At 51.7% G+C, this 68,467-nt stretch overlaps 4 protein-coding genes across 5 annotated transcripts in view; 1 reads left to right on the forward strand and 3 right to left on the reverse strand.

The window, feature by feature from the left end:
• Window positions 1-863: 863 nt before the first annotated feature.
• Window positions 864-5,750, reverse strand: LOC127477588 (hydrocephalus-inducing protein homolog). The gene is made up of 7 exons (XM_051802094.1): window positions 5,504-5,750; window positions 5,047-5,192; window positions 4,484-4,705; window positions 3,170-3,330; window positions 2,874-2,986; window positions 1,972-2,287; window positions 864-1,152 (listed from the first exon to the last, which is right to left on the reverse strand). The coding sequence occupies exons 3-7, from the start codon at window positions 4,550-4,552 to the stop codon at window positions 990-992; spliced, it is 822 nt and encodes a 273-aa protein (XP_051658054.1). The 5' UTR covers window positions 4,553-4,705; window positions 5,047-5,192; window positions 5,504-5,750; the 3' UTR covers window positions 864-989.
• Window positions 5,751-6,302: 552 nt separating this feature from the next.
• On the reverse strand, window positions 6,303-28,238 carry LOC127477583 (hydrocephalus-inducing protein-like). Its single transcript, XM_051802085.1, has 31 exons — window positions 28,207-28,238; window positions 25,237-25,373; window positions 24,479-24,600; window positions 24,200-24,391; window positions 23,654-23,803; window positions 22,365-22,604; window positions 21,920-22,091; window positions 21,292-21,459; window positions 20,827-21,000; window positions 19,582-19,730; window positions 19,005-19,151; window positions 18,508-18,712; window positions 17,913-18,054; window positions 16,549-16,666; window positions 16,059-16,214; window positions 15,442-15,635; window positions 15,079-15,261; window positions 14,719-14,838; window positions 13,293-13,452; window positions 13,025-13,197; window positions 12,665-12,863; window positions 11,933-12,032; window positions 11,304-11,403; window positions 10,943-11,111; window positions 10,438-10,658; window positions 10,055-10,109; window positions 9,237-9,441; window positions 8,635-8,867; window positions 7,901-8,052; window positions 6,943-7,138; window positions 6,303-6,452 (listed from the first exon to the last, which is right to left on the reverse strand). The coding sequence occupies exons 1-31, from the start codon at window positions 28,221-28,223 to the stop codon at window positions 6,318-6,320; spliced, it is 4,884 nt and encodes a 1,627-aa protein (XP_051658045.1). The 5' UTR covers window positions 28,224-28,238; the 3' UTR covers window positions 6,303-6,317.
• Window positions 28,239-29,376: 1,138 nt separating this feature from the next.
• LOC127477590 (hydrocephalus-inducing protein homolog) lies at window positions 29,377-51,292 on the reverse strand. Of its 2 annotated transcripts, none has more exons than XM_051802097.1 (6): window positions 51,155-51,284; window positions 50,921-51,034; window positions 50,358-50,480; window positions 49,210-49,329; window positions 47,671-47,805; window positions 29,377-30,165 (listed from the first exon to the last, which is right to left on the reverse strand). In XM_051802097.1, exons 2-6 carry the CDS (start codon window positions 50,969-50,971, stop codon window positions 29,947-29,949), a joined length of 648 nt encoding a protein of 215 aa, XP_051658057.1. In that variant the 5' UTR covers window positions 50,972-51,034; window positions 51,155-51,284; the 3' UTR covers window positions 29,377-29,946. The 2 variants fall into 2 exon arrangements, with proteins under 2 accessions (XP_051658057.1, XP_051658058.1); XM_051802098.1 differs by lacking the exon at window positions 29,377-30,165 and adding an exon at window positions 46,939-47,146 and having other exon boundaries at window positions 51,155-51,292.
• A 14,437-nt stretch (window positions 51,293-65,729) lies between these two features.
• LOC127477609 (hydrocephalus-inducing protein-like) overlaps window positions 65,730-68,467 on the forward strand; it is a 22,375-nt gene continuing 19,637 nt past the window's right edge. Inside the window, exons 1-3 of the mRNA XM_051802116.1 lie at window positions 65,730-65,890; window positions 66,610-66,859; window positions 67,482-67,625. Of these exons, the coding sequence (XP_051658076.1) occupies window positions 65,730-65,890; window positions 66,610-66,859; window positions 67,482-67,625 (555 nt within the window). The remainder of the gene's footprint in view (window positions 65,891-66,609; window positions 66,860-67,481; window positions 67,626-68,467) is intronic.

Below are 68,467 nucleotides of genomic sequence, written 5' to 3' on the forward strand. Positions count from 1 at the left end.
ACCCCCAGCTCCCTCAGCCTCTCCTCACACCACTTGTGCTCCACTCCCTTCCCCAGCCTCGCTGCTCTTCTCTGCTCCTGCTCCAGCCCCTCCAGGGCCTTCCTCAACTCAGGGGCCCAGAGCTGGACACAGCACTCCAGGGGTGGCCTCACCAGCCCTCAGTCCAGCCCAACAATCCCTTCCCTGCTCCTGCTGCCACACTCTTCCTCAGCCAGGCCACCATCCATTGGCCCTCTTGGCCACCTGGCCACACTCTGCCTCCTCTTCAGCTTCCTGTCCATCCCCACTCCCAGCTCCCTTCCTGCCTGCCTGCTCTCCAGCCACTCTGGCCCCAGCCCGGGGGGCTGCCGGGGCTTCTTGTGGCCAAAGGGCAGGACCCGGCCCTTGGCCTGCTTGACCCTCATCCCCTTGCAATCAGCCCATGGATCCAGCTTGGTCAGGTCCCTCTGCAGAGCCCTCCTGCCTTCCAGCACATCAACACACCCCCAGCTTGGTGTCAGCTGCACATTTGCTGATGAAATGCCTGCTTCTGCAGCAGCTGCAGATGCTCACCCCAGCCTTTAGCCAAGCAACTGGAGTTCTTGGTACAGTCAGTGCTGCTCCCACATTAGTTGTGCAGAGTTCCTGGTGTGACCAAAGGGACACTTCACTACCCCACCCATGACACAAAGGTCGAGGAATGGGAATTCCTAAGAGAGCAGAGCAGCCTGCGGAGGAATGGGGGTGATGTCTGATCACAGCTGCTTTCCTGGAGATGGCTGAGCCCCAGCTCCCAACCAAGCACCACACAGACACCTGCTCACTCCCCTCCCAGGGAGGTGGGAGAGAACTGGAAGAGTAACAGTGAGAAAACTCGTGGGTTCAGACACAGTTTATTAGGTAGTACACAGATGAGGTAGAGATGGGTGTTGGGGCTTGAGGAGTAGATGGGGAGGTCTCTAATAAAGGCTGGGAAACCACGAGCAGGAGAAGCCATGACACAAATGGTGTCACTCTAGTTTTGCTGACCGCTGCACCTTCTTCTTGGGTTTGCTGCTCTGGGTTTCACCTTTTTGCAGTGATGTAGAGCATTTCAGATCAGCCTTTGGCAAACAGCCTTTCCCCATCACAAACACCCGTGGGCTCTCCTGAGATGGCTTCAGGTGAAGAAGTCTAGGAAGAAAGGGACTGGTATTAGCCAGATGAACATTTCCAGCCAGCCAGCCGCTTGCCTGTCTCCTCACAGAGCACACAGTGTCACATCCTCTCTCCAGGCAAGCAGCGAGCAGCAAATGAAACAGAACTGCACTGCCTGCCATGGAGGCAGCAGAGGTGGAAGGGCAGAATCACAACCAGTTATGGGCCTGGGGACCAACTGCAGCACACGGGGTTCCAGGTGGAGAAGGAGGCTGTGCTTGCCCCATAAGGAAGCATAGCTAGGGACTGGCTGGCCCCTTGACAGCCGTTCTGGATCTCCCATTCCAGATTTTGAAGCCCTGCAGGAGCTTAGTGTTTCATACAGTGTCTTTTCCCATTGTCTCCACACAGATCCATAAACATCTCCACAGACATCTGGCCTTGGCCAGATGATCATCTCTCTGTGCTCCTGTATGCTGTGTGTTCCTGCTGCCTCTCTGGGGCTGGCTGTCGCCAGGGCTGCACGCTCACCCACCCCACTCAGAGGGACTGAAGGGAGAGTGTCAGAGGCTCTGCTTGGTGCTGCCCATCAACAGGACAAGAGGCAATGGGCAGAACCTGATGCAAAACACCTTCCACCTGAACATGGGGAAGAACTTCTTCCCTGTGCAGGTGACAGGTTGTCCAGAGAGGGTGTGGAGTCTCCCTCACTGCAGGTATTCCAGAACCCTCTGGACACAATCCTGTGCCATGTGCTCTGGGATGACCCTGCTTGAGCAGGGAGGGTGCACCCAATGGCCCGTCCTGTGATACCCACCAGGAGCACGGACTGGAAAGCACATGGACATTTCCTACCTGCACAGCATTTCGGCCTTAAATTCCCCCACACGCGTCGGGAAGAATTTCACACAGAAAATCTGATTCTGGCCAGCAGGGATGGTACTGCAGTGGGGCTCGATGGAGAACAGTGGTGGGTCCTTGACAGGAATTGGAGAGAATTCCGGGGAGGAGCTAAGGCCCTTCGAAGAGCGGCGCAGCTGCTTTGAAAGGCGCAGACTTGGCTGGGGCTGAGTTGGCTGGGGCTGAGTTGGCTCGAGCGGCAATGCCTGCTGCACCAGCCTTGCACGATGCCTTTCCCAGAGATCCTCAGCAGGAGAGGACAAGAAATCACCTGCAGGAGGAAAGAAGACATCTTTCAAAGACAAAATCCTTTGTTCCCAACAACTCTGCCTCCTGCTGCAGGTGGATAGAAGAGAGCTGGGATGCACTTGGAGCACCTCTGGCCATGTACTTTCAGCAGGAGACAGAGCAGCTGGGAGCAGGGTCTCCGCCTGCAGCACACACTCCTGTGCCGGGGCAGGAGGCTTGGTTTTAGACAGTGACTTTGCATTTGCCCTGGAGTGGGGAACTGCATCCAGACAGCAGCTGCAGGGCAGCTCACTTGTTCCACCCTTGTTCTTCCCAGTCTCAGAGACTTCCCAAAGAGGTGCCCTGATGTCCCCCTTCCCAGTCCTGACCCAGCACATGGCTGTCCCTGGAGCCCAGGTCAGCTCCTGTGCAGAGCACAAGTGGCAGAGCAAGAACAGGGGGGCTAAAAGGCAGACAGGGGGGAAGGAGAAAACTCTCCAGCTGCAGCTGGGAAGTGGACAGGGATGAAAAAGCAATTAATGTTTTGGGGTGAAGTGGCAGGGTCTTCTCCCCAGGCCCTCAGCTACCAACTGAAATGGCCCAGGCACCACCCAGAGCCAAACACTTACATGTCTGAGTGGACGAGAACAGCCTCCCAGAACTCTTTGATGGTATTTCCTCCTCCAGATTCTCCTCCCAGCAGTATTTCAGGGCTACATTCCCTGTATTGGACATCTGGAAACTGAAAAACAAGGAGGAGGAATAAAAAGCAAGTGCTGAAGTAACACTGTCTGGTGGGCTCCTGGTACCACCTTCCCCAGGCAACTCTGCCACGTTCAGAATTGCTGCCCTGGGTGGCCCAAACAAAGTATTTCAAAGTCTGGAAGTTTAGGAGGAAAGGGCCAACACGGTGCCCAGCACTCACGTGCTTATCTCTGTCTGGAAGAGCTCAGTCTGCTTCAGCTGAACCTCGACCGTGTCATGTCTGAACTCGGCGTAGTCAACCTGAGCACTGAGGACAAGCTCGACCTCGTGGCTGCTCCTCTCCAGGACGATGTGAGGTGGTTCCGGGACTGCCTTGACCACCTGCAGGCAGAGGAGGGAAGAATCACTGAGCAGAGCCCAGAAAGCCAGGCTGAGCAGGGAAACCTTTTGGCCTCCAAACTTGGCTGCATAGAAAGGACATTCAGGTTTATTTGCCTGGAAAGATGACAAAATTGGACTGGTGTACTACAGCATTGGTTTCTACCCACTGATCAAAGCAGTCACCACCACGGCTATTAATACACCCCTGGGGACTATGGCCAGCTGTCAGTCCCCTGTGCTTCAACCCTGTAGAGCCTCTGACCTTTTCCCTGGTCCCCTATAAATCCAGCAGGTCTCGACATTAGGATTAAGTTCCCCTGCTGGAGCCCTGTGGATGGAGAAGCCCAAGACTGACTAGTCCTAGAGAGAACTTTTTCCTTCTTGTCTTAGGAGAAAGTGCTCTCCAGATGGCACCTGTGGGGTGGGAGCTGGCTGTGGGCATTTTGGGATGTGAATGATCTCACTGGGAAAGTCTCCAACTGCTGATGCCCTGCTGGGGAAGCTGGGTTTACAGGACTCACAATGATTCAGAAACTCAGAAAGAACCTTCACCAAGATAAGTGTGCTTGGCAATAATGATAGAAAAAGCAAGACTTTCTGGAGATGATGCTTCTCCAGACTCCTGCGTACTATCACACAGGGCCTGGGCTGCTCCATAATGAGATATCCCCCACAATACAGAGGTCACAACCAAAATCTCTGGTGTCGGTGTAGGCAGAGCTCGGAGCTCACCGGTGTACGCACAAGAGCACTTGTGCTGCTCTCCCCTTCAGAACAAGAGACAGAATGCAGTGGAATTAACTCCTTGTGGGTGACAAGGCACCAATTCAGATGAAGAGATTTTAACACTGTCAAATGGGATAAAATCAAACGTGACCTCCCACTCAACACGGGCTGCAACACTCGGCTCGTGGCACAGACCGGCAGTTTGCGTGTGGATAAAGGTCTCTTGCCCAAAGGCTTCCCCCTGTGGTGTGAGCCCACCCGCTCACTGCGCATCCGCCTCTCCCTAAAAGGCACTGCTGGTGAACCTCCCGGCTGAGCCAATGCCCAGGGGAGGCAGGAGCTGCTCTGCCAGCAGCACTGGTGCTCTGCTGCTGTCGGCAGGTCCTTTTGCAGCAGCTCGGTGAGCTTTTGCTGCTGTGCTTCTTACCTTCTGCTTCAAAGGCCAGCGGGCTCCCGGGAGTCTCTCGGTGGTATCCTCCCACTTCTCACTGCGCATTCTGTCGTCCCAGTCCTAAACCTCCTCTGGTGGCAGCTGGTATTTGATCTTGGCCACCTTACAGTTCACAGAGTGCCTTTTGATGGTGAGCGGGACCTTGGATTTCAAGGTCACTCTGATATTCTTGGCACGGCCAGGCTGGAGGTGTCCCACCTAGGGAGAACCAGAGAGTCAAGACCAAACTGGAATCACTGGCAAGGGCAGCACTGACAGCAAAAGGGACTGATATGGCGAGCAGCTGTGCTGGGAATCAGCACCTCAGTGAGGATTTATGTGAGATTTGACAGAGCAAAATATGAACAGAAGGTGCCACCTCCCAGAACGCGGAGCCTTTTCTGCTGGGCTGACAGCCCTGCCCCAGCAAAGACAGGGATTGCATCTCCTGCATGGCACTGGAACGGGCTCTCACTGGAATGTGGTGACTCCCTGCCAGCTCCCAGGAACACCAGGAAAGGGCCTGAGCAACTGAGAAAGGCAGGGCTGTCCCAGCTCACCTTGGGGGAGAACTGGAACGGGGCATCTGCCAGCAGCCACTCAAACCGCATCACCTCCTCCTTGCTGCGGTTGGTGACTGTGAAGGTCTTGTCGCAGAGCTCCCTGACTGCACACTCCCCAAACTTTATGTGATTCGCTCTGACAGCTGTGAAGGAGAGCAAGAGATCTCAGCATGCAGTGATGTCCATCCGCCCCCCTCACTTTAAGAGACACGTGCATGTTCAGCTCTTCCTTCCTCCAAGCCTCCCTCCCTCCCTCTGGGAGGTCCCCAAGCCCGTGGCTGTGCCTGTGCCCAGCGACAAGCAGCACAGCACACACTGCTCTGTGTGCATGGCTGGCAAGCTCACAGGCCCCCAAGTCCAGTGGGTGACAGCCCAGCCCTGGCTAGAGAGAGGATACGCATGATCAGACATTTTCCTCTTCCTCGCTCTACCTTGGCAGCCTCTCCTCTCTTACCCTCAATGATGTCGTCCTCCAGATTGCCCTCAGCATTGCTCTCCTGGCTGTCTTCTGCTAGTCCAGGGAGGTTATCAAGGGTGAAGTCATCATTGTGGCCTTCACCCACCAGCTCTATGTCGATCTCACTGTTGCCTGACACTGGCACACGGATCTTCCCTTCCAGACATTGGGCCAGGGTGGGTTTGAAAAACACGTCAAACTCTGCTGATTGCCCGTGTTCCAGGAGCAGGTAAGGCTTCTTGGCTGCACGGCAATGGGAATCAGAGTTAAGTGATAGAGCTGTACAGAGGAAATATTTCCCTGGGGTATACGAGGAATAAGAGGTTGGAATCAGTTGCTTCTAAGCACAGGTTCTCCCACCAGTGGTTCCAGACCCTCTTCCTGTGTTCACAAGACTATGCCACCATCACACATATCATCACTTAAGCGGCTTAACCTCAGGTTAACGCCCAGCCCTCATTCCATCTGCTTCCAGCCAGCTCCTGCCATACAGAAGGCTGAGCCAAGCAGTGGTTTTGGCTTCTGCTGGCTGGCTTGTGTGCTCAAGGGCTGCCTCCCTTCAGGCTGGTACCTTCCCACACGCAGCAAAGACCTCAGTCAGTCCACTGAGGTGGTGATAGTCCCCCACAGCTCAACCCACCGGGTCTCGAAGAACAGAAAAACTTCCTACAACTTGCTAGGAGGAAACCCTGCAAGGAGTCCACAAGAAAAGCTCGGGGGACAGAGAGACCAGGGAAAGAAACTATGTCCAACATGTGGCTGCTGCTTAGACAAGCCAAGAACGGGGCACACCTTTTCCCTCTGTGAATGATCACACTGCACAGTTAATGAATTTACCTTTTCCAGTGGAGTCCTGTTCCATTTCTGCAGTGTGGAAGGCACAGAGTGCGGACTGCGTGCTTTTCAGGAAGAGAACTCCCTGGTCATCCATGATATGAACTGTAAACTGAGAAAAGGGAACACGGAGCACAATGACATTGGTGTGAGGAGAGGCTGGCACGGGGGTTGAGCCCGTACGGCCGCTGGTCCAGCACGGGGAACCCAGACCAACTCCCCTCCTCAAACACAGCGCCCAGCACAAAGGTTACGTGAAGTCACACAGGGAAAAAAGAGTGTTCAGAAGCATATGGATAGAACTGACATAGAGCCAAACAGGACAGTCAGTCACGAGCAGAATGTAACAGAACCACAACGAAGTTTAATTAAAATGGAGTCAACCAGTATCAAATGCAATCTCATGGAACTGGGACGTCACACACACCCACATGAGAACAAAATGTGAGCTGGGAGACAGGAGAAAAACACCCCACCACCTTTCTTGTCTTGTGTTCAACTGACAAGGACAGACTGGACAGAAAATCACATTTTTGGGGACCTTTCCTCCACAGGACAAGCGCTTGTTCCCAGCCCAGAGCATTCCCTGAGCAGGTCCTTACCTTTGTGGGTACAATGCCATTGTTACGAAGGACCAGGGGCAGTGTCTGTGAATCCCCCAGCAGGAGCCTCCTGAAGCGCAGCACAGGGGTTCCTCTCTTACTCCCAAGGCCCGGGCACTCGACTGTCACCTGAGGCACGTGCCCCTCTCCACTGACAGTGAAGGTCAGCTGTTGGGGTTTCATCTTCACAGACCTGCTGGAGAGGCACAGAAACCATTTCAGCCAGAGCCTTCCAGAATAACAGTTCTAAATAATTTCCCTCATTTGAATCATGCCATACAGCAGATAAATAACGAGGCACCAGATGAGACGTGGCAAATCCTCTGGCTGCAGTGATAGGAGACATATGCAACAAGCAAAAGCACACCATGAGAACAGTATGAAAGAAGGGAAAACCAAACCAACAGCACCGTCAGTAAAGATTATTTCCAAGGATCCTAAAGAAGGAATTGCTTGTTAGGGCAGAAAGCTGACCTCCCTGTTCCAATTCAGCCACTAAAGGCTTGGGGAAGGGCAGGTCAGAGCCCCAGTACACAGGTGCCAGGGAGAGGAACTGGGCTTCTCTTTGGTAGGAGCTCCAGTCACTCCCCTGATATAAAAATAGCTTAATGTATGCCTGGAAACCACACAGGATCACTTCCTTTTACAGAAATAAGGAGGAAATCTTGACTTGCTGGCACAGAAACTGCTTCATCTGAGCCTTTGGCCTTGGAAAGCCCCAGCTCAGCTGTTGCACTTGTCAGTAACTTCCAGCTGGCTACCTGAGGCTCTCTCTTCAGAGTCCCTCACACAGCCTGAAGTATCCTCCTCATTTTCCTGCTCTGCTCTGCCTAATGCTTAATGCCCCCTACATCATCTCATGCCAGGTACTCTGCCTAAGGGTACTGAAAGCATTAGAGGCACCAAGAGGAGAGGCAGCTACCAGAACGGTCCCCCCAGTACTTCACGGGGTCACTACCTTTTTGGGCTAACAAGGGAAGCTGTGAAAGTGCACTGGTAGTCCTCCTTTTGTTCTGGAGTGAAGGTCACTGTAGCAAAGGCGTGGGATAAGCCAGGAATGCTCATCTCAACAGGATCCAACTTGAAGATGTTGCTGATGAGGCTGCGAGGCTTGGGGGGAACCCACAGTGCAGTGTTAGTGTCACATCTTTCAATGTGACCCAGTACATTCCTAGATGCATCCCTGGGAACAGCCCCAGACAGCCTGTCTTGCTTCATGCTTCCCTGGGCAGGCTCCCTCCATGCCAGGGGATGCTGACCTTGTGCCAATGCCCAGGCGAGCAAAAGCTTGCTTTGAGGGCTGGGCAGCCACCCCAGCACATGTGGGAGGTTGGGATGGCACAGAAACCCTTCAAATAACCCAGGACTGGCCTTTCAAGAGAAGGAAAAGCCAGGAAATGCTCTGCTTTGAGCTCTGCCCCATCGGTCTGTAACAGCCCCTCTCTGAGTGTGCTTTCGAGAGATGTTCAGAAGGATTCCCACCAAAGACCCAGAAGCGTGAGCCAAAATTTGCTTGAGAGATGTGGAATTCAATGCAAGTGCCCCCCTGGCATTGCTGCTCTGCCCTGCAGTTCGACCTGCCCTGAGCTGGGCTGGTCCAGCTGGGCCAGAGAACGCAATGACTCTGGAGAACAAGGCAGGCTCTCACATGGCCTTTAGAGAGCAGCGCTCACCTTGGCCTCTTGTTCTTACCTCTCCAGGCATGGCTTTGATGGAGAGGACCACGTCACATGGGACACTGCTGCCATTAGAGATCTTGAAGCGAGCTGTGGCCTGTTGCCCAACCTGAACTTTGGTGAAGATGAATTTGTTCTCATCTCTGATGAACACACCGTTGCCTTGCACCGACTGTAACGTCTGGCGGAGATTGACGTTGCTGTGGATCGGGTACTGCTCAAAGATGGACGTGACGTCTTCAACAAGCGCTGCAGACAGACCAGAGGAAGGGCTGAGGCTGGAGAGTCTCTTTGCTGAATTCACCTGGACCCAGTTGGCCTCTCAGAAGGCTTGATAAGCCCTTTCTGTCCAGGTGACTGCAAAACCCAGCCTTGGATGAGAGAGCTCAGTCAGTGAGGATGGAGCTCAGTCAACCTCAGTCTTAAAGGGCATTGCTTTCCTTTTATGCTTCCACACATCCCTCCCAGCCTCTCCCCACTGGTGGACTCAAAAAGGACTGCAGCCTCTGAGGATTTTAAGGTGGGACTTCAGGACTAGGGTGCCTCTCTATCCAAGTAGCAAGTTTAGGTGCTGATCAGCAGCAGGACTGCCCACGGCAACCTGTGGACAGCACGTACCTGGGAGGCAGGACTCTGCAGTCAGGGTAAAGGGAATGCCCAGGGGATTGTCCTTGGGGTCTCTGTTGCTGATGTCAATGTACAGCTGCTCCTCACATTTCCCCTCTGCTCCTGTGTTGCAATCCACTGTGATCTTCTGCTGGCCCCCAGGACCGACGGAGCCGGAGCAAGGGGACACCGTGAACACGCCTGCACTGAGCTGAGCCTGCAGAAAGAGCGCCAGGACAGGCTGATGCCCAACAGCCGTGCCCTGAACACCCCCAGCAAGGAGGATGCCACGCCTCGGCCTCCAGCTGGGCCCGAGCACCCAGTGGCAGGGCAGGGAAGGATGACTCCACGGCCCAAAGGCAGCCCCAGGATGAGATGAACAAGCCAGGAGGAGCTGCACGTCTCTCCCGAGTGGCAGAGAGAAAGGAGTTGGGGTGAAGAGAACGAAGGTGGTAGCTGGGATCCTTCAACCTCCAGAGGTACAGGAGAGCAGAAAGGACTGAGAGAAATGCCGGGAGAGAGGGAGGGGATTGGGAAGAAGAAAAAGCAGAGCTGTCAGTGCTCTATGGATTGGGAGTTCAGATGGGGACAGTTTGCTCCTGTGGTGTTCCCAGATCTGTGCTGGCTAGCAGCCACCAAACACAGGACCTGCTCCCCTCTCTTGACCCCACAACTGCAGGTCAGAGCCAGAGCATGGGACTGTCAGTGGAACTGAGCAGATAATGGACTCTCCATCCCACAGACCTTGTCCTACCCCCAGCCTGGGCACAGCTGCATCCTCCCCCATCCCCTGCAGCAGCACACGCTGGGCAGGAGCAGGAGCCACCCACCTGTGTGGAGCGTTTTCTTTTCCTGACCGAGGGGGCAGATTCCTCTTGCTGTGAACTGAGAGGAGAAAGCAGAGACATCTGTCATGCTGAGCTCCCCTGCCTTTGTCTGAGGCCAAAGCTGGCCTTCCTCCCCATGCAGGAAAGCCTTCCTGCTCCCGATGGCCCCCGGAGAGCTGCCTGCAGTACCCATTGCTGCAGCTCGTGGACAGAGCAGCTCTGTCACCAGCTTTGTCCCACACATGGGGATACTGAGGTGTTGTTTTCCTCCCTCTTCCCAAGCCAGCAATCCAAATGGACAATAACCCAGGTCTGGCTGCCTGTCACACACCAGCTGTGTGGTGGTGCCTCCTCAGATAGAAAGGCTGGGGCAGGTCTTCTCTTACCTTTGCAGTGGAGGTGCTTGGCGGGTGTAGAATTTGAAGTTAAGGGCACCTTTGTTCTCCACAATTAAGACCTGTCTCTTCTTGGTGCCCTTAGCCATGGCACCGAAGTCGATGGGCGAGGCAGGCTCGATGCTGTACTTGCTGTACACAGCTCTCGCCGACACCCTCACTGGGATGGTGGCAACGCTCTCGCCTCCTTGACCCGATTTGAGATCAATGACCTGCAACCAGAGGAGGGGCTGGTAAACACAGCAGAGAGGCCAGCCTCTACCCCTGTCCCCTGACCCCAGCCCAGGTCTCCAGCAGCTCACCCTCCCTTTTTAAAGGCCTCTTCCAGAGCCAGATTTCCAGCTCTCTTATGAAGCCTCCCAAATGGTTTTGGAAGTCTCTGTTTGTGTGTGTAGGAGAGAGGATGCCCCAGCTAAAGCCTCTTTGCACAAGACACCTCTCCTGCTTATGCTCCCAAGACACACTGTGCTAACAGAGCCGGGCCCAGGCAGCTCACCTGGCAGAGCAGGATGGGTTTGCTCTCGAGAAACACTTCAGTCGTGGGGTGGAAGAGGACCTCAACTTTCACAGGTGGCTGGGAGGCTTTCAGCACAGCCCTCTGCGGCCGGACAGTGAAGGGAGATTCCAAGTCACCCCTCTTGGCACTTCCAGTGGTCAGCTTGAAACTGTGGAGAAAGGGAAAGAATGAAGACCTCTGCAGTTGAAAGCACAGGTGCCACCAGCACAGCCAGCACTTTGCACAGGACCAGAAAAAAAAGAAAAGGGAGCAGCACGGGAACAGGTTCTAGCCATGGACAGGGGGAGAACGCAGGCCTGGGAGCCTGAGGAAAAGCTCAGCACCAGGCAGCTGGACTCACCTGTACTCAATGTCATATAAGCCTTTGTTCTGCAGACTCAGGACGTGCTTCTTATTATCCAGGACATTAATAGTTCCAAATTCCAAGCTGCCATCTGGACCTGCAGAAAACCCACAGAGCGAGGTAAGAAGTGGTGAATATTTGTGAGCTGCTGCAGAGCACACCAGCTCACAAGCTACACAGTTGGAGTTCTTGGATGGCACAAAACCCTCTTCAGCAAGTGTCCCTTCTCGGAAGTGTTCTCTAGCTACTTGGCTGCCCTTTCTCTTCTCACTCCAGTATCTGCAGGGTAGAAGCCAAGGAGCTTGGTTTCCATTTCCTTGCTTCCAAGCACAAATCCAGCTACTTTATGTGCTCTGCTGAGCCAACTGCCTGTTCAGATGACTGTTGTTTCAAAGCACCAAATGCAATCTGCACACGAAGCTGCACATTTCCAAGTTCAGACGGGAGAGACTCAAGGCTGTTGGTGCCCTGACAGTGCTTTACTTCACGCAGCTTGCAAGGTCTGTGCTTTATGGATCTGTGCCACCCTTGCCTGCTATGCCATCCCCTCCCAAGGGCTTTGGTTGCCCACCTGCCAAGGTAGTAAAATGCATCTGGACTGTGTTGTCTGGGAGGCATCCACTGACCTTCAGGCATGTTGATGCTCAGATTAACATCGTAGACCTCCACAGAGACTTTGATGGTTTCAGCTTGAACAATGCCCAGGATGTTTTCTGGATCTGAAACCTGAGGCAGCAAGAAACAAACACTGCTTAGACCATTCTTTTGGAAGACAGCCTCTAAGTCCTTGTCTCTGCCAGCTGCTTCCCCCATGGCCTCCCTGGCTTGACAAGTGTTTGTGGACTCCCAAGTTTTCTTAACCTGTTCATCTCACAGGCTGCCCCGGCGGGATTCCGCTGCATTAGGAAACCTTATCAGCCCAATTCTGCACTCCCACAGCAGGGAATGGTGCTGCTAAAGCACCCTTGAGAGGGCCAGGGCTGTAAACACAACCACAAGAAATGGGAGGTGTCCCAGAGCAGGTGGCACTGACAATTAGCGCCCTCCTCGTCAATCACCTCGCATGTTTGCTGAAATGCAGCCTCTAAACCACAGGGAACAAACTCCCAGAAAGGGTGCAGAGCGAATGCTGGTCTGTACAACCAAACAACAGCCTTCAAGGCTGCACAGCAGCAAGGTGGCTGTGCTACAGGCTCTGGATGCAGAGCCTGGGCACCCGGCCAACCCAGCACAGAGGCAGAAGTTGGGGCCACAGCACCCCCGTGTCTGTCAGGTGCAGCTCTCCCTGACTCTGTCCCTAAGAGCACACGGCTGCTTGCTCTGCCCTGCTCTGCCAGGCAGGCCCAAGTCCCTCTCACCTCTAGTTGGATCATCTTATTTGTGATGCCAATCTTCTCGGCCTTGAAATTCAGCTTCACCTCAAAGTCTGTGCGGGGCCCAACGATGCCCCTGCCTTGCGATGCAGAGAAGGCATCTCCAAGGTCATCCAGCCCACTGAGATGCCATGCCATGGGCAGTGGGCTGTTGTTTCTCAGGACCAGGGTCTGGGTGTCAGTCCTGCAGAGACAGGAAGACACTCAGTGTCAGTGCTCGGTGGTCACACCAGCCTGGCCACTGAATGCAGCTCGAAGCAGCTCCATCTGAGCCTCTGGAACCAGAGTCAAACCTCTTCTCTTTGTCACGAGCCTTGGAGTGCCCTCAGCCGTGGGATGACTGACCTGTGCAGAAGCAGCTTGTTGAAATGCAGCTCCTGGGGGCTGACCCTCAGCTTCATGTGCCCCCCTTTGCAGCACAGTTGGAAGACCACTGGCTCCGGGTTGTCCTTGATCCAGCAGACAAGATTGTCTTCCAGGAGGCCAGCAGAAGTCGGGTACGCCCAAATACTCAGCTTCTGAACCCGTCCCCACAAACAGACACACAAAGAGCCCTCTGTGAGCAGGAGGAACGGCACTTCTGCAGTGCCTGCCCTACCTGCTCACCTCCTACCTTCTTCTCTGTGGGCTGCAGCCTCATGCTGGGAGGGTCCAAAAGGAACGTCTCTCCTTTGCTGTCGTTCTCAAAGGAGAAATGCACCTCTGCCTCCATGGGGGAGTCGTTGAGGATGGTTAACTTTTCGCTGTTGCCGGGGCAGTTCTGTGCCTTGTACCTGTCCAGAGAAGGGGAAAAGGCTGCAGAGGAGACTGTTGCCCTCACCACACACCGAGGAAAGCACCGTGTGCTGGCAGCAGGAGGTGGCACTGGAAGACCATGGTCTAACAAGCAGGGGAAGAAAAAGGATCCCTGTCAGGGGCACGAGGCACAGTCTGTGTGCTCATCCTTGCCTGGCTTTGATGCCTGCCCTTATACCTGGTGCCTGCACCCCAGAAGCGTGACAATGCACAGGCCATTTCAAGAGTGTTTCACACCATATAAATTCAAAAGTGCCTGGAAAAACAACAATACACCAGGCACAAGGGTTCTTTCCCCTTCTTTCTTGGGGTGCCTTCCCTGCAGAGGATAGAGAAAGGCTTTGGAAAAGATGTTTGCAAAAGAGTTTTGCTTATCTCTTTTAGAAAAGTTGTCAGACTACCCTGGGTTAGCTCAAAAGTCTGAGGGAAAGAAATCAAAAGCATCAGTTCCCAAGGGGAATGTGAAAGATAACAAATGACCCTTCCCTGAGGTGTGCAACTGAATTTGGAATGAAAGGGCTAAAGAGGCAAACAGAAATCCCAGACCATCCATCAGCCTGGCCTTCCAGAGCTCCCATGGAGACAAGAACTTAACTTCAAATGTTATTAAAAAAATAAAAAGAAGAGTGACATTAAAAACAGAAATATGCCAACAGCTACAATGACAACACTTTTAGGCAGACTTTTTCCAGCACTGCAGATGCACTGGAATCTCAGGAAAATGTAATTCCTGCTGTAGGTTCCCCTCTGACTCACACATATTGGCAGGTCAAATCACAAAATCTCACTACTATTAAAGATTAAATGAAAGGTTTACAAAACCATCCAGAGAATACTTGCTTGTTTAGTCTACCTGTCGAGCTCAAAGCACTTGAAAAAGCACCATAAAGTTCATTTCCTAAGGGGTGGAGTTGAGATGTGGAGGGGACACAGGTTGCCCCAAGTCACCTTCGGGCTGGCAGCAGCAGCTCTGGTGGCTCTGAACACCAGGGCACCCACCAGGCTGGCAAAGCAGCTCCTCCAAGGCTCATTTGCCTGTTATCTGCTCACACTCACACATCTGTGCTCCCTCAAGCCCATGTGTCTGCCAGGTCTCAGCCTGGGACTGCCCTGCATTGTGCCACTGGGACAGTGTGTCTGCAAGTGTGTCCAGGAGAGCACAAGGCCCTGGAGATCCCCTCCCGACATCTCAGCCTGTACAGGCAGCACACAGGGATGCTCACTTGGGAGCAGGGAGCACATACCACTCTCCTGACTTGCCACAAAGCAGCGGTCCAAAGTGGAACTGCTTTGTGCTCATGACATATTCCTTGGAGATGATGTCCTCCTTCTCCTTGCTCTTCCTCCAGCGAGGAAACACCAGCCTGGGCAGAGAAAAAATGGGGAATGAGGAGCTCTGAGATGCTGCAAGTAGGAAATCTAGTCAGAAAGCCATCACCCTTCTCGGTGGCTGAGGTAGCAGTTCAGCCTCCCAGCTCCCAGCAGAGGAAGGGATGCTGGGTGACTCAGGCAGCACCATCTGCCCCAGCCAGAAGGTCACAAGGGGCAGCCCTGGCTCTGAGGTCGGGGGTGCAGTGTGGGATGCTCCCGTGGCCCAGCCTTACCGTGGGTTCTGGCTGATGCTGGGGTACAGGGCAGTGGCACTGCAGGGCAACTGGTACAGGCGCTTTGAGCCCAGGATCTCAAAGTTCATCAGCTGGTCAAACTGCCCTGGCACTGTGGGGCTGAAGCGGATCTTCGGTTCCACCTCAGCGTGGGCAGGAACGATCCACCGGAACCTTCTCAGCCTGGCAGTTAAAATGGAAGCTTCAGACATTGCTAAGGGGCAAACGAGACAAGGAGGAGGGCTGTGCACTCGCCATCCCATGGAGGCACTGGCAGAGGGTCGCTGCGGAGCTGAGGACGACGGACCTTGTTTGGCAAGATGAGCGTGAAGCACAGGGATCACCTCCTCCCCTGCAGCTCACCTGGCAGGTCTCTCGAGGGTTGAGTCACTCTGCAGTTGGCTTTTCATTGGCTCAGGTGAACTTCGGGGTGTTTCTGGGGAGTGATCCTGGAGACTTTTCGGGCTCTGGGGGGAGTTTGGCTTTTCCTTGCTAGACTTGTGTCTGCTCGTGGCTTTCCCCTCCTTCAAGTGGTCCTGTGCCTCTGCCTCTGGGGCCTTGGCATAAGGGGAGAGAGAAAAGGGAGAGAGAGGTGAGACCTCCCTGAAACACGCCCCTCCTGGAAAGCAGAATGGGGGATTTGTTAGCCAACAGGAGAGAGAATAAATAATCACCACTGCCCATGGACTTGGTCTTCCTTATTGGTCTTTGTCTTGCCTTGGACACCCCTCCTTACCCAGGACCCTCTCCCCACCAAGGACCCTTGGGTTGATGGGTTTAAGTGATTTTTTTCCTGTTGTCTTACAGAACTGCTCTGTGTCTCCAGCAGAGCTGTCTCTTTTCTCTCATCCCTGGTGGAAAGGATGCCTGCAGACATGGGGCCCCATCACGTCTTCACTGCCCCTCCATGGTGACCCTTTTCCATCCAACCTGTCCCCTGCCCTGGCACCCTCACTGAAGGCACAAAAAGGAGTACCCACCACATCATCTTCTGCAGCAGCACCCTCAGGTTCAACAAGGATGAAGTGTCTGAGGTCTTGTGATGCTGTGGGGACTCTGTCCTCCTCTGGGTAGGGGACCACGGAGAAAAGAGAGCCAGAGGGAATGGGAGGTCCCAGTCCCAGAGAGTGCAGGATCTAAAACCAAAGAGAAAAGCCTGTTTATACTCCTGTCACCTTCATCCTCACACTCCTTCCCTAAAGGCCCTGAGCTTTTGGCAGTGGAGTTTTTGATTTATACAGACTACAAGTGCTTTTTTATTCCCAGTGGGTCAGCAGGCTCCAGAGCAGAGGCAGGACCTACAGTGGGACCAAGAGAGAAACCTCTCCCAAGTGACTCAGCTGAAGAGAACAATGCCTGGGAGCTGCCCTGCCCTGGGACCATTTTTAATGATTTCCAGACTGAGAAACTCTCTGAACAGATGGGATGCTCTGGTTTTTTGGTTTCCTGCTGCTGCTCTTTTGCGGGTACCTTAAACTTCTCCGAGTGACCATTCTTGTTCTTCTGCAGCTTATCTTGCTTCTCTGAGGCTCGTGATGACGCCTTTTTGCTTTCCTTATGCTCTCGAGCCAGCCGCTCCAGCTCCCTTCTGCAAGCCAAAGAGAAAACACCCCTGAGAGTCTCCACCAGAAACCTGGGCTCGCTGTAATCCCAGCTGGCTTCGCCCTTCACTCCTTGACCCTGAGGCCAGGCAGAACTGTCAGACCATCTCCGTGGACCTTCCTCAACCCAGACAGCTTGGGAACATCCCAAGTGAGGAAGGCTGGGAGGCGACCTCCTGGGCCAGCCAAACCTAAGCCTTGCCATCAGAAGGTATCAACTGTGCAATTTCTCCCCTGAGACCCACCCGGACACCTCCAGCACGCTGCCAAAGGCTGATCCACCATCTCTCTGCAGGGATGACTGATGCTGCTCCTCTCTTGGTTTCCCAGTTTAGACCTGCCCATAAATTGCTAACACCTACTTATTCCTCCTCCTATGCTTACTTGGCTCCTTCAGCCCCCTTCTCCCTGGGCTGTGCCTGCTCATTAATGAGAATAATCATAGCAATCAGAAAGCAAAGGCTGCAGGAAGTCCCCTCCTGCAAATCAGGCTCTGATTCACCAGGTTTCCTGCTGGAACACAGCTGTGACCAGGGCACACTCGTGCTGTCTGTCCTGGGAACTGATTTGAAACAGCCCTGGCCATCTCCTCCCAGTACAACAAACATCAGCCTGGGCTGAGAGAAGTGCTGAAACACAGGCTCGCTTTAAGCAGCTTCCCCTCCCAGCTCCACACTCTTCCTGTGCATCCTCCTGAGCTGGGCTGCCCTGCTGGGCCAGAGCTTCTCCCAGATTCACCTGCTGCTGCAGCTGAAGGGCAGCCTAAGCTTTTATGGATGGTGCTCCACCCTAAGGAAAGCCCTGACACATCAGCACTGCAAGGACTTCATCTAGAGCAGGACTGGGGTCTAAAGCAAGCCAGCACAGCTGTGTCCCACACCAGCCCACACCACAATCCTGCGGGTTTGGTGAAGAAGGGGGACGATGAAGATGAGAACCAACATCACGCACTTCGAGACACTTCCGTGGGCAGTGGCAAGGCAAGCCCAGAGCCCAACTCCCCTCAGGCCATGTCTAAGCCAGAGGGCTCACGGCTAAAACGGAGAGATGATGTTCTCATCTCAACAGAGGAAAGTCCTTCCTCTCTTGGGAACCGGGGACCTGGACCTGGCCATCCTTGTGCTGCTTCTGGCCTTTGCTCTTGAACCCCTCTGAGCTCAACCAAGGTCCTTGGAGCAGAGAAACCCTCCAGGGACACTACCCTGAGGAGTAACCCAGAGGAGGTTTACTTACCTCTCCCTCCGCTCACGCTTGATTTGTTCTATTTTGTAATCAAGCAGAGCTGTCTGCTTCTCAGAGAGGGCTTCGTACTCGTCCACATCCACATCCCAGAGACGTTCTTCCTCTCTCCGGGCAGCTTCTTCCTTCTCCCGTGCTTCAGCACAGACCACAAGAGAAGCCATCAGTGACTGCGAGCAGAGCTTGGGGCTCTGGGTCAGCTGGGAGCATTCACAGCTCTTTCCTGACCCAGCCTCTCACCCTACCAGGAGACACTGCGGAGCTCACATCCCTGCTCCAGAATTCAGACAGCCCCCCAGACTGTGGCCTGGCTCAGGTGCACCACGGCTGTGGACAGCTGGCTGGGGGCTGCTCACTGAGCCACGCCAGCTTGCACTTGCACCCAAGCTTTAATGATGGAGATTAAGGTGAGTCCTACAGCCTCAGCTCTGCTGTATGTAAAGAAGCTGTGAGCTGAGTGCTGGCTACACTGAGGCAGAAGGTGGAAGGATCAATAAAAAGAATTCTTACAAGCTCTGCTGCAAATCCAGATACACACAGCTAAGGTTGAGGGCTTGAGAGAGATTTGAGAGGGGTGGAGATATCTCACCTTTCTGCTCTTTTTTAGCTGCCCTCTTCTCTCTTGCAGCTACCTGCCTGCCTTTCCAAAACTCAGAATCCTGGAAGATGTTCACAACGTGGATATGAGGGCGATTGCTGACAGCTTTGAGCACGCACAGGAGAGAAGATGCCAGGCTGCTCGCAAGGAGGGTCTCCAGGCCATCAAACACCACTCCCTTGTAGCAGTCACTCAGCTGCCAGGAGAGACAAACAGGAACAGCGAGTCAGCCATCGCACACGTTGGGCTCGCAGCGGGTCAGTAAATGCAGATGTCTCAGGACACCAGCCACTGTCATTCCAAGTGCATTAGCTACGACCAGCTTGGATCTGCCAACTTAGGGCATCTGCACCTTCCCCCAAGGATCCCTCATGCGGCACAGGATCCTCCAGCAGCAGGTACAGACCTCCTCCTCCTCCTCTCCGAGCTGTACCTCACTGCCTGTCTCTCTGGAGCACGAATGTCTCCCTTTCCCCCACGCCACGTACCTGCAGCTGTTCAGAGATGATTTCCACTAGCAATTCCTCAGGCAGCACACAGCTCCAACACTTCCTCTTTTCCTCCTTTCTCCCTGCCCTGGTGAGGATGGTCAGTCGCTGTGGCGCAGGAGCGGTGGCGCAGGAAACGGCTGCCATCTGCAATGTGGAGCATGGTAAGGAAAATAAACCCCTGCAGAAAGCCCTGGACAGTTCCCAGTGCTGGGCTCACATCTGGGCTTCCTCGCTGGCGGAGACAAGGGCAACCCTGCAGTGCAGGCCCTGGAGGGCCCGTCCCTTGGCCAGCAGAGACCCAAGCTTGCAAGCCCCCGGCACAGCCTCCCACAGCTTTGCTCGCCACCTGCAGCCAAGTCAGCCAGGAATGCACTTTGCCCACAAACCATTAAGAACCAATGGTGCTTTTCTGCCAGAGCACATTCCCACCCCAAGCCATGCCCAGCTGGCCCTTGGCACTATAGACCCTGCACCAGGCCCTTGGTGACAGGGAGCCTCCACTGTAAGCAGCCCCTTCCCATCTCAATGGCAACAGGAAGGTCCCAGGCATTAACCAGTGCAGATCATGTTTCACCTTGGAGGGCACTGAAAATCTTGCCTGGGGTTTGTCAGATGCCTTATCCTTGGTTGCTGAAGCGCTCTGGTGTCCAGCACTGAGGGTCTTCTGGCTGGCTTTGTCCCCAGGGCTGGGCTGGGTTTTCTTGGCCTCAGCACCCTTTTTACCTGCAGAGGGGACAGATGGCTCAGCAGGGCTGTGAGGAGCGAGCAGGCACCTTCCACCCCAATGGGCACAGCCTTGCCCCTGGAAGGGACATGGCACCTGTCCCCCAGCCTGCTGGGCACTGGCAGCACTGCTTCCCAGAAGCAGCTCCTTCCCTGCTTATCAGCAGGATACAGCACACCAGCCCAGACTGGATTTTAAAGCCAGCCCTAGGTCCCTCCTAACAAACGTGCACGCAGGTGACACTGCTAGCACAGTAGTTCCCCTACGGATCAAGCCAAAGATTTGCCCTCCAGGACCATTGTTTCCATACCTTGCACCCATCCTGCATTTTCACATGGAGACTGTAACATGCAGCCCTGCCCCAGCTGCATCACCCGCCTCTGCTGGAGCTAAATCCTCCGTGTGGGAAAACCCCAGCTGGGATCCACACCCTTCTTCCTTCCACCAGCTCTGAACCCAACCAGGTTCAAAGCAAAGCAATGCAAAACTTCTCCCCACACTAAGCAGGTCTGCCCTCACCCTGCAGAGCTCAGGGCACCAACTGCCAGCAAAGTTTCCTGAAAGTCTCCAGTCTGATCTGGAGAACAGCACAGCGTGCACAAGCTGCATGAGCCAACAGTGGGCATAGGAAAATCTCTGGAGAAAAGAGCTCATCTACAGCATGTTTCTCATTGGAAACTCCTCTAGGAGCTTATTCTTCCCTTCCTCTCACATTTGCAAAGCCACACTCATAGCTGTCTTGTGCTTAATGAGCCACTTCAGAGGGCTTTTTCCTTCTGAAGGTGGGCAATGGTTCTGCCTGCTGCCCATGAGCAGCAAGCTGGATTCAGCTTTGAGGAAATAGAAAAAATTCAGAGAAAGAGACAGGTGTGCTTCACCACCCCTAGAAAAAGGAATATGTGCCAAGAATGGCAGTAAAAGTGCCCCTGTGGGAGCCCTTCAAATCGAGCTTTCTGTTTTCAAACTAGCCAGAGATGCACAGCACCCATGCTCCCTAAGAGACCCGAGGGCTGCCAAACCATTTCTCTGAGCAAGCAGAAGTGGACGGTCGTGGTGGTTTCCTAAGCATGCTCTGGGTGCAGCGTTTCTCCTTACCCGGCATCTGTTCCCTCCTGGCTCTTTGCTGACGGGCAGCCTCGACGCACAGCTCCCGGGCACGGCGCCCCGCCGAGCTGCGCTCGTCCGACATGGCTTCTGTCACCACCTCGGCCAGGGACAAGCAGGCGGCACTGTAATACTTGGACAGGGCGGCCGCCGCCCTTGTCTTTCCTGAGAGAGAGAGGAAGACTGCTTGGTGACACCTGCACGGGAGGCATTTTCAGGGACAGCCTCTGGAAACTCACAAACGGCTTTCAAGGACGGTGGGAAAGCAAGTGCCCTTCTAGGGGAGACCACGAGGGAGGCAGCTTGAGCACGGTTACGAGCACTGAACTCCAGCCCCAGGTGGGTCATCTCCACCTCGTATGCAGCTGAGGACTTTGTCTCAGGCACCACGCTCCACCAGGATGCATTTCTCCTGCTTCCCCCTCTCCTTGCAGCCCAGGGCTGTGGCTCCCGTACCTGTCCGGGGGGTCCCATAGACGATGATGGCAATCCCTCTGGGCATTTGGGCTTTGAGCTCTTCTACAACGGGATTGGTGTCGAGGTAGCGCCTGACAGCCTGACGGATGGGCCTGTCACACTCGTCCACCATGTCCTTCAACAACCTGATGCTCTCTTGAAGTGCTGCTGTGCAGAACCAGCAGAAAAGTCAGCCTCCTGCCTACCTTGGATCCTGATCATCCTCCCTATCCCCTCCGATCCCAGGAAAGGAGACGGCCGAAAGCAACGGGAGCTTGTGCTTTTGTTGCTGGGAAGGAGCAAATAGAAAAGAGCCAGTGATATTAGACCTGGTTCTACTGGCTGAAGAGCTCATCTGATGCTACTCTTTGTGGCTAAGGGACGCAAGGGGATATCCTGACTACTTCCCCAGTCTGTGGCAGGCAGATAGGAGCTGGCTTTGGCTACACTCCAGGTTGGCAGAGGATGCCACAGCCCTTCACCCAGGAATTCCTCCACCAGGCAGGAGGTCAGATGGCTGCTAAAAGCATGGGCTTTGCATGGAGAACAAAGTGACAGAGAGCTCGGGGTGTGTGGGCTGGGCTCCCTGCTATGTCCCCAGTCAGAACAGCCAATGCCAAAGCCTTACCATTGTCCTCGCCTGATTCTTCCTTGCGCTTGGACATCTCTTGACCCAGAGCCTCCATCTTCTTCCATTTTTCATAATATTCCAGCACCTCTGGGGGCAGCTTCTCACCCACAGCGCGTGGAGGCATCACCACGGCCGTCCGGTCTCCAAACTCCTCCAGCGTCCGCAGGATCTGTGCGTGTGGGGAAGAGAAACCATCCACAAGATTCCTTTATCAACCTCCATCATACCAACAGACTCAGCCCATCTTCTCCCTCCTTCCTTCCTCCCAACAACACAGGCTATCCAAGCCCCTCCACAGACTGCCAGCAGGGATGGCTCACCTCAAAGTGCCACCAGGCTTTGCCCTGGAGATTGCCTCCATCTCCCTGGCACAAGCCTGGGAAGGCTGGAGTGCTGCACAGCTTGGGGAGCACACACATGGGGACCAGACCTTCCCTCTCACCTTCTCCTCCTCACGGTACTCCTCGTCAAACTCCAGGGAGTAAAATTCAGTGGGGAACTCGCAGGGGTTCTTCACCACCACTGTCCTCTCCAGCTCAGGGCCGCACGGAAGCACCGCTCCCAGCTTGATCTCCATGGGGCTGAACTCCAGCCGTGGCTCCAGACCCTGTCCTGAGATGTGCAGCACGAGGAGCTGGCTGTTCCCACGAACGCTGATCTTCAGCTCGGTTTTGTAGGACTTCTGAAAAGAGAAAAGTGCCAAGAACTTGTCCATGAAGTCCTAGGTGACAGGACCCCAAATACAAGCCTTGCTCAAAGGTCAGGGGTGTTATCAGTCCCTCCAGGGGGAACGGAAACCCAGATCTTTACTTATGGTAGGGCCTACAGCATCTGTGTCCTTGGCTCTGAGTAACTGGGACAAATCCTGGTGTGCAGTGTAACTGGGTATTTGGGTATGAAGTGGATGTAAAATGGATTATCAGATGTTCTCCCCTAGTCATGGAGGAGCAGATGAGAAGGGCCCTCAGTCCTGGTACTGCTGCATCAGGCAAACACCAGCTCCATGAGAGAGGCAGATGAGCTCTGGCTGGCTAGAAATAAAGGTCGTCTTCTCTGCTCAGTGTTTGGCTCTGGTCAAAGCCTGACACAAGATGGTTGGTTACATCCGTCGAGCAATGAAAAGATCCCTGGGACTGTTCTTGGGCACGGAAGCACTTGTGTCCCTCCTGTTACACCCTGTCGGTTTCCAAGTCCCAGTGGCCACATGCAAAGGGCTTTTGGGAATGCTCCATCCTTGAAGTCGACTCCCCAGCTGCACGGCAATGTGCAGGCAGGCTGGGCCAGAGCCCCAGGGACTGCTGGCAGCACACCACTACAGGTGACTGTCCTGCCGTGCCCAGGAAGGTGTCTGGTGGCTGTTTTGTCTGTTGGTGCCAGCAGCAGGATGAGCCAGCATTGGCCCTTCCAGGTTGATGCCCTGTGACTGTGCCAGCTGCTCTGCACCCAGCGTCGCAGGCTGCAAATACAACCAGGCAAGGGGGAGGACGAGGCAGTCAGGCAGATCTCCCCCATGGGCAGAGAGGCAGCCACAGCACAGTGCCCTGATGTTCCCTGGGAGGATTTCAAGGCGCCTCTCAGAAGGGTGTGCTGCAGGGGAAACTGAGGCCCAGTGAGTGCAGGGCTTCCAGAAAGCTGCTCGTGGAGGAAGAGCTCATCTGCCACTCCCTGTGTTGGGCTCTCCTTACCACCCTGCCCTGACAGAGCTCCTGGGGCGACAGCTGCCAATCTCACCTCTTCCAGGGGGGAAAACTGGATCTGCAGGTCACACCACTCTCTACCATAGAGGGTTCCCTCCCGGGCCTTCCACTGAAAGACACGGGAATCATCCTTCGCAGCCTGGAGCTCCTTCTGACGCACGGCCGGTGTCAAACGTTTGTCCACCTGAGCACAGAAACCAGTCGTGTGAGGTCTCCTCGGTCTGAGAGGACAGAGCCTCGGTTCCTGGAGTGCTCTGAGATCCTGTCCCGGTGCTGAGAGCACCCACAGCAAACCCGGCGTGGCCCCCACGGTCTAGAACTGGAGGGACAACCTGCAGGCAGGGCAAGCAGATGGGGAGCCACCGTCCTGTCCTCGGAGGAGGAGGAGGAATGGGTGAGGATGGCAGGGAAGCAAAGCATCAGCCAATGGAACAGGTCCAGGCAAAGCAGCCTTGATCTGGACCCTCAAAAGCTTCCTCAAACACACTGTAGCCCAAGTGCTCAGGCAGCCACAGGCATAGAAAAGGCAGGAGGTGCAAAGAAAATCCAACGTTCCGTGTTCCATTTCCCTGTGCTTTACCTTCTTGGCAGGTTTGTTGACAGTGAGGAACCATTCACAGGGCGCGCTGAACCAGTTGTAAAGCCGGACTGTTTCACACCAGCACTGCCCAACCTGGACATCGGGGAACTGGAGTCTGTTCCTGGAGAGGCTGAGCAGCAGCTGAATCACAGTGGCACGGAGGCAGATGTGCAGTGTGGGGCCTTTCTCTACCTGGAGAAAGACAGAGAGTTCAGCTGAGAGTCCAGGCGACACGTGCTGCTGTGCCCAGCCTGCTGCCTGCCCCAAAAGCTGCGGTACCTTGATGGGCAGGAGCACATCCACCTTTCCCATGGGCAGGTTGGCACTTGCAAAGTTCACTTGAAACCGTTTGCTGGTGCCGTAGATCAGGAACTCCACGGGCTCCAGGTATATGCTGAAACCTTGAACAGATGAAAACAAAGCAGCTGAGATACACAAGCAACACAAAATGTGTCATAAGCATGTTAAGGCCATACGAGAGCCCTGCTGGGAGCCCTGGGAAAAACCCCACGCTGTGCTGTTCCCGGGACAGAAACTTAGAGGAGACACCTGAGCAGCCCTCAGACACAGCGAGCCACTCTGTGATGGAAGTGCAGATTTGCCTCCAGGCCTCTTTTGGAAGCCTACTTTGATCCACCAGAGGATCAAACAGGCTGTTTCCTCAATAAAGGTCGAACACAAGAGCTGTGACAGCGTGAACTCCAGACAAAGCACTTTCCAACCACAACAGATCCCATCTGTCTGCAACACCCCCAGAGCGCCCAAAGAAACTTGATGCTGATGGGAACTGAAGGCAGAAGATGCTGGCAGGTGAGGAGGGTAATCAGCCCATCAGGCCCCTGCAGGGAAGCATCAGGGCAGCCCCAAGCAGGCCAGGTCCCTGGGCACGGCTGGCCAGGAGAATTCTGGCCCTGAAGCTCCCAGCAGGGGCACTGGGAGGAAGAAGCTCAAAAAACCTCCCCATGTGCAGTGGCTTAAGCCAATCTGTCTGAGACAGCTCCCTGCAGCCCACGGGAAGCCTCTCCAGCACTGGTTACCTGTGTCACGCAGGGCACGTTCATTGGCCTGGACGGCCACTGGGTACCTCCAGGTGTTGGTGATCTTCACAGTGCAGCTTTTACTGTAACCCTGAACAACAGTGCCCATGCCCAGGATGTACTCGGGCAGCTCAACTCTGGAAGGAGGAGTAAGGACAGTCCTTAAACAACAGCATGGCCACACCTTCAAGTAGATGGAAGATTCAAATAAAGTGGACATTTCTGTACTCACTGCTGTAAAAACTCAACTCAAGCCTACAAAACCCAAGGCCTGATATCAGATTCTCTCTTGGGATTAATTAGTATTTTGCCCAAGATGATTGTATCACCACACCAACGCTCTTCCATGTAAGATGTCAAAGCCACAAAAAGCAATTCTAGAAGAACACTTCACATGGCTTCATATCCCCAGAGGAACAGCTTCCTCTGCTGAAAAGGTTATTGGGACTCAACCACAGAGGTTCTCCTGACCCCCCCAACCCTCATGAGCAGTTGCAGGGCAGCCAGAAAGTTAAAACTTCCCTCAAGTCCCAGCAGTGTGCATCTAACCCACTGAGGTCCACCTAACAGAGAGATCAAGCTGCCATGTGCTAGATAAACAGATATTGCTCTTCCAAGAAAAGGCAGCTCCAAAGAGCTCAGAAAAGTAACAAGGGACAGGTAAAACTGCCTTTATTCTAATACCTACTCAGCACAAACAGCATCAGGGCAATCCAGGAAAGGCTGGAGTGCTCAATTTTGTATTTAGCATGGAACATGCAGGTCAGCCAAGATCTGCTCCTGACACTGCAGGGTTTAATTTTAATCTTTAATTTTGCTATTTTTTGGAGAGCAGGACAATTAAAAGTTGCAGCTTTAGACATTTCAGGATTTAACATTAGGAACACAAGTCCTGGGTCCAACAGCCTCAGTCCCCTCATTATCATCAGACTGGTCCTGCCTTCATTGTAACAGACTGTGCAATATCTGTGATTTTGACCCTCTAAACTGAAAATTCACATGAGATTTCAGATATGCTCCCTTGTTCTCAAGGTATGAGATCATTTCTAAACACAGACTCAGTTCTCACAGATCCCATCAGACAGTCACACAACCAAGTCCAGAACACACTGACACACACATTTGCACATCAGCCCTGTTTGCTGCAGGACATCCACGATCATGGACATGTCCATTCTCTGTAAATATTACCTGAATTCTGCCTTGCACATCAGCAGTGACTCACTGTAAGTAAAGGTTCAGTACAACCTGCAGAGACATTTTTAGAAAGCTTTGCCAAATTGGCCCACGATTTTTTACATGAACGGGCTGAAGGCTTCATCCAAGCCAAAGAAAACAGCTGCACTCGGGTGGGGGTTCACAACTGTATTCTTTAACTATCACCATCAATTCTGTAATTTTAAAAAGCAAATTATCCAGAGTGTTTTTGAGATTCCTGACACAGGTGTCTTCACGAAGACACCTTGTGCTTTGAGGCCCTGAGCACGCACTGAGGTACCTGAGCATGGGGAGCTGCGAAAAGGAACCAGTCCAGGGAGGCAAACGAGCTCTCCAACTCTGAATTACACAGTGGGGAAAGCCTGGCTCAAAGGAAACGTGTTCCTCTGGCTCTAAATGCAGAATCTTAGAGTGCAAAAACAAATTATAAGCATCAGAAAGCTGATTTGTTTGTCCTGCAAGGAGGAGAGCAAGATGCCTCGTAACGCTTTGGGCTTTAGAGTCAAATTTACACCAAAAAGAGAAGGTTTAAGTTTATTGTACAAACAACTGATTGGAAAGGAAAAGCTTATGAGTGTCCCTAGCTAAAGAATGAATACCTTGAACTAAGGAAAAGCACTTCTGAAGTGTGGTTAGACAATGTCCTCGGGAGATGGCAATTCTCAGAGCACAGCCTGGCTTTCCTACGTGTCACCACGGTCACTGCAGGTTGTTAAAGTTGTGTGTGAGTGACCACAGAAATCTTTGAAGGTGCAGGAGACACAAACATTGCTGCAGTCAGCACTTACTAACAGTTTTCAAATGCCCTAAGCTTGAAAGAAAATAAATTCAACAAGGAAAAACACTGCACCTTAAATGTTTAAGGTTTATTTTGAAAAAAATTATTTCCAGGGAAGTAAAAAAAAAGACAAACAAAAAGCCACAACACAGTATAACATACCTGGCACAAACAGTACACAATTCTGCTCAAGGACTTTTACCCAACCAGTCATCTGAATCTTTGGAAGAACAATATCCAGTGAGAGACTTTAAAGAAAAAAAAAAAAGAAAAAACAAACCAGGTTTGTCTGAAAACAAGGCACAGACAGATCTCACCTGCAGTCCTGATGTTCGTGACTGACAAACTTGCTGAAAACACAGAAGGTGTCTTTCAAGTCATAAAAATGTGACCTACACTACAATAACAATATTCTATCCTTGCCAAGCATCAGCCTTTGTGTTCCCAAAACCAAGAAACAGGCCCCAAAAATCTCCTCTACAAACACCTGAAGTCTCCTGTTACTGCTGTTCCTGTTGGCAAATGTGAGTTCTACAATATCCCCAACTGTTAATGCTACAAACTCAGTAAGTACAAAATACAGTCAAAGTTTAATGCAGGTTCTCCCTGGTGAAATGGGACATTGAATGAAATGGATTTCTATGAAAATACTGCCCTTTTCCACAAATACAAGGTACATGGATCTACATACACAGATGATAAAAATAACAAGCCCCTTAACAGATAGCCTGGGTAAACTCAAATTTAGACAGAAGTAGCACAGAAACATGACATTATTTGAAGACAGTCTACCTGCATCTGCAAAAAAAAAAAAAAGCTTTCTAAAAGTCCAGATACTTTACAAAATGTATCCCCTCCACATAAAAAATCAGATTGTTTTTCTTCCCAGTTGCACAGTAGCAAAAAGGCAAATTTCAAGATAAAAAAAATAACAAGGAAATGAACATACTACCACAAGTTATAGCCACTCCTACCTGAAAAAATAACTCATGATGATTCCTCTGAAGCCACTCAGACAATAAGGTATTGTTCAGGGCATTCTACCTGAAAAAAAAAAAAAGATGGAAATTTTCAGCATTTTGCTTTAGAAAAGCAGAACAAGTCACATGCCTGAAATGTATTGATCTTTAGGTAATTATTAAGTCAAGAAAACTTATGAGAGCAGTAACTGTATCTTTACAACTCAACTCTAAAAAGAAAAGGACATTCTTGGCTGAAATAAAACACACTGGAGATGACAGTGACTGACACACAACACACACGACCTGTGTTTCTCATGACTAACTGCAATCTGCTCTTCTGTCTTCCATTACTTTAATTTTGAAAGACTTAGAGATCAAATGCAAACTTAACCTTTTTTATTGAGTAACTTATCACCCAATACCCCTCACCCCTTGTGCTTTTTTTTCACATTAAAGTCTTTAGAACCAGGCTATGCAAAATTAAATCAAACCTTTAGGGACAGCAAAGTTTTTTCAAAATGGCTTCTGTCATCAGCTTCTCTGAATTGTAAGTCCTACCTTGCTTGATCTTCCCCAAAAATGCATCTTTTTGCCCTTTAGAAAACAGTTTTAAAGCTTTCAGCTTCTTTAATCTTTCGTCAGATCCCAAACCAAGGTCTTTAACAAAAGGAACACTATATTTGCACTACCTCTAGCCAACTTTTCCTGCCTTTTGTGAAGACAAAAATGTTATTTTATTTTACAGCAGTTATATTTATCAGCCCCACTACTTCATACTTAAGAAGAAGTCTGGAATCAGTGGGTAAAGACACAATTTTAAAAAACATTCATTGCTAAATTAAAAGGTATCCAAGTATAAATTCCAATTCCTACACCTTGAATATAAAAAAGCAGAACTGTTAAACAAAACACACTACGAATTAAGAGGAATTAATTTTTTGAGACAATTACTTGCTATTTTATTTTCAGTTGTTAAAAGAAACCACTCGAAGTTATCGAAAAAAAATCCCATAGCATCTTTAAGAAAAGAGAAATCCAGCAGACACCCACCTACAGCCAGAACTTTCTTTAGGGCACAGTGTGTATGCCAGAACCTGTTCTATACTGCAGAACTGTGGCTGGGTTAGAAAACCACCATAATCCAAATCTAAAATAAAGACACAGAGCATTGTGCATAAAGGTGGAGAAGTCCAGCAGTTGCTAAAACCTGTATTTCTATTTCCAAAAAAGGGCAAACTTTTATTGTTGTAATGACAGATTCACATTTGCAGAGGAAGTATTGAATAATCCAGATTTACCTCCAACTGCAATGTTTAAAACCTGCATGGAGTTTTATAACCTTGCTCAAGTGTACACCATAGAAATCCAACAAATATGGCTAAACACAACCTCCAACTAAAACTAAAGCTCTTAATATTTACCTCTTCCTCTACCACAGTGACTTTTTGTGATATATAAATAACCGTGATTCGTGAAACAAATGGGTGGTTACATCAAAATAAAACAAACAGATTGTAAAACTTAATTACACCCCCATAAAGAAATAAAACAGACCCTCACAAAGTCAAGAGGCCTAAAACCTCCTTACTATCCTAAGAATAAAATATAGTAGAACTTTAAATCCCCACACGTCCTGCCCCTTTCCAGCTGTGGCTGCAGTGCAGCAGCTCGGATGCTCTGGTTCCTTTGGGATACTCTTTCCCAACTCTGCCATCACCCAAAGGTGTTTTGCACTAAGACAGATGAGCTGTTTTACCTCTCAGTGCTGAGGCTGTAACAGGCTTCCAGGTTCCCGGTGTTGTGAACCAGCAGAGTCTTCTGGGTGCTGTGGTTGACTGGACACGGCGAGAAGTCCAGCTGGGCAGGGAAGTCCAAGACTGGGCGGGCACCAATGGCTCGGATTGGCACAGAGACCTTTTCCCTTTCACTGCTGCAGACAAGCTGGTGGAAATGATCCTGCAGGAAAAGAGACTGGCACAGCATTGAGGGCATTGAGTGCCATCCTCATGGCAGAAGAAAAAGGGCTGTTTTCTATGACCCTTTGTGGGCATGAATTGACCTCTCCCACCCCAAAAACGACCACTAATTCATACTAATAAAGGCTGGAGAACAGAGCATGTGAAAAAGCATCAGTTTTGCTCCATTCCAATGGGAAAGAATAAAGCTCTCTGGATCATCTTTTTGTTCCTCTGGTATTTTCCATATTTAAATCCCTTCCACTGAACCTAGAGATGGCTAAACCTCAGCACCCCTCCCTGTCATTTCCCTGCTGTTCCATCTGCCTCTTCCCCTGTGAACGTTCAGGAACAGGCACGGAGGGAAAGCACAGCCCTCTAGGCCCAGCTGCAGGGCCTGGCAGCACCACGCTGTGCCAAGGTGTGACCAGCTCCAGGCTGCCTGCCCCCAGCCCAGAGCCGACCTCACAGCATGGGCTGGGCTATAACCAGTGTGCAACAAACGCCCTGGCTTTAGAGAGAACGTTCCTCCAAACTCACCTTGCTCCCCTCAGGGGTGAAAAGGATGTTTATAGTGCAAAATGAGCCCGGTGGGATCTGATGGCACACACCATCGGGGCCGACCAACTTGAAATAAGGTGAGCTGTCCATGGTGACCTTCACCAGCTGAGTAACATGCAGGAAAGACACAAATGGTGATTTTGCCGCTTGTGCAAACAGGAGGAGACCTGGGTGTGCCCTGGTGACAGCCTTCCTTGACCACTTTCCCAAAGGACTTTTAGCTCTGGAGGTTCAAACACAGGCTACACAAGGGTGAACTTGGATCCCTCTGCCTGGGCAAAGCAGCTCGGCCAGAGGCAGTAGGGCAGTGCCTGCTGGGAAGGAAGGTCAGGCACCAGCAGTATGGAGATAGAACACCTGAACCAAGTCATCCTCCTTTCAACAAGCCCAGAGAATCTGCCTGCTTCTGCCTGCACACAGCCACGCAGCCCTGTTCCAGAGGGAGAATGTGCTACCTGAAGGCAAACCAGCACATTGTCCTGGGGGCTTTTGCTGCCTGGTGATTGTGGCCAGGCAGCTGCCAGTGCAGGCAAGCCAGACTGCTGGGCATTCCTGCAGCCACCCTGCTGCCAGTTTCTGCCCTCAGGGGAACACAGGCACAGGGACAGCAAACAGGCATTTGCTAGCACAGGGGTATCAACCCCTGAGCACCAAATCCCATCTCACAACCTCTAAACCAGGTGATTTGGACTCCCTGCTGTCTATTCCCACCAGCTTGCTCTTGGCACAAGAGTCATTTGAGAAATGGTTTCCTTGACTGAAATTCAAAAGGTCTCAGTTTTCCTCTTTACAGTGCAACACAATTGCTGACATTTTTCACTTTTTCCTTCTCAGCTTTCGTGGGCAATTGCAAAACAATCACACTTTGTTCAAGTGAAGGTGGAAACCCTCAAGAGCACATTGCTCTGGATGTCAAGTCTCTGAAAAACGCATAAACTGAACACTAAAACCAAACCTGACACCCAAGAAACGTTTTTAAAAGCTTTCCACGTAACACACAAACTCCTCCGTTTCCTTATCCTGTAACTCATAGTTAAGTAACTACCTTTGCTTCCCGTAGTGCCCCCCCTGTGCCCGGGGCCGCACCGGGGACCCAAAACCCGCCGCTGCCCCCTCGGTGCTGCATCGGGGCCGGGCCGTGCGGCCCCCGCGGGTGCTGCAGGGCCGGGACGGCAGCGCCGCAGCCGCCGAGGGGCACCGGGGCTCCCCCGGTCCCGCCGCTCCCCCTCACCCGCCACGGGCAGGACACGGCCGGGGGTCCCCGAGAGTTCCCGCGGGTCCCCTCAGCGAGCGGCGAGGGCTGGGAGGGGGGGCCGGCAGAGGCAGCGCCCCCTTCCCCTCCCGGCTCCGAGGACATTTTGGTTTCCCTCCCAACGACAAAGGACAAGGAGGAGCGCGGCACTTACCTGGCGAACAGCAGCCCGCTGGCCGGCACCGGGGGCCCCGAGGACGGGGCGCTGCTCCGATGCTCGCCCTTCCCGCGGCCAAGGGCGGCCCCGCGCCCGCCCGGCGAGGGAGCGGCGCGGGCAGCGCTCGCAGCCCCGGCGCCATTGCTGCCCGCCCGTCCCAGCCCCTCTCGGCAGCCCCGCTCGCCCCCAGAGTGCCGGGCCCGACTCGGCCCTCGAGCGCTGCACCCGGGGCGCCGGCCGGGTGTCCCCCGAGCGAGCGGCGGGCAGCGCGCCCGGGAGCCGTGCGGGAGCTGCCGCTGCTCCCCGGCCATCTTGTGCCGTGCGTGTGAGGGAGCCGCCGCCATCTCGGCTCCTCCCTCCCCGCCCCCCGCACAACATGGCCGCCCGCTCGCTCCTCCCGTTGGCCTCGGAAACGGGATGAATTCACTCCATCGAACAGGATGAATCGCAGCTACTCCAGAAGGAAAAGAAAAACAGCCCAGGCCTTCAAAGCCACAAGTATAGAACGGAGATTTTTATTTCAAGCAACTTTCAAGCCTGTTTCCATAACGATCTGCATTCTTGTCTCCTGTGTGCAGGGAGCACTGTAGGGCATTTCTCCATTGCTATAGAAGAGTTGACAAAATGATGCATTATTCAGCAAATTGCCACATGCAGGGAAGAGAAACTGTACCTTTTCTTCTAAAATCTTACAAACGTGTATTTTTTTTAATTTTTATAAACAGTCTGACAAAGCCCTGAATCCCCCCGTTGTAATGCACCATCTATATAAAAGACCCCTTATATTACTAACTCAGAACAAACTTCTTCATATTTGTCAATACTCGTTAGATATGGGGTCCAATCAATTTTTGCTGTAGTGATTCACCCCACGCTTGGATTAGAATGTCACCTGAACAGAAATAGCTCCTGAGTCAGGCTCATGTTTCCTATGAGCTTTTCTATTTTCTGCCTGCAGTCAATTCACTACAAACTGGCTCCTGACAGAGCTTTACCCAGCTGGGAGAGCTCATCAGCCCAGGGGCTAGAGCAGCTCTGGACATGCTGGCCTCCTAAACTCCAGAATCAGCAGCTTTAAGTGTTGCAGGAAAGAGATTTACATGCTGAAACAAATACTCTCTCTCTCTGACCAAGCCATTAACAGTGACAATCTTGTCTCAGCTTAAAACCATTCACAGCTCACTTTTTTTTTAATATTTAGACACAGATTAGTGTTAGAGGGTGAGCTGGGAGAAAACGTGAGCAGTCCAAGAAAACACTGTTTAATAATAGTAATGCCTCTAAAAAGAAGCTATCACCTCTCTCTACAAATGTGTCTTGGATTAAGGTCTAGAAACATTGAATTTAATGACAAAAGCTGAGATTTTGATCTCTCCTTGTTACTCCAAACACATGGGTCTTAAGTTACACACCTGTGCCTTTAATTCAGCACTGAGTAATTACATTTAGGTTGGTGGAATCACTCCAGGTTTTTCTTGGTGTGCCTAAACTGAATGTTGTCCTAGGGTTTTGGAAGCATATGAAGTGAATTTAGGAATGAACATGTATGTCAGTAGTTGCAAAATGCAACTGAAACGAACTGTCCCAGTCTGTAGAAGGAAAGCAGAGGTCTAAATTTCAAGAGTAAAAGCAAGCACGTAGCTTTGCACATGTAGGTATAATTGCATCAGCATTCCCTGTATTTTCCCCAACACTTCTTCTTCTTTCCTATTTTTAATAATAATGGCAAAAGGAATAATATAAATTTAGGTTGTCTTGGGTACTTTACCTTTTACTCATCTCCTTCAGGAAAACTTTAAAACCTTTCCATAAAACAGAATATTGGCTATGAAGAAACCAAATGGGAGACTCAAGTGGAAGGAAATAGGTCAAAATAAAATGCATTTAACTGAGAAACTGTCTCAAAATTTCTTGTAATGTGCCACATGCTACTGGTACTGCACAGTGCATTTGAATACTCTGACGTAGTGTGGGAGACAAAGGAAACCAGAGAACACTTTGGGATGCAAAAATGCATGGGAGACATAAGTTTCTGTGTGTAGGAGCAGTCAAATGCTTGAATAATTCCGAATCAGAACATGCACAGAAATGAAACACTGTAACTTTAATAAATGGCCTTTTTTTTTTCTTAAACTCCAGTTATTAGGATATTGTGCTCCAGGCAGCACATCAGGTGCTGATAATGAACATTCAGAGACAGGACTTTTGCTGCACGAATGAAAAGTGTTCTGCTCAAAAGATTAATAAAGGACTATCTTCTTGTGTATACATATATATACACACACTGAACAGAATGAAAATTGGAACCAAAAATGAAGTTGAAGTCGACTCAGCTCTCGGGGCTTTCAGAGCAGCTTTCCCCACTGCAAGTCTGTTCTTACCCCGGTGTCCCCGCTGAGGGGCTGCAGCCAGACAGGCCCCAATGCCCTGCGTGTGGGGCACAGGCAGGAGGAGCTGCAGCCCCAAGTCTCTCTTCATTCCACTTGCAGGCAATAACAGCCCAGGCCTGCTGAGACAGTTCCCAGGTTTTAGTGCTGTGATGGGTTGGGAGAGAAGGCCAAGGAGACCCAGGAGAGAAAGAGCAGGAGAGAGGTGTCCTCAGCAGGAAGGAGCTTCTGGGACCTGTGGAGCTGCTCTAGGGGATGAACAAACTGGGTGAACTTTTGTGGGTGAGGGTGAGAGGAGAGAGTGGTTTGGGTGACATTGTGGAGTGAGACAAAGAGCCCATTCCAGTTGGCTTTGATAACCCTGGAATTCACTGGAAAGGCAGCACAAGAGGATGGAAAGAGCCCCAGAGGTTTGTGCAGGGTCTTGGTGAAGACAGCCCTTGGGCCACAGGCCTTTAGAGCACAGCTGGCAGGCTGGTGGACAACAGGGAGGCTCATCTGCATCTGCTTCTGTCCAAGGGGAACCAAGAGGTTCCCATAGTAACTGACTGTAGTGATGGGAATGTCCGATGGTTGCCATGGTAACTGACCACAGCAATGGGACTGTACGATGGTTGCCATGGTAACTGACTGTAGAAACGGGAATGTATTATGGTTGCCATGGTAAACAGGTGTACCAGTGAGTGGTATGATGGTTGCCATGGTAACAGACCATAGTAATGGGAATGTATGATGGTTGCCATAGTAAGCAATGTAACAAAGGGAGTGTATGGTGTTGGTTGCCATGGTAACTGAGCAGAGCAATCAGAATGTACGACAGTTTCCATAGTAACCGACTGTAGCGATAGGAATGTATGATGGTTGCTATGGGAACTGACCGTTGCAATGGTAATGTGTGATGGTTGTCATGGTAACTGACTGTAGAAACGGGAATGTGTGATGGTTGCCATGGTAACTGACTGTTGCAATGGGAATGTGTTATGGTTGCCATGGTAACTGACCGTTGCAATGCGAATGTGTGATGGTTGCCATGGTAACTTTCCATAGCAATGGGAATGTATGATGGTTGCCATGATAACTGACTGTAGAAATGGGAATGTATGATGGTTGTCATGGTAACTGACTGTAGAAACGGGAATGTATGATGGTTGTCATGGTAACTGACTGTAGAAATGGGAATGTATGGTGCTTGCCATGGTAACCGACTGCACCAGTGGGAGGTAGATGATTGCCATGGTAACCGACCATAGCAGTGGGATGGTTGCCATGGTAGCTAACCGTAGCAATTTGAATCTATGCTGGTTGCCGTAGTAACTGACCGTAGAAACCGGAATGTAAGGTGGTTGCCATAGTAACCGACTGTACCAGTGGGAAGTATGCTTGTTGCCATGGTAACTGACCGTTGCAACACAACTGTATGATGTTTGCCATGGTGACTGACCGTAGCACCAGGAATGTATGATGGTTGCCATGGTAACCGACCATAGCAATGGGAATGTATGATGGTTGCCATGGTAACCGACCATAGCAATGGGGATGTATGATGGTTGCCATGGTAACTGTCCGTAGCCACGAGAATGTATGGTTGTTGCAATGGTAACTGACAGTAGAAACAGGACCCTAAGACGGTTGCCATGGTAACTGACCATAGCATTGGGAATGTATTATGGTTGCCATGGTAACCAACCATAGCAATAAGAATGTATGATGGTTGCCATGGTAACCAGCTGTACCAGTGGGAAGTATGATGGTTGCCATGGTATCTGACCGTAGAAACAGGAATGTATGATGGTTACCATGGTAACTGACCGTAGCAATGCAAATGTATTCTGGTTGCCATGGTAACTGACCATAGTGATGCCAATGTCTGGTAGTTACCATGGTAACGACCACAACAATGCGAATGTGTAATGGTTGCCATGGTAACCGACCATAGCAATGGCAATGTCTGATGGTTGCCATGGTAACTGCCCCTAGCAATGAGAATGTGTGATGGTTGCCATGGTAACGTAGTGTAGCAATAAGAATGAATGATGGTTGCCAAGGGAACTGACCGTAGCAATGAAAATGTGTAATGGTTGCCATGGTAACTGACCACAGGAATGGGAATGTATGCTGGTTGCCATGGTAACTGAAAGGAGCAACGCAACTGAATAATGGTTTCCATGGTAACCGAATGTACCAGTGTGAATTATGATGGTTGCTGTGGTAACTGACCTTAGAAAGGGAATGTATGATGTTTGCCATGGTAACTGACTGTAGCAATGGGAATTTAGGATGGCTGCCCTGGTAGCTGTGATTTCCTCACACTATGAGCTCGACGTTTTCATCTGCAAAAACATCTGTGAGTGCCCAGAGATCTCCCGAGATGGGCTGGAAAGGTCTCAAGCACCTGACCACTAGAGAGGGGCTAAGGAGCTGTGGCCTCGATGGTGTGGAGACTGAGGACAGTACAGGACAGCCCTGAGAGGGCTTGAAGGGAGGATTTAGAGACGGTGGATCCTTTTGTCAGAGCAGAAAAGAGCATGAGAAAGAAAGAATTAGTGCCAAGTGTAGCTGGGGAGGTCCCGAGGGGACTTGAGGAAAAAGGAATTTCACTCCATGGGAAACGCTGCAACACATCCCCCAGGAGGAGTGTGGATGAGCCCAAGGCTTTGTGTGTGCAGGAAGAGCCAGGGAGGACGCAGAGATGTCAGTGCAGGAAGGTGCCAGCCAGGTGGGGCAGCCGGGGGGATGAGGACAGCCTGCAGGGAAAGGGGCAGGGCATGGACACCGTAGGACAGCCTGGGCTGGAGAGGAGACAGGCATGGGGAGAAGCTGAAAGGTCCTGACAGAGCCACCTTCTGCAGGCCTTTGGCCAGGGCTGCTGTCTGTGCCCCTGATGCCAGGAGGAGGGGAGTGCCCCTTGCAGCCCTGGGGCCTCATGGCCTCCTTGTCCCTGCTCAGCAGCCTGGCAGGTGCCACCCCATGGTCCTGCCCTTGGCATTGCACATCCCACATGCCAGTGCCCCAGGAAGAGCCCTGAGGAATGAGGCAGGGACAGGATGTCCCTTCCCGGGGGCTGGGGGTCAGGGCTTGGTCCTCTGGATAAAGTAAACAAATCAACGTTTCTTCAGCATTAGAGCCACCTTTCCCTTGCCTGTCCATCCTTGGCATCACTGTCTGCAGTTTTCTACTCTAACTGGAACCTGGGGACACGTTCTCAGTTGTGTCCCTCAGTGAGACTCATTAGCACTGCAAGAAACCTCAGTGTTTCATTCTCATTTTGACTTCTTGAGAAGTTGTTTGAACTTCCTCTCAGGGACTGAGTCTCATGTAAACAACATCAAACCCCCCGAGGGTCATGAAATGCCTGGGGCTGTTGCTGTGCTGCTGAGCTGGGCCGGGCTCCTGGCACACAGGGAGCTCCTGGCAAGCAAGAAGAGCTTCAAAGAGACAGCTCTGCTGGTGAGCAGCTCCTCTGCACAGCCCAGCAGGGCTGAGGGCACTGCCAGGCCAGCTCAGGGACACCAGCAGGGCACAGACAGAGCTTCAAGGGGCTCAGCACTGGCAGGAGGGCTGAGAGCTCCCTGCAGGAGGAACCTCGGCAGGGCTGCACACGGTGAGTCTGTGGCTGCAGGGCAGTGCAGGGGCAGCTCCTGGAGGCATCTCCTAAAGCTGGCCCAGCCCCAGCTGATGGGATGGGTGAGCAGGGGCTGTTTTGGGGCCCTTTGGAAGAGCTGTGAAGCCGGGGGTGCAGCCAGGGGTGCCCAGGGCTGTGGGGCAGAGCAGGGTCCTGCAGCCCAGGGCGCTGTGCTGGGCAGGGACTCTGCTGCCTGCCAGGGGCAGCTCTCAGCCAGCCCGGGGAGCTGCTGCCAGGGCTGGGGCACAAGGGCTGTGGGCAAGGAGCAAACCTGGCAGCTGAGGGAGGATCTTTTCTGCGTCTCGCTGTTGCAGGGTCAGACCTGCTCACAGCTCCACACCACTACACCTTATTGAATGGAGAATGTTTTGCAAAGCTCACAAAAGACAAGGGCTACAGGAAAGGAATTAGTCCTGAGGCGTGTTTTCTGCTTAGGCATTGTAGCACAGACATTGTTCTCTCAGGTCAGGAGGCTGCACTGAAATTCAAACTCTTTTACTCTCAGAGATGAGTATTTCAGGCAGCATCAGAAATGAGCACAGGACCCTGGGCAGTGCTGAGCCTTCCCTTGGGGGTGGGCACTCTCCTGTCCCAGCCCTTGGCTTCTCTGCAGGAGGGCTCCTGTCCTGCTCTGTCCAGCACAGCTGCACCTCTGGGCTGGCACAGGAGACACTTCCCAGAGCTGCCCTTTCCAGCAGCGCTGCCCTGCTCTCAGCACAGATCTTGGTGGGGTTTTAAAGATGAATCTGTGTGTGAAGTCCTCTTCAAGGCAGCAAGAGGGAAAGTGCAGGGCAGATGGGAAACAGGCTGAGAGACCCTGCAGCTCTCCTGGCTCTGCAAAAAGCAACAGAGAGCTCAGCCCTTCTGCCTGTCCTGTCTCAACACTCTTCAGATTTGTCACCAGAAAAATTTGCCCCTAAAAAAACACCCCCCAGTGTTATGACTGTAAACAAAAAACTGAGTCAAAATTATTTTAAGGACACACTGTGTCTCTCTTCTGCAGCTCAAATTGCTCCAAGACAACTGTACAGGAATTGAATTTTTCCATCAAAGCTGGGTTCCATGTGACATCCCCTGGGATCATGAGAGCTGTCCCAAACCAGCTCCATGTCTGCACTGCAGCAGAGCAAAGCTGAGTCCTTGGCAGCACCATGGGCAGATCTCCTGCTCCTCACAGCACCCTCAGGGAGCACAAAGCAGAGAAAAGAAATGCCTTGACTTGGAGGGGATTTCCCTGAAAACTGCACTGGCTTTGCTGAGAGGGGGCTGTCTTAACTTCTCCCTGTCATTTCATGTTTCTGAGCAGTGTCCCTGTGCTGGGAAGCAGCAAATGCCCAAGAGCAGCTCCCTCACCCAGTTCCTCCTCCTGGCATTGGCAGACAGGTGGGAGCTGCAGCTCCTGCACTTCTGGCTCTTCCTGGGCATCTCCCTGGCTGCCCTCCTGGCCAAGGGCCTCATCCTCAGCGCCGTAGCTGCGACCACCACCTGCACACCCCATGGGCTTCTTCCTGCTCCACCTCTCCCTCACAGACCTGGGCTGCACCTGCACCACTGTCCCCAAAGCCATGCACAATTCCCTCCAGAACACCACAACCATTTCCTGCATGAGATGTGCTGCACAGCTGTTTCTCTTTGCCTTTTTCATGTCAGCAGAGTTTTCCCTCCTCACCATCATGTGCTACGACCGCTATGTTCCCATCTGCAAACCCCTGCACTACGGGACCCTCCTGGGCAGCAGAGCTTGTGCCCACATGGCAGCAGCTGCCTGGGCCACTGGCTTTCTCTATTCTCTGCTGCACACAGCCAGTACATTTTCCCTGCCCCTGTGCCAGGGCAATGCCCTGGGCCAGTTCTGCTGTGAAATCCCACACATCCTCAAGCTCTCCTGCTCACATTCCTACATCAGGGAAATTGGGCATCTCTTGTTTTCCATCTCTTTATCATTTGGTTGTTTTGTTTTCATTGTTTCTCCTCTGTGCAGATCTTCAGGGCTGTGCTGAGGATCCCCTCTCAGCAGGGACGGCACAAAGCCTTTTCCACCTGCCTCCCTCACCTGGCCGTGGTCTCTATTCTTATCAGCACTGGCACATTTGCCTACCTGAAATTCAAAAGGTCTCAGTTTTCCTCTTTACAGTGCAACACAATTGCTGACATTTTTCAACTTCTTCCTTCTCAGCTTTCGTGGGCAATTGCAAAACAATCACACTTTGTTCAAGTGAAGGTGGAAACCCTCAAGAGCCCATTGCTCTGGATGTCAGATACCACCAAGGCACGGCCAAAATCAGGGGACAATCCTCAGCACGGGAAAATTCCCACCATCTTGCAAATCCAAGGTGGTGAATCTGGATGGGCCACAGCTGATACTTGCTCTGCTATAAACCATGGGGGTTACACCACTCTGCTCTTCTTCTAGCACAGTGTTAAAGCGCCACATCCCAGCACTTACCTTGTCTCTATTCCTCAGAAGCAGGGCCGTTTCACAGACCTTGCCAAGGACATAGTTCTGAAACACCAGCTTGGATGGGACAGGCTCTAGTAGGAAGGGATTGACTGCTCCTCACAAATGGACAGGCCAGTGAGCAGCTTCTCTGTCCCATCCAACTTCCCAAAGCAGGATGTGTGTTTGGAGTTGGGTGAACCAGGCTGGTTTGAGCATCATCCAACACCAAAACCATTCCCATGGTGCCACCGGTGACTCTCAGATCTCACAGACAGCTTGCAGGAGAGCTGGCACTGTTGGCAATGTCTGATGGCATTTTAGGCCTTATCAGGGCAGGCCCTCCTGCCACCTGGGCAGAGAGGTTGGCTGTGAAAGTCCATCCTGGAGATGCACAGGGAGCCAAGAGTTGGGCTCCTGAGTGACATCCAGCAATGGACAGGGGGATGGGACTGGCCAGATGAAAGTGTCCCAGGCAGAGCTGGACTGGCAACACAAGGGGGAATTATTCCTGGCTCGCTGGGCCCAGGACACCTCAGGGCCTCAGGCAAGAGCTGCAACATCCAGCTGGGCTTGTGATCCAGGGCTGCATTCAACCATGGACACCAACTGCCAGGTTCTCCAGAACTGGGAAACGTGTGCTGCCCTCAAACAGGCCAAGAGGGTAAAGCCCCTGTGGGGTGGGGGATGATGGCTGAGATAGAGATGTGGGCAGGCCTGGCAGATTGATCCCAGCACACTCCCCAAACCCACCAAGGCAAGCTCTCTGTGCTGACAATGGTGGACACAAGCCCTGGATGGCAGGAGACACCCCCTGTGCCTCCCACCACTGCCCAGAGCACCATCCTGGGCCTGGAAAAGCAAGTCCTGTGGAGACACGGCCCTCCAGAAACACTGGAGTTGGACAGCAGGACTCTTTTCCAAAACAACCTTGTGCACACCTGGAGCAGAGAGCTCAGCATGGAGTGGATGGATCATATTCCCTGTCCTGCCCCAGCCTCTGGGAAAGTGGAATGGTAGAGTGGACTGTTCCAAACCACCTGGAAAGCAATGGGCAGTGGGACCTTCAAACCTTGGGACGTGAATTTAGCAAAAGCCACCTAGTTAGTTAATCCTGTAAGCTCAAGAGAGAAAACTCCAGGCCAATTCAGTGTGTAAGATCAGCTCAAAAGAGCAGGTCCTTTAATCAGGCCCACAGGCCCAGGGGAACACACACGACGCGCCCTCCCAGGCAATGGTTCAGCAGTTTTAGAAGATGGTCCATCCAATGCCAGAACTCTCCACCCCCCAGTTCTGCCCAGTTCTGCCCCCGACACGCTCCTTGGGGAATTGGGTTTGGGGGCTTTGGGACCCCTTCTTCCTCATCTTTCTCTTCTTCACAGCACGTACAGTCCTTGGAGCGCCTCCAAAGTTCTGGGCTTGAAGGTTGCTTTGTGTCTTGTGGGATCTTGTTGTCCAGGCCTAGGGTGTGATGTTGTTCAATAGAGGTGTTTTTCTACAATTCTACCTTGAAAAGAAGTCTAAACACGCTAAAGGAATTTAGAAAGTTTGATATCAAATGGGGTAATAGGGTTGGGTCTGTGTAAACTACTGTGCTAAAGGGTGGCATAAAATACAGCTGCAGGACTTTTGCATTAGACCTCTGATGGCCCATCAAAGCCCATCCCCCCTCGGCCAGTCTTGAAAGGCAGGAAAAACCCTTTTCCCAGGCCCCTCACGGGAACTCTGCGCAGGCCCAGGAGATGTTGGGGGTTCGTGGCACGGCCCGGGACACCATCCATGGATATAATAACTCATAACTTCTTGGAGTGTGGGGGCTTCCCTCCCCCACCCCAATGGATCAAGGCCACCACTTCAACTGACAGCCATTGGAGCTGCAACTGCCAAGTTCCATCTCTGGACCCCGTGGGCAGTGACTATAGACAGCTTTCCACTCTCGTCTCTGCTTTCTCTTCCTCACCCTTACCCTTATCCTGCCTTTCCCTTATGCATTTTCCCTAAAGGTTCTCTTTATGCCATGTTGCTGTAGATGAGAGATAGAGATGATAACACCCAAAATGGCAACATACCTGTTTACCTTTGAAACAACATTGTTCTAAAATAAACCCTACATATATATGTTTTCAAACACCAATTATTCAGTCACCTCCAGCGTGATCCTGCTTGTTCCCAGGATACCCCAGTTGCGCCAACATGGTCCCAGCTGCCCTCAGAACGCTCCCAGTCAGTCCCAGTATGACCCCAGCCGCCTTCACTGTGAGCCCAGTTGCTCCCAATAGGATCCCAGTTGTGCCCAGCATGGTCCCAGTTGCTCCCAATGGCTCCCAGTGGGATCTCAGTAGCTCCCAGTTGCCCCAAGTGTAGAACCACTTGCTGCCAGTATGATCCTAGTCTGATCCCAGTATGATCCCAGTACATATGATCCCGCTGGATCCAGTCTGGGTCTCGGTGTATCCCAGTGTCCCCCCTGTCCCCCCACCCCGTGTCACCCCCTTTTCTCTCCCCACAGAGCTCCTGAGCCGCCGGCGGCCGCAGCCCCTCCCCAGAGCCTCGGGCCCAGCCTGGACCCCCCCCATCCCCATGAGGATTTTGGGGGGTCGTGTGTCCCCCCCTCCCCTGCTGTCACTCTGCCTCCACCCGGCTGCTCCCAGTGACCCCAGTAAAGCTTCCCAGTTCTCCCCAGTCCCAGTTATTGGGGGCAGTGGGGGAGGGTCTTGGAGGGTCTCTGTGAGGTGGAGTCGAGTTTGGGGGGGGCAGAACCAGCCCAGGATGGATCAGGAATGGGGACCCCCCTGTGTCCCCCCTCTGTCAACCCGTTCTGGGGGGGCTTTGAGAGGGCACCTGCCCCTCAATAAAGCACCCAGCTCACCCCAAAAGGTGCTGGGAACTTCCCCAAAACCTCCCCACAGCTCCCCAAGGACCTCCAAACACACTCAGAGCCCACCCAGGACCCCCCCCAACCCCTTTTCTGGGGGACTTCTCTGGGCACTGGTGGTGCTGGGAGCCCCCCCGGCTGCGGGCGAGGAGCTCTCGGGTGAGTGGGGGGTGGGAAGGGGGAGATCGGTGGGAAAAGGGGGTCAGAGGGGATAAAGGGGTGGTGGGACCCCAAACTGAGTGGGAGGGGAGTGGGACCCCCCAAAAGTGGAGGGGGAGGGGCACTGAAGTTTGGGGGATGATGAGAAATGGGTGGGAGAGGTCAGAAGAGTGGGGAAAGGGCAGGGTGGGACCCCCAAACTGAGCATGAGGGGGCTGGGGAGTGGGGGGATGATGTGGAAGGGGTGGTAAGGGGGGCAGAAAGGGGGGGTTGGGACCCCAAAAGTGATCCTGGTTGGGCTGGGGATTGAGGGGACCATGGAAAAGTGGGAGGAACAGGGAGAAGGGTGGAAAAGGGGGAGTGGTCTGGAGGGTCCAACAGTCCCATGGGGGTCTTTGGGCACCAGATTTTGGGAAAGGCAGTGATTCCCCTGAGCTCCCAACTTCCTGTGGGGTGCTGGGGGCTGCTGGATCCAATCTCAGCCTTGAATCTTGTCAACATTTTATATTTAGAGGAATTACAGAGGTGTGACTGAACCACTTTTGTTCCCCAGGTTTTAATGATGGCAAATCAGATCTATTGATAGAAATGAATTGTTTAGGGTTACAAATGATCAGACCACAGATTTTCAGAAGAATTAGTTACTGCACAATAAAAACACTAAAACTACCAGGAATACAGGATAAGATAGGACAGGGCTCTACACTAAAGCAGTTGTTGAAGCAATTCTACTAAAGCTGGCACAAAAGCAAGAATTCTTAATTGTTTTCTTATTTCTTAATTTAAGAAATATGGTTTTTTAAGAAAACCGGTAGGGTTTCTCTTACTGGTGGGTCCGTTGCTGTCTCATCAAGTTAAAGCGGGTAAAGCTCTTCCCACACTCCCCACACTTGTAGGGCCTCTCCCTGTAGGACCTCTCCCTGGTGTGGATGCGCCGGTGCCTGAGGAGGGCAGAGTTCTGTTGGAAGCCCTTCCCGCAGTCGCTGCAGCGGAAGGGCCTCTCATCTGTGTGAATCGTCTCATGCCAGAGGAGACTGGAGCTGGTGTGAAACCTCTTCCCACATTCTCCACACGGGTAGGGCCGTTCCCCAGTGTGGATGAGCTGGTGTTTGCAGAGGTTGGAGCTGTCCCTGAAGCTCTTTTCACATTCCCCACATGGGTAGGGCCGCATGCAGCCAGCTCAGAGCCGCGGGCAATAGCTGGAGTCAAACTTTTTGCCATCTTTAAAGGTCCCATTGTAGTGCTAGGGAATGAAATCCCCCATCTGTGCCTCCCGCAGGCAGATTTTGGGGGTATAGTATCTGTCTATCACCACGTCTTCCCAGCGCCGGGGCCCCCAGGATGCCCAGGAGGAGGAGGAGGAGGAGGACGAGGCAGCGGCTGCCCGGGGCCATGGCCATGGCGCTGGGGCTGCAGCGGCAGAAGGGCCCGGCGGGGGGAAGGCGGAGAAGGGGGGTCCGGGACGCCCCTTCCCTGCCCGGGACGCCCCTTCCCTTCGCTTTCCCTCCCTTCCCTTCCCCTGCACCCGCCCAGCCCGGCCCTCTTGGAATTTCTCTAGACGTGTCGCTCATCTCCCTCTCCATGTTGGAGGACCTGAAGTAGGTACTGCAACCACAGAGGATGAGCTTGTGAGCCTTGAATTCTACCCCATCCACGCTTATGATTGCATCACAGTTTCCCTTCCAGGCGGAGCTCGTTGGCGATGCTCCAATTCCCTTCGCTCATCTCTCTCTCCATGTTGGAGGATGACTGTCTGGTGGGTGCTGAGCTATCCCCCACGTTGCAGTCAGAGGCAGTGGCCCTCGCTGACGCACGTGGAACACTCTGGTGTTTCTGCAAACATCCAGTGCTGAACCCACTCGCTGGCTCTCTTACGGGTGGGTCCGTTGGTGTTTGGACAAGTGTCCACTCTGGGCAAAGCTCTTCCCACACTCCCCACACCTGTAGGGCCGTTCCTCAGAGTGGATGTGCTGGTGAGTGAGGAGGCTGGAGCTCTTCCTGAAGCTCTTCTCACACTCCAAGCACTTGAAGGGCTTCTCCCTGCTGGAAGGCTGCTCAGGGACCACCAGGTCAGAGCTCTGCCTCAAGCTCAGGCCGCCTTCCCGGCACAGGCTGGGTCTTTCCTCCTCAGAGCACCCTGGGCTGGCTTTGGAGCCCCTCCTGCGGGGGGATCTCCGGCCCTTTTCCTTCCCGCTGCCTTCCTGCGCCGGGGAGCCCTTCAAAACGGCCTCTCCCACCAGGCTCTGCCAGGGGGATTTGTCCTCCGCGCTCTCCGGCCTCAGCTCGGGGCCTGGGGCAGGAAGCAAGAAGGACAGGCAGGGGATTTGCCTCCGGCCCACAGGGAAGGCCAAGGACATCCCCCCAACTCCGGCCCCGGCAGGACGGCGGCGGCAGCGGGGTTGTCCTGCAGCCGGGGCCATGCTGGGCTGACAGAGCCAGCACAACACCCGCCCAAAGGGACACTGACTTCCTCCTCACCTGCCTGGGGGGCCCAAGGCATCTTCCTCTTCCTCACAGCCTCCTCCTCCATCCGCCCAAGCTTTGGGAAGGACAAATCCTGATGGGGGGAAAACAAGGGCTGAGCATGTTGGCTTGGGGGTTCCTCCTGCCCAAGTCCATCTCTAGAACTCATCGGGCATCATAAAAACCTCCAAAACAGCAAGAATCAGCCCAGAAAAACTGAAACCACCAAGATTCAGGCAAAAATCCCTTTCAGAAATAGCAAGCAGTGCAGGAGGAGCCTCCCAAGCAGCAGTTGCAGGGCAGCAGGGACCGACTTGAGCTGCCTTTGGTGCCCAGGAACTCCCCCCACACAGCCCCTCTCCTGCCCCAAGGGACCACCAGAACAGGGGGAGCCCAAAGGACTGGACTGGAGGAATTGAACAGACATTTTGGGGCCATTTGATGGACATTTTGCAGGGGTGGTGCACAGACTAAGGGAAGGAGACCTGTGTGTTCTAGCAAAGAATGGGAAGGGGGTGGTGGGGGGTGAAGTTGTATTGAGTCGTGTGGGGCCTGGGCATGATGGGACTGGTGTGGAATAAGGGCCAGAATGTGCTACTTTGGGCTGGGGTGGAGTTAATTTCCTTTGCAGGGGCTGGTGTGGGGCTGTGGTTGGGCTTGTGCTGAGCACAGGCTTGAGAACACAGAGGTGGTTTGGTTAGTGCAGAGCCTCCCCAGAGCCAAGGCCTTTCCTGCCCCTGGCACAGACACACTGGGGAGGGGCTGGGGGTTTGTAAATAAATCCTTGTGTTTCCATTACTGTCCTGAAGTAGGTAGTGGAACAAGAGAGGATGAGCTTGTGAGCCTTTAATTCCACACCATCCATGCTCATGATAGCATCACAGAGTTTCCCTTCAAGGCAATAAAACTACTTCTGAACCAGCAGAGCCTTCTGGGTGCTGTGGTTGACTGGACACGGCGAGAAGTCCAGCTGGTCAGGGAAGTCCAAGACTGGGCGGGCACCAACGGCCCGGATTGGCACAGTGAGCTTTTCCCTTTCACTGCTGCAGACAAGCTGGTGGAAATGATCCTGCAGGAAAAGAGACTGGCACAGCATTGAGGGCATTGAGTGCCATCCTCATGGCAGAAGAAAAAGGGCTGTTTTCTATGACCCTTTGTGGGCATGAATTGACCTCTCCCACCCCCAAAATGACCACTAATTCATACTAATAAAGGCTGGAGAACAGAGCATGTGAAAAAGCATCAGTTTTGCTCCATTCCATTGGGAAAGAATAAAGCTCTCTGGATCATCTTTTTGTTCCTCTGGTATTTTCCATATTTAAATCCCTTCCACTGAACCTAGAGATGGCTAAACCTCAACACCCCTCCCTGTCATTTCCCTGCTGTTCCATCTGCCTCTTCCCCCGTGAACGTTCAAGAACAGGCACGGAGGGAAAGCACAGCCCTCTAGGCCCAGCTGCAGGGCCTGGCAGCACCACGCTGTGCCAAGGTGTGACCAGCTCCAGGCTGCCTGCCCCCAGCCCAGAGCCGACCTCACAGCACGGGCTGGGCTATAACCAGTGTGCAACAAACACCCTGGCTTTAGAGAGAACGTTCCTCCCAACTCACCTTGCTCCCCTCAGGGGTGAAAAGGATGTTTATAGTGCAAAATGAGCCCGGTGGGATCTGATGGCACACACCATTGGGGCCAACCAACTTGAAATAAGGTGAGCTGTCCATGGTGACCTTCACCAGCCGAGTAACCTGCAGGAAAGACACAAAATGGTGATTTTGCCACTTGTGCAAACAGGAGGAGACCTGGGTGTGCCCTGGTGACAGCCTTCCTTGACCACTTTCCCAAAGGACTTTTAGCTCTGGAGGTTCAAACACAGGCTACACAAGGGTGAACTTGGATCCCTCTGCCTGGGCAAAGCAGCTCGGCCAGAGGCAGTAGGGCAGTGCCTGCTGGGAAGGAAGGTCAGGCACCAGCAGTATGGAGATAGAACACCTGAACCAAGTCATCCTCATTTCAACAAGCCCAGAGAATCTGCCTGCTTCTGCCTGCACACAGCCACGCAGCCCTGTTCCAGAGGGAGAATGTGCTACCTGAAGGCAAACCAGCACATTGTCCTGGGGGAAGGAAGAAATTCCCTTCTAACAGACTGAGGTGGAGTGGGGAAGTCCAGCTGTGGGGAGACAGTCCTATGGGCACACCAGCAGAGGAGACTAGACTCTTGGCCTTCCTGGGAAACTGAAGAGAAAAGGAGGAACACAGCAAGACAGAGAGAAAAGCCCTGACACAATGAGATGGCAAAGAGTATTGAAATGGGCTGTAAAGAAGCAAGGGAGAAGCACAAGACAGTGCCAGGAAAGGCTGATGCAGAAGATGGGAGCAGTCAGCTTGCCAGAGTGAGGGAAAGCCAGACGGCCCTGCAGGCTGGGCCTGTCAACTCTGGGCTTGAAAGGTTATTTTCTGCCTGGAGAAACATGAGCAGCACCGACTGACAGTGTGGTTTCATTATTAAAAGCCAGTCTCAGCTCTCCAGGGGCTCTTGCTGCCTGGTGACTGTGGCCAGGCAGCTGCCAGAGCAGGCAAGCCAGACTGCTGGGCATTCCTGCAGCCACCCTGCTGCCAGTTTCTGCCCTCAGGGGAACACAGGCACAGGGACAGCAAACAGGCATTTGCTAGCACAGGGGTATCAACCCCTGAGCACCAAATCCCATCTCACAACCTCTAAACCAGGTGATTTGGACTCCCTGCTGTCTATTCCCACCAGCTTGCTCTTGGCACAAGAGTCATTTGAGAAACTGTTTCCTTGACTGAAATTCAAAAGGTCTCAGTTTTCCTCTTTACAGGGCAACACAATTGCTGACATTTTTCAACTTCTTCCTTCTCAGCTTTCGTGGGCAATTGCAAAACAATCACACTTTGTTCAAGTGAAGGTGGAAACCCTCAAGAGCCCTTTGCTCTGGATGTCAGATACCACCAAGGCACGGCCAAAATCAGGGGACAATCCTCAGCACGGGAAAATTCCCACCATCTTGCAAATCCAAGGTGGTGAATCTGGATGGGCCACAGCTGATACTTGCTCTACTGTAAACCATGGGGGTTACACCACTCTGCTCTTCTTCTAGCACAGTGTTAAAGCGCCACATCCCAGCACTTACCTTGTCTCTATTCCTCAGAAGCAGGGCCGTTTCACAGACCTTGCCAAGGACATAGTTCTGAAACACCAGCTCGGATGGGACAGGCTCAAGCAAGGTCTTGTTCCGGTCAGGGGATGAGAACTGGAGAGGTGAGAGAGAGCAGGGAGAGGTTCAGCTGCTGGGAGGAAGGTTCGTGAATGCCTCTCCTCTCTTGATCCCCGGTGAAGGACAGGCTCTTGGTGACTAGGTCTGCCCAGCTGCCACTGGGGGAACAGTAGCTCACCCACCTCTGCTCTGAGCTGATCAAAAGCTGCTGGACCACACTAAGCAGGCTCAAGCTGAGCAGCTCTTTTGGCAGGAGTTTCTCCAGCTTTCCTTCTCCAAAATGCCAGGCAGCGCTTACCTCCAGCACAGCCCTGTGCTAATGGGGTCCCAGAGCTCTGGGCACTCACTCAGCACTCAAGCAGTAAGTGAAACTCAAGAATTTACATCAGACTCCATAGGAAACAATTTTTGGGTGACCTTTACTCTGAGGCAGGAAGACTGAGGCCCACACAACTCCGGACTCTAGAGCTTAGACAGCAGTAAGAAGAGAACAGCACAGAGAAGGTTAAGGGCAAAAAGAAAGTACCACAGTAGATAGGGATAGGACAAATAAGGTGAGTGCTGCATGAGGATAAGGTTCAGCTCTTTTCTCAGCAGTGCTGGAGTTGTGTTAGACTGGGAGGAATTCCCTCAGGCCCTCAGCCTTCAAAGGCCAGCACTGCCACTGGGCAGGGAATCCTATGACTCCCAGCATTTTCCAGTGACAACACCAAAGCAAGAGGTGGCTCTTTCAGTGGGACAATGGAAAATGGCAAGCTCGTGCCCTTGTGTCCTGCCCCAGCCTTCCCCCGCTATTGTGCCTTCGCCATGGCAGCTAAACTCCAGCAAACCCCACCAGCTTCAGCAGAAATTATTTGTGTTGGCTTAGCACAGATCAGGACTCCAGCATCTCACTAGGAGAAAACGTTTTGCCTTTGCCCCAGCAGAAGGAACTCCACCACCAGCAGCACTTTGCAACGACAACAGGACCCGGACACTGAGGGGTTTCAATGAGCTGGAGGCAAGGCACGCAGCCTCTTCAAGTGTCACATCAAACAGCAAGGAAAAGGGCAGGAAAAGGCTACCTTGGACCTGGAGTTCTCACTGGTGCCTGGGGGCCGGACAGTCTTGGGCAGCTTTGTCTCCTGAGGGCTGTCCGGCTTCTTCCTGAGCCTGAGACCAACCTCCCTGAAGTCAAAGATGGTCAGCTGGAAGGCAAAAAACCCAGCAAGAGCCTCAGAAATGCCCTTGTTTAGAAAGGCTTTTCTTGTTCAAGTGGCTCTGATGAATCATTTGTGATCACAGCCACCAGGACAGTCCTGGAAGTCCTGGACCTGCTGAAGTATTAAACATCACAAAATTAATGATATAGAGCAGAACACACTTGCTCAGCCACACTGTCATCCTGATTATCCTCCCTATGTCCTTGGGGGCATTTTTGGAGCCAATTTACACCTCTAATATTTTTTTCTCTCCTGGAGAGAGAACTGATTCTGCTTGCACATTGTAATCCTTTCAGAAGAACTTTTCCCCCTAGTTTTCCTCACTTGTTGTTAATACTTTTTTCCTCTTAAGTTTAAAAATTAAAACCTTTGCTCTGAAAGAGAGCGAAGGAAGAATGAAGAAGCTTCAAACCAAGGAGAAAAACCTTAAAATCCGAATTTCTGTGAACAGCACAAAAAGTCTCCTCCCGCTGCATTAATGCCGCCTCACGAAACGGCGATGGCCTCTGCAGGCAGCTGCCTAAAAACACCCACGGCTCCTCGGGAACACAGACATGCTATTGTTATATTTTTTTTTCCCCCTAAAGATTTAATTTTTCTCTCTTTCCATTCAGCCCCTCGGTGACTCCCGAGAGCCCTCTGCAAAGCCATAAACTGACTTTGGGAGGAGCTTTTGGACACCCCCGGGATCCTCCCCCGCGCTGCCGTGGGGCCCGTGGGTGTGTGAGGGGCTGAGGGGTCGAGCGCCTGGACACTGATAAATAAACATCAGCAGCAGGGACACGGGCCCGCCCCCGCCGCGCTGCGCAAACGGCGCAGGGATACGCAAACGGCGTAAGGCGGCGCCGCGGGCGGCAAAGGAGCGACGCTACGCAAATTGCGTAAGGGGTCGGCAATGCCCACAGCCCTACTCAAACAGCGTAAGGAGGGCGCCGGTAATGGCAATAGGGGAATTACGTCAGTTGCGTAAAGATACGGAAATGGCGCAAGAGCCCTGCCCTCAGCGCTACGCAAATGACGGGAGGGCCACGGTGGCTTCCTGAGGGCTCGCGGACCTTTCCCACTTCATCCCAGTCCTCTCCAAAGGGCTCCCACTTTGTCCCAGTCCCTCCCTAAGGGCTCTCAGTTCCCTCCTAAGGGCTCCCAGTCCATCCCAGTCCCCTCCTAATGTTGCAAAGCAGTTTAAATTCAGTAGTAGAATGGCTAAGGCTTAAGTAAAAGGGGAGGCCTAGAAAGCAACACATTACAGTAGTGAGTTAAGCAGCAGCCTTGTTCGTGGGAATAGAATGTACTGAAGAAGTAGAAACAATAATCAAAAGATGTAGTCAAGCATGTACGTAACGATTTGTACCTTAGATGTGGTAAGGGTCTGTTAAACAGTTCTAGGGGGGTAAGGCAACTTAAGCAGATTTATGATTAGAGTAGATGATTGTTAATTGTTATAAACTACTGCACCTGGGTTGCTATAGAAACTGTAATTGTTTTAGCCGTGAGAATACATGTAAACTTGTTTGTGTATAAAAGTTGAACTGAGAACGAGGGTCGTCGGAATCCTGACTTGGGGCGTTAGCCCGCAGGTTCCCGGGGCCCCGAATAAAGCACCCATAAACCGGCACTCTGTTGGTTTGTGTCTTTGTTTACGGGCAACAGTTTTGGCGACCCAGATGGGACTCCGGGGGTAGCTGGGCGGCTCACGAGCTGATCTACTCCATGCCGGCAACCAGGTGATTTCTGGGGAGACATCGACCCGTGCCCGACCCGCGCCCGCCGGACAACCCTCTAGGTAAGCCCGAAGGTGCTTTATTCTTTTAGGTTTGTTGGTTGGGAGCCTGCCTATAAGACGGGATAGTGAGTGTCCCGCTGGGTTGGGCTAAAGGTACCTTGGTTGGGAAGCCTAGGCGCTGGTCGTAAGACGCGGCGAAAGCTGCGCAGTACCAGCACTCGCCTCTCAGAGGGAGAATCGGCGAGTTGGTTTTGGTTTTGGTTTTGTTCTGGTTTATATTGTTGTGTTATCGTGCTGGTCGTTAAAAGTATTGTTTTGTGTTGTTGTGTTATTGTGAATTTGATGAATTTAGATTGTGGTGTGTGTGTGAGCTAGTAGCAAGCATGATGTCATTTAAAACCTTTAGAGCACTATCCTGCACAGAAAAAGATATCCCTAGCGATTCTCCGCTTGGTTGCTTGTTAAAACATTGGAAGGAAGGAAATTTTGGACAAGAGTTAAGCAAGAAACAGTTGATTGATTATTGTAATAATGTATGGCCTCAATATGAAACAGAAGGAATGCCGTGGCCTAGAAATGGTTCACTGACTTTGGAAATTATAACCCCTCTGATGCGATATTTACGAGAGAATGAGAAGTGGGATGAAATACCATATCTGGATTTGTTTTATTATTTAGAACAAAACACTGAATGGCAAAAGGAATGTGGTATCTTAGTGTTGAAAGAACTGGAACTGGAGGATGATAAATGTAAGAAATGTCAAGAGCGGAGTATAAAGATATTGAAAGGATTGGATGATAAACATGAGCGGAAAATACGGTTTTCAGAACCAGAGGAGGATGTGTCTTTGTTAGTCTCCCCCGGAGTAACTCCAAGTGCGCCCCCGAGAAATAGTCTCCCTTCACGTGCAAGGGCACAATCACACACCATGCCCCCGTTAGAATCATCCTCGGATGAGGAAGAAAAAGGGGGGTGGGAATGTGACAGAACTCCTCTAGCAGAACGGACTCGGAGAGGGCGAAGGGAGAGGGAAAGAAGACGGGGAGGGGGGAGGGAGACAGACGTTTCGCTCTCACCCCCTAGATTGATGGCTCCCTTGCGAGAAGCGGTTGGAGCAGGCAGGGGAAAAATCATGATAAAAGTTCCTTTTTCGCCTAATGATTTACTAATTTGGAAACAGTCAGCTGGGACATATAGAGAAAATCCTGAGCGGGTGGCTCGTGTTATAAAAATGGTTATAAAAACACAAGACCCGGACTGGAATGATTTACAGGTATTAATAGATACAATTTTAGATTCAACAGAAAAAGAAATGGTATTAAAGGTGATGGTGGAGAGAGCAAAGGAAAGGATTCGTACCCTGCCTCGGGCAGCGCGGGGGACGGTAAATGATTTTGTACCGCGGGAGGATCCCGATTGGGACGCTAATAACCCCGCAGATTATAAAAAGTTAAAAATTTACCAGGAATTATTGGTAGAGGGAATACGATGTGGCATTCCAAAAACGTTGAATTGGTCTAAGTTATATTCAGTAATGCAAGATAAGACTGAGTCCCCTTCTGCCTTTTTAGAAAGGCTAAAGGAAACAGCTAGAAAGTATACAGACTTAGATGTGGAAGACGAGTCTGGAAAATTACAATTAGCATTGATCTTTATGGGACAATCACAAGAATATATTAGAAAGAAATTTCAAAAACTGGAAGGGAGAGAAACAAGAGATTTAGAGAAATTGTTAGAAGTGGCTTGGAAAACATATAACAATCGGGAAAAGGAAAGTACTAAGAAACAACAAGCGAGCTTGTTGGCGCTTTTACAAGCTTCAGGAGAGAACAATGGGGCCGGTGGCCATAGAGGAAGAAGTCGTGGTAATAGGGGAAGGGGAGGAATGGGTAGAGGATTTAACAATCAGTCGGGATTTGGAAATCAATACGGGGGAGGACGTGGTAGAATAGGACCAAATCAGTGTGCTCTTTGTAAAGGACAAGGACATTGGAAAAACGAATGCCCATTAAATGCTGGAAATGGAATGAATCCTTGGAATCCTCAAAGCTTTGTGAATCCACAAAACCCTGTTGGTATGGGCACGCCACAGGGTGTCGCCCAAGCATTTATGTTAGGGAGTTGTGGAAGACAGAGTCGGCTAGATTCAGACTTAAAGGTTGTTTTGGAAGTAGAGGGGGAGCCGACGGAATTTAGAATAGATACTGGAGCTAGTTTTTCGGCAATGAATAAATTGATGGGGCCATTAAGTGATTCAACCGTACAAGTAGTGGGAGTTTCAGGACAGATAGAGGAAAGAACATTTCTGCGACCTCTAGATATCAAATTTAAGGGAAGAGAATTAGATCATCAATTTCTGTACATGCCTAACAGTCCTGAATGTTTATTAGGAAGGGATTTGCTTTCAGCCTTGCAAGCTAAAATTATATTTGAAAAAGGGAGAGTCAAGATAGAAATTCCAGAAGAAAATTTAGCGAAAATTTTTGTTGTGAAAGAAGTGGAAAAGGAAGAAATACCCCAAGAGATTGAACAGGCTGTTGTACCCTGGGTGTGGGAGACCGGGGTTCCTGGGAAATCTAAAGCAGCCACCCCAGTTAGAATAGAATTAAAAGAAGGAGCACAACCTGTCAGAGTTAGGCAATACCCAATTAGTTTAGAAGCAAGAAAGGGAATAGCCCCTATGATTTCACAGTTCCTAACTCTAGGAATATTACAAGAATGTGAATCAGAATTTAACACCCCCATATTTCCGATAAAAAAACCAAATGGAAAATATAGATTAGTACAAGATTTGAGAGCAGTAAATCTTATTACAAAAGATATTCACCCGGTTGTAGCAAATCCTTATACCTTGCTAACATCTGTGTCTGAGAAGTTTCAGTGGTTTACTGTGGTTGATTTGAAAGATGCTTTCTTCTGCATACCACTGGCACGAGAAAGTTGGAAAATCTTTGCCTTTGAATGGGAAAGTCCGGAGACAGGACGAAAGAGACAGCTCGCTTGGACTCGATTACCACAAGGATTCAAATGCTCACCCACGATATTTGGTAATCAGTTAGCAAAGGAACTAGAGGAATGGAAGACTACTCAGGTAAAAGAATCTCCTTTTTCATATATAATACTGCAATATGTAGATGACATTTTCTTAGGAGCTACAGAACAGGGACTTTGTCGTCAGTTAACTATTGAACTGTTAAACATGCTGGGCCAAGCAGGCTACCGAGTCTCAAAAGAAAAAGCACAATTAGTAAAACGGAAAGTTATCTATCTGGGATGTGAAATTTCCCAAGGAGTCCGGCGCCTGGGAACAAATAGAATTCAAGCAATATGTGCTATACCTGTGCCTAGAAATAATCAAGAACTGAGATCTTTTCTAGGAATGGTCGGATGGTGCAGGCTGTGGATTCCTAACTTCGGACTGACTGCTCGACCACTGTATGAAGCAGCAAAGGAGTCCAAGCTAACCTGGGGGACAGAGCAAGAAAAAGCATTCCAGGAACTGAAGAAAGCCCTCCAGGAAGCACCTGCCCTGGGACTACCGGACCCAACCAAGGAATTTCAGCTCTATGTTTGTGAGAGACAGCGAATGGCCTTAGGAGTCCTCACTCAGCGTCTAGGATCCTGGAAGAGACCGGTTGGGTACTTCTCCAAACGGCTAGACGCAGTAAGTGGGGGATGGCCGGGGTGTCTCAGAGCTGTGGCAGCGACGGTCATTTTAATACAGGAAGCACGCAAATTGACTCTGGGAAAACACATGATAGTGTACGTGCCCCACATGGTCATAGCAGTTCTAGAGCAAAAAGGGGGGCATTGGCTCTCCTCCAGCCGCATGTTGCAATACCAGGCTTTGTTGAGAGAACAAGATGATGTTGAACTGAAAATTACTAACCATCTCAACCCAGCAGAATTCCTTAGGTCTACACAGGAAGAAGGCACCCTGGAGCATGACTGTGTAGAGACCATTGAACAAGTCTACGCGAGCAGAAGAGACTTGAAGGACGAACCACTGACAGATCCTGACTGGGAGCTGTACACCGACGGATCTAGTTTTGTGGAAAACGGCACCAGGTACGCTGGGTATGCAGTAGTCACTTTACAACAAGTGATAGAAGCGACTGCACTACCCCCAGGTACGTCTGCACAAAAAGCCGAAATATGGGCATTGGTGAGAGCTTTAATATTAAGCCAAGGAAGGAGAGTTAACATATGGACTGACTCCAAATATGCTTTTGGGGTAGTTCATGTTCACGGAGCACTCTGGAAGGAGAGAGGACTTCTTACTTCTCAGGGGACAACGATTAAACATCGGGAAGAAATTTTACAATTGCTAGAGGCAATACATAAGCCCTCAGCAGTGGCAATAATGCATGTCAGAGGACACCAGGCTGATCCAGGACGAGAGTTTCAGGGAAATCGATACGCTGACCAAGCAGCCAGGAGGGCTGCGAGAGAGGTATGGACTCAAATGGTTCTTTTACCAACCCGGAATAATCCAGCAATAGCATTCATGGAAGAGAAACCGCATTATTCACCTGAAGATGAGAAATTAGCTGTGATGATGGAAGCAAAGAAAAATATCAGGGGGTGGTATATCACTCCTACGAGACAGGTAATTTTACCAGTCAGAATAATGAAAGCAGTGCTTGAAATGGAACACAACAAGTGCCACTGGGGTGCAGAAGCACTAGTGAAATTCTTGAAAAACGAAATTTTCTCAAACCAGATGTTAACACTAGCTAAAAGGGTGAATGCAATGTGTCCTATGTGTATAAAGAATAATCCAGTAGTCAGGAAGCAAGTACAAATGGGAAAACTACAAGTAGGACAGTTACCAGGAGACTATTGGCAAGTAGATTTTTCTGAGTTGCCTAAGGCCCAAACTTTTAAATATCTGCTAGTGTATGTTTGTACCTTCTCAGGGTGGCCAGAAGCTTTTCCATGCAGGACCAATCAGGCAAAAGAAGTAGTGAAAACCCTTCTGAAGGAAATCATCCCAAGATTTGGAGTTCCCCTAGGGTTGTCCTCTGATCGAGGACCGCACTTTACAGCAGGGATAGTCCAAGATGTGTCAGCTGTATTAGGGATAACATGGAATCTCCATACACCATGGAGACCGCAGTCTAGTGGACAAGTAGAAAGAATGAATCAGACATTAAAAGGTCAATTGAAGAAGATCTGTCAGGAAGCCAAAATCCAGTGGCCCCAAGCAGTACCCCTCGCTCTGCTGAGAGTTAGGATTAAACCAAAGGAAAGAATAGGAGTAAGTCCATACGAAATATTGTATGGCAAGCCCTATCATGCGGCTACTTACCAAGGGGATCCTCATGTAGTGGGTGATCAGGCAGTATTTAACTATGTGTTATCTTTGAATAAGACCCTCACAGCCCTCAGAGGAGCGCTGCAGTGGAATCAGCCTCTGCCCCTGGAGAATCCGGTTCATGACATTTCTCCAGGAGACCAAGTCTATGTGAAAAACTGGTCAGTGGAACCATTAAAGGGAACATGGGACGGTCCTCACCAGGTGATAATGACCACTTATACGGCGGTGAAAGTCGAGGGAATCGACAATTGGATCCATTACACCCGAGTCAAGAAGGTTCCAGTCTCATGGTCGGTAGAACCTCTCTCACCTACAAAGACGGTATTTCGAGCCAACAATTGAAGATTGTGGTATTCCTGGGGTTGATAAGTCTAGCAGAGAGCACCGTGAGAATTGAAACCCCAGATCCTTATTTGTTTGTACCAGAACACACTGATGTAAACTTAACTTGTCTGTTTTCAGATGACCAGGGAGCTGAATTAAGAGATGTCCACGTCAAGTGGAAACGGAGGGATCAAGATCGAATCATAACAGAAGGAGTGACAACAGTTTGGGATGCGACACAACAAAAGGGTTATACCGTCCTGCAGGTACCTGAGGTGTCTAAAACCGTAGAAGGGACATACATGTGTGTAGTTTGGATTCAAAGGAGTTTTGATTATGGGTATGTAGAAATACACATGATAAACACAACTCGGGAAATAATGACTAAGGTACAAGTTATACCCCCTAGGAAAACTCGACATGTGAGAGATCTGCAGATTCAGAATAGAGAAATAGAACAGGAAAATTTAATTGTGGGCCTAATTCGAGATTTTGGGAAAGTACAAAACGTTACTAAAATTACTGCATGTCTCCCTATGCCTCATGCAGCAGGAGACCCAATTCCATGGGGAATAATTCCAGTGCCAGAAATACCCAAAATGTTTAAGAATATTACAAGGAATTGCAAATTTGTAACCATCACATGGAGCGAAACGGTAGATGTATGTTTTATTAAGTGACAAAATGATGAAGAAGCAATGTGAACAGATGCCGGGATATTTCCGATGGGTAGTAATTGGGACATGGGTAACAAGTGAAACAATTAATGAATTAAAAGGATACTGTTTAGTTATAAATTCAACACACCCATGCTCTAAAGTTCCGGCTTCAGTAAAACGAGAAAAACAAGAAGAGGTCTGTCAAAATATTACCAGTTCTACAACCATGGAAGAATGGCAAACAATTTGGGGACCCAGCCTGCTAGAGACATATAGTTATATTGGAAAGGTACAGTGGTGCATTCACTGGAAGGGGAAAAAGAATCAAACTTATTCTACAGGAAATAGAGGGAATCATAATTGGAGGACAGAAACACATACAAAAGAGGATTGGAATTGTACCCGAATATATACATGTGACACTCCAGACGATGAAATAGGCTTAATGCCAGTCAAAGCCCTCCTGCAGTTAGGATGTGAGTGTCGAGGATATAACCATACTATTAAAGGACATGTGAGAAACATTGATTGTCACACTACTACAGTTAGAAGTCCCGGAAACCTAGTATGGGTCATGGGACATGGTCAATGGACCACCCACATGCCACTAGACGGTCCGGTTGTACCTGTCACACTAGGGATACCTACTCTTTGTCCACTCTGGAGAAAAGAGAAGTTAACACCAGCAGAGATGCGACCACGGGAGAAAAGAGAAGTTAGTAATGACATTAATGACCTGGAACTAACAGATTGGCATGAGCCATCAGCAGGAGTTAAATTCGGATGGGCACTAGAATCTTTGTTTGCCCCAATTTCAACATATCGAAATAGAGAAATATTGTTCAAACTGATGAGCCAGACCGAAAGGTTAGCAGCAGTCACTAAGAAAGGATTTAAAGATCTAAATTTACAATTACAAGCCACCTCTAGAATGACCATACAAAACCGCATGGCATTAGACCTGATATTACTCAAAGAACATGGAGTTTGCGGTTACCTGCATGCAAAGGATGAGCATTGTTGTGTACACATCCCAAATGTCACTCAAGAAGTAGAGAAAGATATTAATCAATTAGAACAAATTGACGAGAATGTTCATAAACTGCAGAAAGAAGCGGAACACAATTGGATAGGACAATTATTCAGCTCCCTAGGTCTCCATGTGTCAGGATGGATATCTTCTGTTATCCAGTACGGAATATTGATTGTAATAATTGTTGTCATAGCCATAACTGTTTACAAGTGTCTTTTAGGAATGATTGTAAAAGAAGGTCAACATACGAGACGCATCATGAAAGCTATAACAAGAAAAGAAGTAATCTCACCGCAAAATGGATCACCTCCTATCCATCAAGAAACTGCAACCTGAAGATTGCTGTATTTGAGCATCCTTGCAAGCAAAGCCTGAAGAATGCTCAAAAGGGGGGACTGTTGCAAAGCAGTTTAAATTTAGTAGTAGAATGGCTAAGGCTTAAGTAAAAGGGGAGGCCTAGAAAGCAACACATTACAGTAGTGAGTTAAGCAGCAGCCTTGTTCGTGGGAATAGAATGTACTGAAGAAGTAGAAACAATAATCAAAAGATGTAGTCAAGCATGTACGTAACGATTTGTACCTTAGATGTGGTAAGGGTCTGTTAAACAGTTCTAGGGGGGTAAGGCAACTTAAGCAGATTTATGATTAGAGTAGATGATTGTTAATTGTTATAAACTACTGCACCTGGGTTGCTATAGAAACTGTAATTGTTTTAGCCGTGAGAATACATGTAAACTTGTTTGTGTATAAAAGTTGAACTGAGAACGAGGGTCGTCGGAATCCTGACTTGGGGCGTTAGCCCGCAGGTTCCCGGGGCCCCGAATAAAGCACCCATAAACCGGCACTCTGTTGGTTTGTGTCTTTGTTTACGGGCAACACTAACGCCGCTGCCCACAGCCCTACGCAAACGGCGTAAAGGGGGCGCCGGTAACGGCAAGGGAGGGGCGCTACGTAAACTGCGTTAGGCTACGCAAATGGCGTAAGCGCCCTGCCCTCAGCGCTACGCAAATGGCGGGAGAGCCCCGGTTCCTTCCTCGGGGCTCCCAGTTTATCCCAGTACCTCCCAGTCCTTTCCTAAGGGCTCCCACTTCATCCCAGCTATCGCCGCGTTCTCGCGCTTCCAGAATTTTCTCCCTCCGCTTCCCAAATATAAAAGGGACTTTCTGTGCTGAACACCGAGCCGGGAGCACTGACGGGCTCGGCGCAGGGGCCCTGTGCTATTTGATTTCTCTACAGTTCATGGTTTTATAATGAAGGGGGAAGGGTTAATAATCTGTCACAAAGGACTGGAGCTCTCAGAGCCAATTAGGCCTCCAGTGAACCATTTAGCTGCTGAAATAAATCCAGTCTCAGGCACGCAATGAGCAGGATTCGAGACAGAAAAGCCTGTGTGGGTACGCAGGGCATTGAGCTCGTGCAGATTTGTCCACAGGTGCAACTTGGTACATTTTAGTACCGAGTGCTTTTGATACACGAACTGGCCACCGAAACTCTCTTGGGTCAGAATGTGCAAAGGTGGGACAGCTTTATCCAGAACACGTAGACCACACAATTTCTCAAAGCTGGATCAGAATCTGTGCCAGCCTGTGGTGGAACCATGAAAGCCACCCCCAGGAGTTGCATTTCCCATTCGGATAGCAGGTGGGGACAAGTCCCTGCCACAGGAATGGAAAATCCATGGTGGGGTGGGAAGGGCCAAGATGCTGCCCTGGCAGAGAAGGGGGGATGTGCCACTGCAACATCTCCCAGCAATGCTGCTGTGGGTGGAAAAACACCATTAAGCTGGGACAAAGTCTAGGAAAGCAACGACAGAGTCTGTCTCCCTCTAAATGTGATGTCTCCATCATCCAGACCCAAAGCCATGCTTTGGACCTCCCTGCACCAGTCTTGGTTTTCCAGCTCCTTAACTGCATCAGAACAAGGCCAAAAAAATTACTTCTTTTTATATTCTTGTAATGGGTTGACCCTGGCCAGATACCAGGTACCCACTAAAGCCACTCTCTCACTCTCCCTCTGCAACTGGACAGAGGACAGAGGAAAAAAAAAACAGCTAAGAATTCCTGAGTAGAGCTAAGAGCTGGGAGAGGTCAGTGACTGATCACCTTCACGGGCAAAACAAGACTCCAAGTGGGGATAGTACTTATATTTAATACTAACAGGATAATAGCCAAAGAGTGAGAAATAAAACAGTCTTAAAAACACCTTCCCCCCCCTTTCCTTCCATGTTCTCCCTCCTCCCCCCCAGCAGGGAGATGGGAGGGGATGGGAATGGGGGTCACGGTCGGTTGTTGTTTCTGCCGCTGCTCAGGGAGAGGAGTTGGAGTCCTTCCCCTGCTCCCGTGGGGTCCCTCCCACGGGAGACAGTCCTTGATGGACCTCTCTGGTGTGAGTCCATCCCTCGGGCAGCAGCTCTTCCCAACCTGCTGTCCCGTGGGTCACTCCTCCATGGGGTCAGTCCCTCACGGCTGAGCTGTACCGGCGTGGGTCCCCCACAGGGGCCATGAGTCCTACCTGGGAAAAACCTGCTCCAGCCTGGGCTTCCCTCTCCACGGGCTGCAGGTCCCTGCCAGGACCCTGCTCCATCCTGGGCCTGCCACGGGGTCACAGCCCCCTTCCTGCATCCACCTGCTCCAGCGTGGGAGTCTCCATGGGCTGCAGGGGGGTCTCTGCACCCCGATGCTCCCCCAGGGGCTGCAGGGGCACAGCTGCCCCACCCTGCTCTGCCCCACGGGCTGCAGGGCCTCAGCTCCAGTGCCTGGAGCACCTCCTGCCCCTCCTTCTGCACTGACCATGTTCTCACTCCACTCTTCCCTGACTGGAATTCCTTCTTTTTCTTAAATATGTTAGCCCAGAGGCGTTGCTGTCACTCCTGACTGGCTTGGCCTTGGCCAGCGGCAGGAATTCCATCCTGGAGCCACTGGCATTGGCTCCACGGGACAGGGGAAGCTTCTGGCAGCTTCTAACAGAAGCCACCCCTGTAGCCCCCCCGCTACCAAAACCCAGCCACAGAAACCCACTGCACCCAGTTACTTCCACTTGCCCCAGGATGGTTCCAGTTTCCATCAGGATGATCCCGGTCACTCCCAGTCACTCCCAGTTTATGCCAGTTGCCCCCAGCATGCACCCTGTCACTCCCAGTTACTCCCAGTTGCTTCCAGCATGATCCCAGTTGCTCCAAGGATGTTCCCAGTTGCCTTCCAGCATGGCCCCACTGGCTCCCAGTTCCCCCCTGCATAGTTCCAGTCACTCCCAGTTTGATCCTGGTCCCTTACAGTCGCTCCCGCTATGATTCCAGTATGGTGCTGGATCCCAGTTGCCCCCAAGGTGGTCCCAGTTGCTCCCAGCCACCCCCAGGATGGCTCCTTTCACTCTCAGGGACTCCCAGTCTGAGTCCAGTATGGCCCCAGTCACTCCCAGTCACTCCCTGGAGGATGCCATTTGCCCTCCGCATGGTCCCAGTTGCTCCCAGTATGATCCCAGTATGAGTCCAGTCACCCCCAGTATGATCCCAGTAACTTCCAGACACGTCCAGTAGGAAGCCAGTTTGATCCCACTCATCCCCAGTATGGCTGCAGTCCCTCTCACACACTCCCAGTATTATTGCAGTCACTCCCAGTATGACCCTAGTAGGGGCCCAACTGCTCCCAGTAGGATCCCAGTTGCCCCCAGCATGGTTCCAGTTGCTCCCCTTCACCCCTGCTATGGTTCCAGTCACTCCCACAATGATCTCAGTCACTCCCAGCCACTCCCTGGATATCCCAGCTCCCTCAGCCCTCCTCACACCACTTGTGCTCCACTCCCTTCCCCAGCCTCGCTGCTCTTCTCTGCTCCTGCTCCAGCCCCTCCAGGGCCTTCCTCAACTCGGGGGCCCAGAGCTGGACACAGCACTCCAGGGGTGGCCTCACCAGCCCTCACTCCAGGCCAACAATCCCTTCCCTGCTCCTGCTGCCACACTCTTCCTCAGCCAGGCCACCAGCCATTGGCCCTCTTGGCCACCTGGCCACACTCTGCCTCCTCTTCAGCTTCCTGTCCATCCCCACTCCCAGCTCCCTTCCTGCCTGCCTGCTCTCCAGCCACTCTGGCCCCAGCCCGGGGGGCTGCCGGGGCTTCTTGTGGCCAAAGGGCAGGACCCGGCCCTTGGCCTGCTGGAACCTCATCCCCTTGCAATCAGCCCATGGATCCAGCTGGGCCAGGTCCCTCTGCAGAGCCCTCCTGCCTTCCAGCACATCAACACACCCCCAGCTTGGTGTCAGCTGCACATTTGCTGATGAAATGCCTGCTTCTGCAGCAGCTGCAGATGCTCAAGGGGCAGCAGGACCAAGTCAGGGGCCTGGGGGGCCCTGGGGGGCTTTGGGGTGCGGGAGGGTCCTGGGGGAACTGGGGAGGGGCTTTGGGGATTGGGGGTACCAACCAGGACAGACCAGTACAGACCAGGACAGACCAGTAGCTCCTCACTGCTCCCCAGATCTCTCCTGGAGCTGGGCCACGTTGTCATGGGACACCTGAGCCCCCCCAGTGCCCTCCCAGTACAGCCCAGTGCCCCCAGTACAGCCCACTGTGTTCCTGTCCCAGGGTGCCGGGTGATCCCTCTTGGGGGGGGTTGGAAGGGATTTGAGGGGGGAGCTGCGGGAGATTTGGGGGGATCTACAGGGGTGGGATGGGGATTTAAGGGGGTTTAGGGGGGCTTTGGGTGCATTTAGGGAAGTTAAAAGAGGTCTTGGGGGCACTGGGGGGTCAAAGGGATCTGTGTGGGGAGGGGATTAAAGGGAAAATGGGGGTTAGGGGACATTTGGGGGGGGTTAATGGGGCCTGGGGGGGAGAGGAGGGGCTGCATCATGAGCAGGTGAATCCCGAAACCCCCCTGGTGAATCCTGAAGCCCCCCTGGTGAGGGGTCATTATGAGAGGATGAGCCAGTGAGCCTTGAATTCCACTCCATCCACTCTTATGACCGCATCTTATGACCGCATCACAGAGTTTCCCTTCGTTGGCCAAGCTGCAGGGAAGCCCTGCTTCAGCACCACTTGCCCTGGCCGTGGAGCTGCCAGGTGGGCACTGGAGCCCTGTCCCTGCTGACAGCAGCCCCTGGGGGGTTGCCCCCTCCATCCCTCCGTGCCGTGGCCCCTTACCCACGCCGATGCTGCCGTAGCCCAGGTGGGGCCCAGGTGATGCTGCTCGTTCACGCACATGCCCTGCAGCCCCCTGTCCACGCCCGACGCCCACCACGCCGGCCACTGTGGCCCCTGGGTCATAGCTGGGGCGAAGGGACAGGCCCGTCAGAGGTGCAAAAAAGGATGAAGCTCCCAAAGCTGCTGGGGGGGGCAGAGTGGGGGCACAGGGCTGCCCCCTCCCCGAGGTGCAGGTAGCCCACCACAGCCCATGAGCCTCTGTGCTGCATGCAGAATCCACAGCTCAAAAACACGCATCCTGATGGGCTCAATCCTGCACTGTTGGGGGGCAGAGGACCAGAGTGCTTGGGAAGGCTGGGCCATGCCCACAGGGCAGTTTTCTTTCTGCTTCCTGTTTTCCTGCCCTGCTATAAGCATTTAGAGCTGACTTTTCCAAAGCCAAGGGCTCTGGGGCACCTCTTGGCAGCTGATGCTCAGTGGGAAGCCAGGGCTTTGGTCCTTCAGGGGTGAGGACTTTGGTGCTGGGCTTTTGCTCAAGCGGTTTTGCAGAGTTAGTCTTCAGGCTCTCAGCAGTATCCTGCAGCTGTGTGGCTGCTGTGGTGGGATTGGAGCAGTCATGGCTTTCTGCAGCCTTGAGCCTTTGTAAAAACCCAGCTCTGCTGTGGGGAAACCAGAAGAGAGAAAGTAGCTTCCCTTGGCATACACTCCAAGAAAAGACTGGAGGGGGAATAACATTCTCCTGAGGAGGAGCATCCCTTGGGTTGGGCAAAACTTAAAAGTCTGTTAAAATGGGTTCAAGGAGGGTAAAATACAGGTTGTATAAGCTCTGCTCTTGCCCAGACACAGTAGTTTAGATTTAGGGAAATGAAGGCTTTACGCTTTTTACCCTCCTCTCTGTAGTCGTCCTTTTCTCACACCCCACAAGTCACCAGGGTCCATGGTTTCCATCCTAAATGCATGTTTGCCTTGTCTTCCAGGATGGCAAATGCTGGAGTATTGAACCCAGGGAAGGAGTGGTCCCTGCCAAGCTGAGGTTCCTGTGGTTGTCATGGCAAACCTGGGTGACACAGGGAGATTTGAAGACAGCATGAAGCTGTTCATTGAGAACAGCCTTACCAGTGTCATCCCCATCCAGGCTGTGGGCATCGGCACCACAATTGCCATTGACAAACCGTTTGCTCCGGAGCTGAATTTGGAACCCCAGTTCAAGTAAGAGATCTCTTAACTCCTGCCTCTCCTCTTGGCTCAGCAAGGAGCAGTTATGCTGTAGACTTTCAGGCTAAATCTTTTACAGTGCTCCAGGCCCTGGCTTTGTTTCCCTGAAGCCAGAGCTTCCTTTAGAAACATGTTGTTATGCTCAGGTTCCTTAAATCATTAGAGAGACGCCTCTGCCCGAATTAAGGGGCAAGCGAGACCGTGTGCCAAAGTGAATAGTACGGGTTTTTATTTAACAGTAAATGTGAGGAAGAGAGAGAGAAAAAGAAATGGGAAAAAGAGAGAAAGGGGGAGAGAAAGAGAATGACAAAGAGACAGATTAAGTAGAGAAAATATCACCGCTGCATGGATTCCAATGGCATCCCATTGATGCTCTTCTTGTGGCCTTCTCGGTGGTGAAGTGTTCTCAAAGTGATGGTTTCAGTCTGCATCCATTAAGGGAAGCCCAGGATGGTGAGGGAAAAAGCCCATGGTGACGAAGGAAGTCTCTTGTGCTGAGGGAAGCTGTGGAAATACTACATTACCAGTAAAAACCTCTTACTCTTTGCAATAATGACATCAGAAGGGCATCAGACATTGTTTCTGGTCCACATTAAGAGCGGGAAGGGAAGATGGTCTCCAAGCTATTAACGCTTCAGATTGCTCACTAAGAGCACTTGACTGCAGGGAAATAGCAGCTCCCATGACCTTTTCCATCTCTGCTTCTCCTCCAGCCTCGTTCCCTGCGTTTTCCGGTTCAACGTGACAAACAAGGGGCGTCAGTTCCAGCGGCTGTACTGGGGCACAGAAGGTTTCAGCCCCTTTCGACAGCGTCATCCTCTCCCTGCCCTCTGTGTCACCAAGGGCAAAAACGCTTCCCAGAGACACACCACCCCCGTATTTAAGCTGCGGCCACGGAGTATGAATCTGCAGCCAGGCGAGACTATGGAGCTGGTGCTGGAAGGCTTCTCCAGCACTGTCCAGGTGAGGTCCCTGCCAAGGGCTGAGCCTTCCCCATCAGGTCCCCTGCACTGGGGCTTCTCCTGCAGCCCCTTGACATTTGCCTGGGCAAATGAGCAAGGGCCTTCAAGACAGTGTTTAAGGCTACAGGTTTCCATGGCAGCACCAGTGGCTTTCCTTGCTGGCCACCATCAGTTGCTAAGGCTTTTTTGTGATTCCATAGCTACCAAACCCCAATGCTGATCCCAAAATACGGGCTGAAGGAAGTATTGCTCCTTGGGGGCAAACAGGGGGTTACCAGTGTCACCTGCTGAGGCACAAAGGAAGGGCAGAGAAAATAGGTTACACTTAAAGCAGGAGCCCAAGCAGAAAGTGAATTAAGCAAGTGCCAAGTGGTTTCTCTGGAGTAAGCAGAGAGTAAAAGAGAAGCCCTGTGAAGGGAGGGAGTGTCTCACGAGTGCCTTTTGTGGCTATTGGGGTGCAGTGTTAGGGCCATTGGAGCACAGAAGAAATAGGCTGCAGCAGCACAGGAAGAAAAGGGGGCAGTGTCTGTAACTTTGTGGCCCATGGGGGGTGAGGAGCCAACGCAGGGCGTTTGCTGGACACCCTGCCAGCAGCACTGGTGACAAGTGACTCTTGCATGCAGGACGTGGAGGAGAAGCTTGTGTGTGAGACAGTCGTGAAGCCAGAGATAACAAAGAAAGAGATAATCAAGACAAAGGTCACCTGCAAGTTCATTTCTCCCGCTGTGCAAATATCATCCAAGGCAATCACTTTCCGTGTGGAGAAGGTAAGTCTCTGGATTGCATCCTGTCATTTAACAGCATGGCTCAGCGAGAGAGCTCGTGGGGGGGGGTGTGCTTGTGTTAACAGCCCTCTTTACCCTTCCTGAGGCACTTTGTAAGGTAAGTGAGGATGTTTTTGGAGATGAGACTGGTTTTTAGCTTCCTCAAAGTAGAATTGTGGCTCCAGCCGCACTGCTGAGGGGGACCGTGGCCACCTGGAGAGAAATGCCAGTTTCTGTGCTCACTGTCAAGGGAGGTTTTTGAGGATCCTCCAACGCACGGTGAAGTAGGGAAGCTGGGAAAACCAGAGATTCCTGTGAATTCCTCAGGCTGATGAGGAAAAACCTGTCATCTGCTGTGTGTCTTTGCCTTCTCTGCTGTTGGCATGGATGCTCTATGGTATAGCTCTATGGTACAGCTCTGTGCATTTCCCCAAGCCTCACCTGCTTCTAAGGACCCACACACGTCCTGCAGCTGCAGTGATGATGCCACCGAGGCAAAGCAGGTGCCCTTTAGTCTCTGGATCCCAACTTCTGCATCATCATTCCCTGAGCATAACAACATGTTTCTAAAGGAAACTCTGCCTTCAGGGAAACAAAAATGTTGCATTTTTTAGTTTCTGTGGTTTCGGGTCTCTCCTCAGGTTGCCAGGCTTCCACGGAAGCACCGAATTCTGGGAACGGGCAGTTTGGATGTAATGAGCAGCTTTTCAGCTCTCCCTGATGCCTGCTTGTGCTCTGCTTGATGCCACACTGATTTATGGAGTGCTCTGGCGCTGCAGCTGTTTGATATCAGTACATCCAGAACTAGTTTCCCAAACTCTGGTTTCTCTGCCCCGTGCAAGAAG

The sequence above is a fragment of the Manacus candei genome, unplaced genomic scaffold (genome assembly GCF_025592945.1).
Source record: "Manacus candei isolate 608988 ecotype Guabito, Panama unplaced genomic scaffold, ASM2559294v1 h1tg000055l, whole genome shotgun sequence".
In the NCBI taxonomy this organism is placed as follows: domain Eukaryota; kingdom Metazoa; phylum Chordata; class Aves; order Passeriformes; family Pipridae; genus Manacus; species Manacus candei.

Bases quoted from the DNA above. Each gene is read 5' to 3' on its own strand.
- LOC127477588 (XM_051802094.1), bottom strand. From the start codon at position 4,552: ATGCGCAGTGAGAAGTGGGAGGATACCACCGAGAGACTCCCGGGAGCC. The intron at 3,331-4,483 runs GTAAGAAGCACA...CTCTGCCTGCAG, and splicing joins GCTGGCCTTTGAAGCAGAAG to GTGGTCAAGGCAGTCCCGGA. The intron at 2,987-3,169 runs GTGAGTGCTGGG...CTTGTTTTTCAG, and splicing joins TTCCAGACAGAGATAAGCAC to TTTCCAGATGTCCAATACAG.
- LOC127477583 (XM_051802085.1), bottom strand. The intron at 18,055-18,507 runs GTGAGATATCTC...TCTGTGCTGAAG, and splicing joins AGCTAAAAAAGAGCAGAAAG to CACGGGAGAAGGAAGAAGCT. The intron at 15,262-15,441 runs GTGAGCTGCAGG...TTTAACTGCCAG, and splicing joins ACCCTCGAGAGACCTGCCAG to GCTGAGAAGGTTCCGGTGGA.
- LOC127477590 (XM_051802097.1), bottom strand. From the start codon at position 50,971: ATGCAGCGGGAGGAGACTTTTTGTGCTGTTCACAGAAATTCGGATTTT. The intron at 47,806-49,209 runs GTAAGTGCTGGG...TCTTTCCTGCAG, and splicing joins TTCTGAGGAATAGAGACAAG to GTTACTCGGCTGGTGAAGGT. The intron at 30,166-47,670 runs GTGAGTTGGGAG...ATGCTGTGCCAG, and splicing joins TCACCCCTGAGGGGAGCAAG to TCTCTTTTCCTGCAGGATCA.